At 40.7% G+C, this 72,089-nt stretch overlaps 1 protein-coding gene and 1 pseudogene across 3 annotated transcripts; both read left to right on the top strand.

The window, feature by feature from the left end:
* The first annotated feature begins 32,204 nt into the window (after positions 1–32,204).
* LOC117707456 (guanylate-binding protein 1-like) lies at positions 32,205–59,893 on the top strand. 3 transcript variants are annotated; one of them, XM_034500842.2, is made up of 15 exons: positions 32,208–32,402; positions 35,360–35,568; positions 43,678–43,805; positions 44,546–44,655; positions 44,868–45,067; positions 45,407–45,649; positions 46,912–47,192; positions 47,785–47,997; positions 48,408–48,510; positions 49,376–49,569; positions 52,258–52,351; positions 53,590–53,783; positions 54,753–54,855; positions 55,864–56,054; positions 59,659–59,893. In XM_034500842.2, the coding sequence occupies exons 1-15, from the start codon at positions 32,386–32,388 to the stop codon at positions 59,764–59,766; spliced, it is 2,388 nt and encodes a 795-aa protein (XP_034356733.1). In that variant the 5' UTR covers positions 32,208–32,385; the 3' UTR covers positions 59,767–59,893. The 3 variants fall into 3 exon arrangements, with proteins under 3 accessions (XP_076789438.1, XP_076789437.1, XP_034356733.1); XM_076933322.1 differs by lacking the exons at positions 55,864–56,054; positions 59,659–59,893 and having other exon boundaries at positions 32,206–32,402; positions 53,590–53,838; positions 54,753–54,838; XM_076933323.1 differs by lacking the exons at positions 48,408–48,510; positions 52,258–52,351; positions 53,590–53,783; ... (1 more) ...; positions 55,864–56,054; positions 59,659–59,893 and having other exon boundaries at positions 32,205–32,402; positions 49,376–49,544.
* On the top strand, positions 37,043–38,661 carry LOC117707177 (REST corepressor 1 pseudogene; annotated as a pseudogene).
* Positions 59,894–72,089: the final 12,196 nt, after the last annotated feature.

Here is a 72,089-nt window from a genome sequence, read left to right on the forward strand (position 1 = left end):
AGATTTTTGCCAGCTCCAAATTTAACAGAAAGCAAATGCCCAAAATATCTAAAGAACACAAAATACCCAGCCTCAAAACCTTTGACCTACAATTTGTCCTGCCTACAAGATGTGCTTGAGGTAATGGTGACTCAAAACTTGTGGGGATGGTCAACCAATGACTGACCCAACTTGACATCCTTAACATGAGAGGGAGCCCATGCCTGACACTGCCTGGGTGGCCAGGAATCAGAGGCTGGATATCACAGAGACCCAAGATAAAACCAAACACAACCTGCAAATAATTTAATTAACTAATTAATTAATAGTAAAAGTCAATAAAATGATTCCTAATGATATTCTACTACACTCATAGTTTGGCCTTTACATTCTATCTGGACTTAAGTTAGTGTGAAGCTAGAGAAACTTATGTGTCAGGGTACAAATACACACACACACACACACACACACACACACACTCACACATAGACTTCTTCTCTTGTAATTACATCAAAAATGCAGTTCTTTCTCCTTCCACTCTTCCCAGTCCCTCTCCCCTACCTCCCCTCTCCTCCAGATCATGCTCCTCTGTCCTCCCAGGGACATCAACCAAATGCTCCATAACAATTTATAATACAACTAGGCACAAACCTTCATATCAAGGCTGGATATGGCAACCCAGCAGGAGAAAAAGGATTCCAAGAACAGGCTAAAGTATCAGAGACTCCCCCAGTTCCCGTTGTTAGGAGTCTCTCAATAGTACAAAGGACCTAGGTCAGACCCATGCAGGCTCCATGATTGCAGCTTCAGTCTTTGTGAGCTCCTATGAGTCATGCTTAGTTGATTCTTTGGGCTTTGTTCTCATGGTATCCTCAACCCCTCTGGCTTCTACAATCTTTCCTCCTCCTCTTCCACAGGGTTCCCTGAGCTCCATCTAATGATTGGCTGCATCTGCTCCTATCAGTTACTGGATAATGCCTCTCTAATGATAATTGAGATAGAGAGAGGCTGATGGCAGAAATTGAGGGGAAGGGTATCTGGAATGCAGAAACAGTTGCCTGAGAAATGAGCAGGTGAAGGGTAAAGCAGAGACACCAACCAGTCTTAATCCTGAATCCCTTCAGTCAATCATACCTAGGATCTGAACCCCAAAGTAGCAGGCGAGGAGTAAGGATTAAGTGCTGCCTGGAAGTCAAGTGCAGATGTGTTACTGAAAACATGTTACTAACCTGCTCACCATTCTTTCTAGTTCCAGCTGTGACCTGAGGTTCTCAGAAAAGAGCCACAACTGTGTTAGTGAACCCACAAGGCTGAGTGATTAGCATTTCTGTTACTGTGGAGAGCTGGAATGTTGCAAAGTCTTGAACCAAGTTTTCCTGGGCTATCTTTAGCTGCTCTATGGCCATTTATTGTTCATATCTTGTGTGCTTGGCTTAACCTCATTGTGACTATCAAATAAAATTCTTTCTATAATGTATGAACAGATGCCTATCCCTCACCACTCTAAAGAACAAGAATACGATTTGATAGCACCTGATGCATGTAGGAGACCCCACAAACACATACACACACATACACTTATTATAACCTGATGTTCCAATGCATTTTAAGTACCATGGCTCATCTTTTCTTTGCTTTATAACTACAAAAACTTCAGGAGACTTACCAAGTTGGGGCATGATGTCTAGGATCACCTGAGACTATGCTTCTGTGTCATCACCCGTTGTATTTGGCTCCAGAATAAACTCTTACTCTCTTTAAGGAGGAGCTGTGTTCTTACATCAACACAGCATATTCTCTTTGTCCTTCACCAAAGGCAGTGGTTGTTCACTCTGCATCCCATTCTGTTTTCAGTAGGTGTGAACTGAGTCAGCTTTGCTCCATCACTGGCCACAGTCCTTTAGGTATGGCCATCAGCAGAGACAGTGTGATCACCAAGAAAGACAATCCCACCCATATCCTACTCTGTTTCAGCAACATGTCTGCTGGTCCCTAACTGAAAGCAAGCCCAACAGTGGCATTTACAGACTGGCTGTCCTGATAATACCACACAGGATTCAGCTGATGCCTTGCTCCAACTCATTCTCAGGAGCAGCCTTTCCTAGTCCCAGAAATTTTTAAGAAATGAATTAAGCACCATAGATACCTTCTCTTCTCTGCCCAGCATAGGACCCCAGAACTCGCAGACATGGAGAGAACACTGAAAAGAAGTAAGTCAGTATCTTACCAGTGTTTGAAGGTCAGTGTCTGTCCAAGATCTCCTTGATTCTCTGTTACTTCCTCCTGAAATGCTGGGAGGCTTTCTGGATTTCCCCAGCTGAGAAGATATTGGAAATCCCAGTAACCTTTGCGGTGGATCAAAGAGCTGGGAAACTGAAACCACCCAGCCCTGGCAGTGAAAAAACTGTCACACAGAGCGCTTCCAATGCAGAACCTTCAAATATTGAAGAGATCTTTGAACCTTTCTGAAAAAAAAAAAAACTCTTCTATAAGATATAGAATATATAGCATATATATCATTTGCATGAGTCCTGCCATTTGGAGCTGCATAGGTCATGACACAGCATATTACTTTTAAGTCTAGTCTCCAGACCCAGAGGCTCGCTCAGTGCACAGAGTATACTGTTAGAGATATGTTTGTGGAAAGAAACAGTGTCTTCCAGCCTCCTGAACACTCCTGGCGCCTCTGCTTGCTAAAACCCAGTGATTTGCTGCATAGGAGACTTGCAGGGAGATGACACACTTAAAGAATCACATCAGGGCAGGTGTTCATCAATGTCTTAGAGTCTGAACTTAAGGAACCCACTGAACATTTCTGGGGAAGTGAGAATAACAGAGTCCCAACAAGTCACAATATCATGCCTGTCATTTTTTATAGCACTATGAGGAGAGAGAAGGAGCCTGCAGCAGATGTATGGTGAAGTAGGGTCTCTCTCAAACATAAAGGACAGGTATATTATATAGTGCTTTGCCACTAAAGATACCTGCATCACTTTGCAGCCCAGAATACTCTAGACCAGGAGTTCTCAATCTGTGTGTCATAAACCCTTTGGGGTAAAAAGCCCCTTTCACAGGGGTCACATATCAGATATCCTGAATATCAGATGTTTACATTACAAGTCATAACAGTAGCAAATTACAGTTATGAAGTAGCAAGGAAATAATTTTATGGTTGGGGGATTACCACAACATGTATAAACTGTGTTAAAGGGTCATAGCATTAAGAAGGTTGAGAACCACTGTTCTAAGCTGTATGCCAGCAAGTTCTGAAAAATGGGCAAATTCCTAAGACATAATTGATGCTCTATCCTAAGTTCAAAGTTTTCTTCTTTATCTTCTTTTCCAAAAGTGACTGTGACTTCGTTATATTTCTTCTTTTCTCCCCACACCCTGATCATTTTAACAACTTACTGTAAATGACTTAAATACATTGACCTTTGTCCTGTGCATTCCCCGTTGCCAAGCTATGGGAGTGGTCAAAACTTAAAAGATGTTTTCAGGAAAATATAAAACAGAGATTGGCTATCAAAAGGAACAAACGCATAGACCTTCATGTGAGCCCCTGATGGGAGTTGTCTAAGATTCACAGATTCAGAAATATCAGTGACCTCCCAGAGGCAGCTTTAGGGGCAAAGCACTATGTTATATGCCCTTAAAATATCCTTTAAGCTTGAGAGAGCGCCTACTCATCATACATCTATAGCAGGCTCCTTTTCTCTCTACTTCTCACAGTGCTATAAAAGAAATTACAGGCACCAAATAATAATATCACAACCCCTACTCTAGAACTGGCTGGTCTACCTTGGCATCTATCTACCTGGGACTGAGATAGCCGACCTATGAAAGACATTTCAAAGACCTCTTGACTCCAGACAAGGCAAGGGCTGCAGGGCCAAGCCTTTCATCATCCAGAACATAGCTGCTTGCTAACTTTGTCCCCTCCTTTGCTCTGGTTCTGAAGTCATTGGCAGCTTCTCTAAGGTGACATCACAACAGGATACTCTGTAGTTATGAAACTAATGAAACTGTCTCAGAAATGGGTATCAGACCCTTCAATCCCAGGGGTCTTTCTCATTTAGGTCCCTTCCTTCCCTAGGCCACTCTGTCCCCTCAGCTCTGCCCTCTCCTAGTTCCTTCTCTGCCCTAGGCCACTATAGAGGCAACTGGTGCCTGCCTATCTCAAAACTCTAAAAGTTGGAAAGTAGACCTCTTTTTTCATGATCAGAAAAAGAAGCATATTGCTTTCCAAGGCTATAAGTTTAATGTGTTGTTGAGTTTGACCTGGTATCTTGTTTAGTACTGTTGGACTTATTTGAGTGAAAGATAATCCTATGCTTGACTTTTCTTGACTCTCTTTTGTCACTGTGTCAATGTTTACTTCTAAAGATTATCTGGAAATCTTTCTTATTAAAGAAGATGTATCTGTGTGTGAAAAATGGAAATTATTTTCTTCCAGTAAATTATATCATTGGAACAAAAAAGAAGAAAAGGTGGCAGCTTTAAGCTCCAAATTATCCATCATTTTCTACCTATGGAAGAACAGGACAGGGATTTCTCACCAGGAGGGGGAACTTTAAAATCACTGCCTTGGGCCAAATCAGCTCAGGAGATATTTTTTTCTTTTTATCTGTATTGGGTTTCCGTTGCAGAGCATTTTATCTAAATCTCTCTCTCTCTCTCTCTCTCTCTCTCTCTCTCTCTCTCTCTCTCTCTCTCTCTCTCTCTCTCTGTGTGTGTGTGTGTGTGTGTGTGTGTGTGTGTGTGTGTGTGTAAAATAATAATAAAGAATAAAATCAATTTTTGCAAGAAGTAGGGGGATTAAAGGAATTGGAAAAAAGAAGTGTTAGGAGAAATGAAATGATGTAATTATAAATTACACACACAGGTACTAACACACACACTCACATACACAGAGAGAGGGGGAGAGGGGAGGGGGAGAGAAAAAGGGAAAGAAAGGAGAAAGAGAGAGAGAGAGAGAGAGAGAGAGAGAGAGAGAGAGAGAGAGAGAGAGAGACTAGATTTCACCAAGAAACTCTGGCTAGCCTGGAATTCACTGTGTAAATCAGGCTGGTCTTGAATTCACTTCCTTCTGCCTCTTGACTTCTGAGATTAAAGGATTTGGGTCACCACTCTCAACACTAATATTATTAAATTTTCATTTTAAATTTAAATTTTAAATTTTATTTTAAATCTACTTCATTTTTATTAGTTTCTTGACTAGTAAATACACACAAGTGCATGTGCACCAACACAAGTATTTAAGCAAACACATATACACATACCATATAATCATATACATGCAGAAAATAATATTCCATGTAGATAGACATACAGAGGGCAAAGTCTAGAGAAGAAAAAATTATTGACCTGAGATAGAATAGAACTCTTTCTAGCAGATGGGAGAAGCTATCTGACTCTGTGTCCTGGGTCAACCTTGAACAGATATGAAAATAGCAGCTCACTATCTTCTTGAGATCTCTCAAACACTGGACCACCAATCAGGCAACATACACCAGCTGATATGAGACCCCAAACACATGTACAGCAGAGGACTTCTGGTTCTAGGTTCAGTCAGAGAAGATGCACCTAACTCTCCAGAGACTGGAGGTCCCAGGGAGTATAGTGTACTGGTTGGGTGGGTGATGGGTGGTGGTGAAATCCAGTCTTTTCCCCTCTCTCTCTGTATGTCTATCCTTGTGGAGACAGAGGGGTGGAAAGGAGGTATGGGATGTGGAACAGTTGGCGGGTAGATGGGGGAGACAAAATTTGAAGTGTAGATAAATAAATAAATAGTTAAATAAAAAAAAGAAAATATTATGATATTATTAGCTTTTCTTCAGACAAACCAACCAGAGTGAGAGGACCTTGAGATAATGAGGAGTAAAATTATAACTGCCTGTATAACTCATCACAAGTTATCGTAAGCTGTGATGTTTTTTCCTGGGAGACATGGAAAAACATTTCTTCATCACAGATAAGGCATTGGCAAAAGATGAAGGAAAATGATTTCTCTCAAGTCCAGCATAGTTGAACCAGTGAGTTTATTGGAATTACTTACAGGGTATGGAAGGGGTACATCTTACAGGAATGTGTGTAACACATAGGAAGTGAGATTACTGTAAAGTTCAATGAACAATCTCAATAAAGGTAACCCCACCAGTGAGTGCATACCATGTGTGTTCTTTTGTGATTGGGTTACGTCACTCATGATGATATTTTCTAGTTCCATTCATTTGCCTAAGAATTTCTCAAAGTCATTGTTTTTAATGGCTGAGTAGTACTCTATTGTGTAAATGTGCCATATTTTCTATATCCATTCCTCTGTTGAAGGACATCTGGGTTCTTTCCAGCTTCTGTCTATTATAAACAAGGCTGCTATGAACATGGTGGAGCATATCCCTGTTGTATGTTGGAGCATCTTTTGGGTATATTCCCAAAAGTGGTACAGCTGGGTCCTCATATTATAATGTCCAATTTTCTGAGGAACGTCCAGATTGATTTCCAGATACAGTTGTATCAGCTTGCAATCCCACAAACAATGGAGGAGTGTTCCTCTTTCTCCGCATCCTCACCAGCATCTGCTGTCACCTGAGTTTTTGAACTTAGCCATTCTGACTGGTATGAAATAGAATCTCAGGGTTGTTTGATTTGCATTTTCCTGATGACTAAAGATGTTGAACATTTCTTTAGGTGCTTCACGGCCATTTGATAATCCTCAGTTGAAAATTCTTTGGTGAGCTCTATACCTCATTTTTAATAGAGACATTTGATTGTCTCAAGTCTAATATCTTAAGTTCTTTGTAAATTTTGGATATTAGTCCTTTATTGTATTTAGGATTGGTAAAGATCTTTTTGCAATGTGTGGGTGGCCATTTTGTCCTATTGACAGTGTCCTTTGCGTTACAGGAGCTTTGCAATTTTATGAGGACCCATTTGTCAATTCTTGATCTTACAGCATAAGCCATTGGTGTTCAGGAACTTCTCCCTTGTGCCCATGTGTCTGAGGCTTTTCTTCATTTTCTCTTCTATTAGTTTCAGTGTATCTGGTTTTGTGTGATCGACTTGAACTTGAGCTTTGTACAAGGAGATAAGTATGGGTCAATTTGCATTCTTCTACATGTTGACCTCCAGTTGAACCAGCACCATTTGTTGAAAATGCTGTCTTTTTTCCACTGGATGGTTTTAGCTCCTTTCTCAAAGATCAAGTAACCATAGGTATGGGGGTCACTTCTGGGTCTTTTATTCTATTCCATTGATCTTCCTACCTGTTTCAGCACCAATACCATGATCTAAAACCTAGGCAAGAACAAAGAAGAAATTTTAGGCAGGAATCCAAATCTTAGGCAAGAACAAAGATATAATTATAAGCAGAAAATTAAATCTAGAACAAATAAGGAGGCTTCAGGCATAAAAATGACTTTGACCTAGGAGGCGGAAGTATGCTCAGATATTTTGATCATCCTTATAAGCCCTTAGAAACAGTGATAATGGGAGTGATCACAGGACTCTGTTTATTGTCCTGCATGTTCTTTGATTATCTGGGTTTACTGTCTTCCTTGTTCCTGGAATATTTGCATATATTGTATTACTGATTATTCAACCTAGAACTGACCTTAATACTTGAATGTAATTTAAACACTATAAGGGCAAAAAAAAAAGGGATGAAATATGTGATTAATAGATGAGGAGAATGGAGAAGGGAAATGGCTTCTGAAATTAAATTAAATAAAATATTAAATAAAAAAACAACGATTGCATGCATGCATATATACATGTGCACATATGTATATGTAAAGTATTTTTAAAGGAATAGTTTGTAATGGCAATAAAAATAAGATGCTTAAGAATAAATATTTAAAATATGTAAGAAAAAAAGATAACCTCAGTCTTATCTGGTTTGCTATGTAGGACTCACAGAAGCGTGGAGGAATTTCATCCTTGGGGGACAATCCCTCCCAAGACTCAGGAATTCTTTCTCACTTTTTTTCCTTCTACATCTAGGTTCACCCTCTTCATTTGTAGTCCATGTTTCTGTACTCTTCTTGGGCGTGAGACAGTGAACTCAATGTTGGAAGCCACTGGCTGGGGATGACTTTTATGGATGTCTTCCATCATCCATCATAGCAGCAAAAGTCCACATTTAAATGTAACCTTTGGTGATGTCCCCCTCCCCTAGCCTCATGCAAAGATTCTTCCGGTATTATGCGATATAGGTAACTGGCAGGAGGTTTTCTTATCAGTTCCAGTCCTGCAGCCAGACTTTAAGGTGTCTTCAGCAATAGTATCTTACTCTCTAATTCTGGTAGGTAACTGAGACCACTGACAATAGCCTGCACTGCTTTGGGGACATCTGGGCCCTTCCTCACCAACAAAATATCAGTTTTCTTGTAGCTTCTCTTGTGGGCAATATCTGGGGGAAAGAATAGGGTCCTGTCCAAGTCACACACGCTCAGGCTATAACTCTGGTTTCTAGTTACATTGACACAAGCAAACTATGTAGAAACACAATATTAACTCTATGTCAGAAGCCTTTACAAGTGTTGCTCATTGTGCTTTAATTCCATCTGCCCAGCTGGTAGGAAGCTTCACTTGGGCCCTGAACTGAGAGTTCCCTTCTCATCCCATGCCTACATATTCCTTTTGTCTCTCTGTGTTGACATGATTCAAGGAGGTTTCAAACTCACAGTTCTCTGGCTTTAGGAGTCATCATCTTTTCTATGATTCTATTTTACTTCTAATCCTTGGACCTCTCCTGTGATTGAAGGTCTTGATGATCAGACATGCTAGAGTTTGATTTTAACTGTCACACATTGCCAGGATTCTTTTTTACCCTCATTTTGTATGGTTTGTCTGATGTAATCTCATGCTATGGAGGAAGTCAGTACAAAGAAACAAATTTGACCAACTGAAAAGATTAGAAGTTAGGGTATTATGGCTGAGCTTAGTTAGAGTCTAACCTGCATTTTTGTTAATATTGAGTTTCAGGGTTTCATATAGGTGATGGGTAGAAAATACCTATTCATTCTCTTGCTTGGCAGCTTGCTTTGTCTGCCTCTCCATTCATACTTTTCAGCATTTGGAGAGAGGCATCCATCCTTTTCCTTGGAATTCTGTTCAAAGTCTTGCCTCCTGTGTGGCCTGTTAAATACTATTTTCTTTTAACATGGAAGAAATGATGAGAAAAGAGAGGAAGAAACCAGAGCGAGGAAGACAGAGGTAGCAAGTCTGTGTTCACAGTGCATATCAGCACTCTTTAGGGGAAGTTTCAACCACTTTCTTCCAAAAAGCCATTGCATATTTTATAAAATGTTGTAGCTTCTTTGGGTTTAATGGGGCCAAGAAATTTGTCCCTTTACTTCTACAGAGGAGTTACAGTACAACGGAAAACATTCACCCAAGTGACACGCATCCAGTGGCTTCAAACTTTGAATTTATTGACTCATGCTTAACAAAAAAAAAAGTGGGTGAGGAATGGGGTGTGTGGACGTAGATTTATGAGAGAGAAATGAGAAAGAACTTCCTTGATTTGGAGGGAGGTTTCCCAGAGGAACAAACTCTACTGTGTTGTCCTGCCAAATGGCCTTCTATGAGTACTATTTGGGAAACTGGATAAGGGCTTAGGTTATCATTGCTGACACTATTATTTAGACTTTTCAGTAATGTAGCTGTCTTTGTCTCTGCCACACATATTCCAGAAAGTAACTCATCACCAATACTCTTGTAATAATTCCAATAAACTCATTAGTTCAAGAAGATAGACTTGATCAGAATCACTTCAAAATGGAAGCTGAACTATACTTTTATTAGTTTGAGGGTTAAGCTGCAAAGATTTGCAGCCAGCGGAAGCTAGACAGAGAAGAAGACAGTCATGAGCTTTTGCTTTTGTGTCCAAAACTACCATGTTTGGCCCTGGGAGGTAGCAAGCAGCTACATGGCAGAAAGAAAGGTCATATAAGTGTTGGCTGTGATTGCTGTACATTTGGCAGGTGGAGAGCTACAGTGGCTATGGGCCTAAGAGCCTGCCCTGCAGACAAGGAGGTGTGAAGACTAGAGAGCTGGACACTTCAACCAACCCTATTTAATTACACAAAAAGAGAAGAAACTCCCTAAGAGGTGGGGGGTCCGAGAGGGGACTACTGGGGAGACTGGAGGCTAGGTTAATTAAAATAGGCATTGAGCAAGAAAACAGAAGTGATGGAATTAGAAGATGACTTATCTTTTCCTAGAGACAAACCTCACCCTAGCACTAGAGCTTTATCATGAGCTAGTATGATTATCTAAAGATCATCAGACAGACCTTGGTTCATAGCATGGCTGTAAACAGAGAAACTATAACCTGTAGAGCATTAGGTGATTTCTGTCAGGGTCCCAGTAAGTCTCTGAGCCCTACCCTGTTGATTGGGTTCCATAAGTCATTGGCTCTGAGCCAATTCATAAGGTTGGGCTCAGAGACTTACTAGGACCAATCCCCAGTTAGGTATTTTCTATCTGTCTCTAGCCTAGGGGGAGGAGTGGAGAGTCAAAGAATCAGTAAGAAAACCCAGAGTACCAGGGGAAGGTTACTTGGGCTTTTGGTTAGAATCCAAAAGAAAAAGGAATGGAGAGAAAAAAGAAAATTTCTCTTCACAGTGCTTGCTTAGCTTTCATCACAATCTTCTAAGAGGCTTCCCGGTAGCAAACAGAAACATACTGTAGTTCTCTTGTTTGGATTGAGTCAAATAAGCCTGTCAATCATATACATAACAATGTACCCTCCAGGAAAACCTCTTTTTTTGTTGTTTTTGGTTTTTTTGAGACAGGGCTTCTCTGTGTAGCCTTGGCTGTCCTGGAACTCACTCTGTAGACCAGGCTGGCCTCGAACTCAGAAATCTGCCTGCATCTGCCTCTGAAATGTAAATAAATAAAATATCAAATAAAAAAAAACAAAGATTGCATGCATGCATATATACATGTGCACATATGTATATGTAAAGTATTTTTAAAGGAATAGTTTGTAATAGCAATAAAAATAAGATGCTTAAGAATAAATATTTAAAATATGTAAGAAAAAAAAGATAACCTCAGTCTTATCTGGTTTGCTATGTAGGACTCACAGAAGCGTGGAGAAATTTCATCCTTGGGGGACAATCCCTCCCAAGACTCAGGAATTCTTTCTCACTTTTTTTCCTTCTACATCTAGGTTCACCCTCTTCATTTGTAGTCCATGTTTCTGTACTCTTCTTGGGCGTGAGACAGTGAACTCAATGTTGGAAGCCACTGGCTGGGGATGACTTTTATGAATGTCTTCCATCATCCATCATAGCAGCAAAAGTCCACATTTAAATGTAACCTTTGGTGATGTCCCCCTCCCCTAGCCTCATGCAAAGATTCTTCCGGTATTATGCGATATAGGTAACTGGCAGGAGGTTTTCTTATCAGTTCCAGTCCTGCAGCCAGACTTTAAGGTGTCTTCAGCAATAGTATCTTACTCTCTAATTCTGGTAGGTAACTGAGACCACTGACAATAGCCTGCACTGCTTTGGGGACATCTGGGCCCTTCCTCACCAACAAAATATCAGTTTTCTTGTAGCTTCTCTTGTGGGCAATATCTGGGGGAAAGAATAGGGTCCTGTCCAAGTCACACACGCTCAGGCTATAACTCTGGTTTCTAGCTACATTGACACAAGCAAACTATGTAGAAACACAATATTAACTCTATGTCAGAAGCCTTTACAAGTGTTGCTCATTGTGCTTTAATTCCATCTGCCCAGCTGGTAGGAAGCTTCACTTGGGCCCTGAACTGAGAGTTCCCTTCTCATCCCATGCCTACATATTCCTTTTGTCTCTCTGTGTTGACATGATTCAAGGTGGCTTCAAACTCACAGTCCTCTGGCTTTAGGAGTCATCATCTCTTCTATGATTCTATTTTACTTCTAATCCTTGGACCTCTCCTGTGGTTGAAGGTCTTGATGATCAGACATGCTAGAGTTTGATTTTAACTGTCACACCTTGCCAGGATTCTTCTTTTTAGATATTATATTTACACTTCAGATGCCATCTGTTTTCTCCATTCTCCCCCTTAGAAAACCCCTATCCCATGCCCCCTTTTCCTTTTTGCATTTATACATTTTTTTAAATGTTAATCATAGGATTTTTAAGTTTGATATTGCTCAATCAGAGGTGTAACCTACTACTCAACCTAGATATATCAACTATCTTTGACTGGTGGAGATACATGAACATCTGCCTCCCTGTCTCCCCCCTCTTTCTCACTTTCATCACCTAGCTTCTCCTCTCTTTCTTCTCCTCCTCTTCTTACTCCTTCTCTTCCTCTCAGTATTCCTCCCACCTTAGCTCCTCCTACATATCACTCTTCCTGTTAAAATGAAACTTTTCTCTCAAAATACAATTAGAGCATAATTATGCCAATTTGTACCCGTTAGGTACAAGATAGTCCTCATACCCAGTCCATCATTTTGTTGACTAACCAGAACCTCTGTCATCTATCCTAACTAAAACATTTAGTTCTGAACCTGGCGTTAGGATGAATGTCACCTGACAACCATCCATTCAAATCTTTTCTCTCAAGGTAAATAGCCAGAATTTGCTATGAGTCTATAAGTTTTCAACCCCGTCAGAAATCCAGAATGACTGAGTTAACTATAATTGTGGGAAGCACAAAGCATAGCTTCTAAAACTTAGCCAATTTATAGGGACCTGTGAATACCTGGACAATCCCTCTACTACAAAACGTTGGAGCATCTGTTCTTCTGTCTTCTGGCCCAGGATCTTCTGACAGACGTTAGTGCTGCAGAATTATTAAGGGCTGATTACTCTGTCTAGGCAGATATAATCAGTCGTCTATTCTGCGAGTGTGTCCTTTTCTGGACAGTAATTTGTCTGTAGAAGGACAGAGGCACTTCTTGTCTAGTGGCTGTCTCACCACAACTGGAGTAACTCCAAAGATGCTCAATTTCTTCTTAGAATTCAATATATGAAGCTGTCAGGAGCATACAGGTCTCTAATCAAAATGGACATTAATACAGAAATGTTTGTCATGTCAATTCTGTGGATTTCTGGTGTTTTGAAAACCAACTATCCACATAAGGTAATCTGGACTGTTGCCTGTTAACTCCACTCAGCTATTTCTAAATAAAATATAGAAAACACCCCAACAATAAACTCCAACCCATGAATTTGCTGTAGTCCCTTAACTCACAGGCTGACCATCTCAAATCAGTTAAAAATAGTTAAAGAAGGACTGGGTCTAAGCTTTGTATTCCTAAGTGTGTTATACTGGTACAATGCCTATGAGGGTAACAACATTCATCTCACTCTTATATCAATAAGAAGCTCATACCAATGAAAACCTTAAAATTTGTAATCAAAGTAAATTGGTGCCATTTAAGAATTTATATCTTCATCTTGATACTAATTATACAGATTTCTACTAATAGGTTATGGCTATTCAATAAACCCTAGCTAATCCTCTCTATTCCCAAAAAAACACTACTTTTCCCTAGAAATACAGCCCAACATTTACCAAATTAGTCCACAAGCCCAGGGAATAGGGGCACTGACTCTTCATTAGCTTCTTCAAGGTGAATATGGGCGTTGTGATATTAGAAAATGAGTGTGGCGAAGAGCAAATTGATAAGCCTCTGATGCTGTGTCTTCACTGCCTCCAGATGGAATTCCCTGCTCAGAGGTTTGAGCAGGTCTGCCCAGCTTGCTTGTTGAGTAGATACACCAAGGCTGATCATTCTGCAATATACAATTCTCAAAACAAATTTTAGTATCAAGATAGTTTTTTTAAGAGGGCTGACATTTTATTGGTTCTAACCACTTTTCTTTCTTCCCCCCTCTTTTATTGGATATTATATTTACATTTCAAATTTTATCCCCTTGCCACATTCCCCCCACCTCCCAGGAACCCCTTATCCTATGCCCCCTCCTCCTGCTTCTATGAGGGTGTTTACCCACCTACGCTCCAATCCTCCTCCCCATCCTCAGATTACCCCCCCCCCCACTCAGTGCTCAGCCTTCAAGGTACCATTGACCTCATCTCCCACCTATGCCCAACAAAGCCATCCTCCCCTACATGTACAGCTGGTGTCATGTGGCTCTCCATATGTACTCCTAGGCTGGTGGTTTAGACCCTGGGGAGCTCTGGCTGGTTGGTATTGTTGCTCTCCTCATGAGGCCACCAACCCTTTATGCTCCTTCAGTTTACTCTCTAACTTCTCCATTGGGAACCTTTGATCAGATTAATGGTTAGCTGTGAGCATCTACCTCTGAATGTGTCAGACTCTGAGGGACCTCTAAGGAGACAGCGTTATCAGGCTGCTGTCAGCTTTCCCTTCCTAACATCCATATCAGCGTCTATTTTTGGTGACTGCACATGGAATGAATACCCAGGTGGAATGGTCTCCATATAACATCTCCTTCAGATTCTGTCTGACACTTTGTCTCCATATTTGCTCCCTTGAGTATTTGGTTACTCCTTCTAAGGAAGACCTAGGCATCCTCACTTGTTCTTTCTTCTTCATGAGCTTCATGTCATCTAGTAGTTGAATCTTGGTTGTTTCAAGCTTTTGGGCTAATCTCCGCTTATCAGTGAGTAAATATCATGTGTGTTCTTTTGTGATTGGGATACCTCACTCAGGATGATATTTTCTAGTTCCATCCATTTACATAAGAATTTCTCAAATTCATTATTTTTAATAGCTGAGTAATATTCCATTGTGTAAATGTGCCACATTTTTTTGTATCCATTCCTCTGTTGAAGGGCATCTGGGATCTTTCCAGCTTTTGGCTATTATAAATAAGGATGCTATGAACATAGTAGAGCATATGTCTTTGTTATATGTTGGGGAATTTTCTGGGTATATGCCCAGGAGTGGTATAGCTGGGTCCTCAGGTAGTGCTATGTCCAATTTTCTGAGGAACTGCCAGACTGACTTCCAGAGTGGTTGTACCAGTTTGCAACCCCACCAACAATGAAGGAGTGTTCCTGTTTCTTCACATCCTCGCCAGCATCTACTATCACCTGAATTTTTGATCTTAGCTATTCTGACTGGTGTGAGGTGGTATCTCAGTGTTGTTTTGATTTGCATTTCCCTGATGACTAAGGATGTTGACCATTTCATAAGGTGCTTCTCGGCCATTCATGTTTCGTCAGTTGAGAATTCTTTGTTTAGCTCTGTACCCCATTTTTAATCAGGTTATTTTGTTGTTTGGCGTCGAATTTCTTGAGTTCTTTGTATATATTTGATATTAGCCCTCTATCGGATGTAGGATTGGTAATGATCTTTTCCAAATCTGTTGGTTGCCGTTTTGTCTTGTTGACAGTGTCCTTTGCCTTACAGAAGCTTTGCAATTTGATGAGATCCCATTTGTCGATTCTTGATCTTGATCTTGATCTTGATCTTGATCTTGATCTTGATCTTGATCTTGATCTTGATCTTGAGCATAAGCCATTGGTGTTCTGTTCAGGAACTTTTCCCCTGTGCCTAGGTATTCAAGGGTCTTCCCCAACTTCTCTTCTATTAGTTTCAGTGTATCTGGCTTTATGTGAAGGTCCTTTATCCACTTGGAGTTGAGCTTTGTACAAGGGGATAAGAATGGATTAATTTGCATCCTTCTACATGTTGTCCTCCAGTTGAGCCAGCACCACTTGTTGAAAATGCTGAACTTTTTCCACTGGATGGTTTTAGCTCCCTTGTCAAAGATCAAGTGAACATAGGTGTGCGGGTTCATTTCTGGGCCTTCAATTCTATTCCATGGATCTTCCTGTCTGTCTCTGTACCAATACCATGCAGTTTTTATCACTACTGCTCTGTAGTACAGTTTGAGGTCAGGGATGGTGATTCCCCCAGAAGTTCTTTTATTGTTGAGAATAGTTCTCACTATCCTAGGTTTTTTGTTATTCCAAATGAATTTGTAGATTGCTCTTTCTATCTCTATGAAGAATTCATTTGGAATTTTGATGGGGATTGCATTGAATCTGTAGATTGCTTTTGGCAGGATGGCCATTTTTACTAAGTTGGTCCTGCCAATCCAAGAGCATGGGAGATCTTTCCATCTTCTGAGATCTTCTTCGATTTCTTTCTTCAGAGACTTGAAGTTCTTGTCATATAGTTCTGTCACTTACTTGGTTATATTCACTCCAAGATATTTTATTTTATTTGTGGCTATTGTGAAGGATGTCATTTCCCTAATTTCTTTCTCAGCCTGTTTATCCTTTGAATAGAGGAAGGCTACTGATTTGTTTGAGTCGATTTTATATCCAACCACTTTACTGAAATTGTTTATCAGGTTTAGGAGTTATCTGGTGGAAGTTTTAGGGTCACTTAAGTATACTACCATATCATCTGCAAATAGTGAAATTTTGACTTCTTCCTTTCCTATCTGTATCCCTTTGACTTCCTTTTGTTGTCTAATTGCTCTAGCTAGGACTTCCAGTACTATATTGAATAGGTAAGGTGAGAGTGGGCAGCCTTGTCTAGTCCCTGGTCTTAGTGGGATTGCTTCAAGTTTCTCTTCATTTAGCTTGATGTTGGCTACTGGCTTGCTGTATATTGCTTTTACTATGTTTAGGTATGGGCCTTGAATTCCTGATCTTTCCAAGACTTTTAACATGAAGGGATGTTGAATTTTGTCAAATGTTTTCTCAGCATCTAGTGAGATGACCATGTGGTTTTTTTCTTTGAGTTTAATTATGTAGTGGATTACATTGATGGATTTCCGAATATTGAACCATCCCTGCATTCCTGGGATAAAGCCTACTTGATCTTGATGGATAATTGTTTTGATGTGTTGTTGGATTCGGTTTGCGAGAATTTTATTGAGTATTTTTGCATCAATATTCATAAGAGAGATTGGTCTGTAGTTCTCTTTCTTTGTTGGGTCTTTCTGTGTTTTAGGTATAAATGTAATGGTAGCTTCATAGAATGAATTGGGTAGTGTTCCTTCTGTTTCTATTCGATGGAACAGCTTGAAGAGTATTGGTATTAGGTCTTCCTTGAAGGTCTGAAAGAATTCTGCCCTGAAACCATCTGGCCCCGGACATTTTTTGGTGGGAAGATTGTTAATGACTGTTTCTATTTCTTTAGGAGTTATGTGACTGTTCAGATGGTTTATCTACTCCTCCTTTAACTTTGGTACCTGGTATCTATTTAGAAAATTGTCCATTTCATCCAGATTTTCAAATTTTATTGAGTATAGGCCTTTGTAGTAGGATCTGAAGATTTTTTTAATTTCCTTTGTTTCTGTTGTTATGTCTCCCTTTTCAGTCCTGATTTTATTAATTTGAATACTGTCTCTGCGCCCTTTGGTTAGTCTGGCTAAGGGTTTGTCTATCTTGTTGATTTTCTCAAAGAACCACCTCCTAGTTTTGTTGATATTTTGTATAGTTCTTTTTGTTTCAGCTTGGTTGATTTCAGCCCTGAGTTTGATTATTTCCTGCCGTCTTCTCCTCTTGGGTATATTAGCTTCTTTTTGTTCTAATGCTTTCAGGTTTCCTGTCAAGTTGTTAATGTATGCTCTTTCCAATTTCCTTTTGTGAGCACTTAGAGCTATGATTTTTTCCTCTTAGTACTGTTTTCAGTGAGTCCCACAAGTTTTGATATGATGTGTCCTCATTTTCATTTAAATCTAAAAAGTCTTTAATTTCTTTCTTTATTTCTTCCTTGACCAAGTTATCATTGAGTAGAACATTGTTCAGTTTCCAAGTGTATGTGGGCTTTCTGTTGTTTTTGTCCATGTCAAAGACAAGTCTTAGTCCATGGTGTTCTGATAGGGTACAAGGGATTATTTCAATCTTTCTGTATCTGTTGAGGCCTGTTTTGTGACCAATTATATGGTCTATTTTTGAGAAGGTACCATGAGGTGCTGAGAAGAAGGTATATTCTTTTGTTTTAGGATGAAATGCTCTATAGATGTTAAGTCCAATTAACATCTATAATTAAGTTAAGTCCAATTGGTTCATAAGTTCTGTTAGTTTCATTGTGTCTTGGTTTAGTTTCTGTTTCCATGATCTGTCCATAGCTGAGAGTGGGGTGTTGAAATCTCCCACTATTATTGTGTAGGGTGCAATGTATGCTTTAAGCTTTAGTAAAGTTTCTTTTATGTATGTGGGTGCCCTTGCATTTGGGGCATAGATGTTCAGAATTGCCAGTTCCTCTTGGTACATTTTTCCTTTGATGAATATGAAGTGCCCTTCCTTATCTTTTTGATTACTTCTGGTTGAAAAATGATTTTATTTGATATTAGAATTGCTACTCCAGCATGTTTCTTGGGGCCATTTGCTTGGAAGATTGTTTTCCAACCCTTTACTCTGAGGTACTGTCTATCTTTTTCACAAAGGTGCGTTTCCTGAATGCAGCAAAATGTTGGGTCCTGCTTATGTATCCAGTCTGATAGCCTATGTGTTTTTATTGGAGAATTGAGTCCATTGAAATTAAGAGATATTAAGGAAAAATGAATGTTGTTTCCTGTTATTTTTGTTATTGGCAGTGGAGATATGTTTGTGTAGCTACCTTCTTTTATGGTTTTTGGAAGATTACTTTCTTGCTTTTTCTAGGTTGTAGTTTCCCTCCTTGTGTTGGAGTTTTCCATCAATTATCCTTTGGAGTGCTGGATTTGTGTTGAGATACTGTGTAAATTTGGATTTTTCATGGAATATTTTGGTTTCTCCATCAATAATGATTGACAGTTTTGCTGGGTATAGTAGTCTGGGCTGGCATTTGTGTTCTCTTAGGGTCTATATGATGCTGGTCCAGGATCTTCTGGCTTTTATGGTCTCTGGTGAGAAGTCTGGTGTAATTCTTATACATCTGCCTTTATAAGTTGCTTTACCTTTTTCCCTTACTGCTTTTAGTATTTTTTCTTTGCTTTGCACATTTGATGTTTTGACTATTATGTGGCGGGAAGTATTTCTTTTCTAGTCTAAACTATTTGGAGTTCTGTAGGCTTCTTGTATATTTATGGACATCTCTTTCTTTAGGTTAGGGAAGTTTTCCTCTATAATTTTGTTGAGGATATTTACTGGTCCTTTAAGTTGAGAGTCTTCCCCCTCATCAATACCTATTATCCTTAGGTTTGGCCTTCTCATTGTGTCTTGGATTTCTTGTATATTTTGGGTTAGTAGCTTTTTGTATTTTGCATTTTCTTTGACAGTTGTGTCAATGTTTTCCATGGTATCTTCTGCACATGAGATTCTCTCTTCCCTCTCTTGTATTCTGTTGGTGATACTTGTGTCTATGACTCCTGATCTTTTTTTTAGGTTTTCTATCTCCAGGGTAGTCTCCCTTTGTGATTTCTTTATTGTTTCTACTTCCATTTTTAGATCCTTCATGGTTTTGTTGAATTCCTTTTCCCATTTGGTTGCATTTTCTTGCAATTCCTTAAGGGATTTTTGTGTTTCCTCTTTAAGGGTTTCTATCTGTCTACCATTGTTCTCCTTAAGTTCTTTGAGAGTGTTATTTATGTCTTTCCTAAAGTCCTCTATCATCTTCATGAGAAGTGATTTTAATTCTGAATCCTGCTTTTCTGGTGTGAATGGGTGTTCAGAGCTTGCTATGATGGGGGAACTGGGTTCTGATGATGTCATGTAATTTTGGTTTCTGTTGCTTACATTCCTGCGCTTGCCTTTTGCCATCTGGTTAACTCTAGTGCTGCCTGTACTTGCTGTCTCTGACTGAAGCCTGCCTTTCCAGTTATCTTGCTTGTGTTTGATCTCCTAGGGGTCCAGATATCTCTGTGATCTTTTCCAGCTGTACTGATTACAGTAGTACCTCTAGGATTCCTCAGGATTTGGTGCCTCCAAGGTAGCAGTCCAGCTAGGTATCTGCTGTTCTGGGTGCAGTGTCTCCTCTAGGATATCTCAGGATATGTTGTCTGACGCTATGAGTTCAGTTGTTCCTCTGTGGCTCTGGGTTGCTTGGACTTTCCAGTATGTCTCAGGTAGAATCCGGGGTCCACACAACAGCAGACTCGGCAGAGGTCTACTCCGGGATGCCAGGATTCTTTTTTTACCCTCATTTTGTATGGTTTGTCTGATGTAATCTCATGCTATGGAGGAAGTCAGTACAAAGAAACAAATTTGACCAACTGAAAAGATTAGAAGTTAGGGTATTATGGCTGAGCTTAGTTAGAGTCTAACCTGCATTTTTGTTAATATTGAGTTTCAGGGTTTCATATAGGTGATGGGTAGAAAATACCTATTCATTCTCTTGCTTGGCAGCTTGCTTTGTCTGCCTCTCCATTCATACTTTTCAGCATTTGGAGAGAGGCATCCATCCTTTTCCTTGGAATTCTGTTCAAAGTCTTGCCTCCTGTGTGGCCTGTTAAATACTATTTTCTTTTAACATGGAAGAAATGATGAGAAAAGAGAGGAAGAAACCAGAGCGAGGAAGACAGAGGTAGCAAGTCTGTGTTCACAGTGCATATCAGCACTCTTTAGGGGAAGTTTCAACCACTTTCTTCCAAAAAGCCATTGCATATTTTATAAAATGTTGTAGCTTCTTTGGGTTTAATGGGGCCAAGAAATTTGTCCCTTTACTTCTACAGAGGAGTTACAGTACAACGGAAAACATTCACCCAAGTGACACGCATCCAGTGGCTTCAAACTTTGAATTTATTGACTCATGCTTAACAAAAAAAAAAGTGGGTGAGGAATGGGGTGTGTGGACGTAGATTTATGAGAGAGAAATGAGAAAGAACTTCCTTGATTTGGAGGGAGGTTTCCCAGAGGAACAAACTCTACTGTGTTGTCCTGCCAAATGGCCTTCTATGAGTACTATTTGGGAAACTGGATAAGGGCTTAGGTTATCATTGCTGACACTATTATTTAGACTTTTCAGTAATGTAGCTGTCTTTGTCTCTGCCACACATATTCCAGAAAGTAACTCATCACCAATACTCTTGTAATAATTCCAATAAACTCATTAGTTCAAGAAGATAGACTTGATCAGAATCACTTCAAAATGGAAGCTGAACTATACTTTTATTAGTTTGAGGGTTAAGCTGCAAAGATTTGCAGCCAGCGGAAGCTAGACAGAGAAGAAGACAGTTATGAGCTTTTGCTTTTGTGTCTAAAACTACCATGTTTGGCCCCGGGAGGTAGCAAGCAGCTACATGGCAGAAAGAAAGGTCATATAAGTGTTGGCTGTGATTGCTGTACATCTGGCAGGTGGAGAGCTACAGTGGCTATGGGCCTAAGAGCCTGCCCTGCAGACAAGGAGGTGTGAAGACTAGAGAGCTGGACACTTCAACCAACCCTATTTAATTACACAAAAAGAGAAGAAACTCCCTAAGAGGTGGGGGGTCCGAGAGGGGACTACTGGGGAGACTGGAGGCTAGGTTAATTAAAATAGGCATTGAGCAAGAAAACAGAAGTGATGGAATTAGAAGATGACTTATCTTTTCCTAGAGACAAACCTCACCCTAGCACTAGAGCTTTATCATGAGCTAGTATGATTATCTAAAGATCATCGGACAGACTTTGGTTCATAGCATGGCTGTAAACAGAGAAACTATAACCTGTAGAGCATTAGGTGATTTCTGTCAGGGTCCCAGTAAGTCTCTGAGCCCTACCCTGTTGATTGGGTTCCATAAGTCATTGGAACTTTCATAAGGTTGAAAGCCAATTCATAAAGTTGGGCTCAGAGACTTACTAGGACCAATCCCCAGTTAGGTATTTTCTATCTGTCTCTAGCCTAGGGGGAGGAGTGGAGAGTCAAAGAATCAGTAAGAAAACCCAGAGTACCAGGGGAAGGTTACTTGGGCTTTTGGTTAGAATCCAAAAGAAAAAGGAATGGAGAAAAAAGAAAATTTCTCTTCACAGTGCTTGCTTAGCTTCATCACAATCTTAAAGGAATAGTTTGTAATAGCAGTAAAAATAAGATGCTTAAGAATAAATATTTAAAATGTGTAAGAAAAATAAGTAACCTCAGTCTTGCTGCTGTTGCTGACCGGTTACTCCCAGGTGTTGTGCCTGTCTCTCGGTGCTGAGCCGGTCTGGGCTCTGGTTGAGCCATAAGAAGCCAGCTAGCTCGCAAAGATGCAGCTTGGTGTCCCAGGCAGGTTCTGGGGGAGCAGACCTCTCTACAAGTGTCACAGCTCTTGTGATAGAAACTCTCAGACACCAGGATGATTCTTGAGCACTTTACTTCCCCTAAATAGAGCCCTTATATACAGTTTCAGAGTGGATTAGGGTCTCACAGTAAATGCTGCCTATTGGCTTGGTCTGAGATCTTGGAGAGACCTCATCTATATGTGGGAGAGCCTGAGGCAGTGTTCCTTGTGACTGATGGTCATAGATCTCTCTGTGGGAGGAACCATGGAGGGCTGAAACTAAATTAAAAGAACCAGAGCCCAGGGCCCAGTTGAATTCCTGCCATCCAATAATGATCCGAGGTTCCAGACTCATTCTTGACCAAGCACCCAGCTGCTTCTCACAGCCCACCACCCCACAACTCCCCCTTTTTCTTTTATAAAAGAGAGGTGTCATCAGAATAAGTGTCTCCTATGTTGGGAACAGTTTGATACTGAACCAAGACCTGATTGGTAGTTATCTTTGCAATGTTACTTATGTGTTGTTTTAGAAACTGAATGAGGCAAGATGCCAAGAGAAGCAAGGCTCCAATGGCTATTATGGGGCCAAGGAGGGGAAGAAACCAAGACATCAAGGGGTTAGAGTACCAAGGGGTAGGGGTGTTGGGAGTATAGTGTGCCCGGAGGTTCCCTCAGAGCTCATTAAGCATGTGTATATCTTGTTATACCAGCCCCGATTCATTGACATAGAAGCAACATTCCTCCCCCAGCAAAACACAAGTCTCTCCCTGCTGTTCAGCAGTCAACAAGTCCAGGGCCCTCCAGTTTTGGAGAGCAACTCCTGCTATAGAGGTTATCTGGCATTGAAAAAACTCAAGGCTGTCCATAGTAGAGGCCATTTCCTGGTCAAGTTTGTTCTGGAAGTCGCCAGCCAGATGTTGTGTTTGGACAAGGGCTGCCCCAGCAGTTCCAGTAGCACCAAGTGAAACAGCAAGGCCTAGTCCAATGAGCAAAGGGATGAAGATCTCTCTCTTCCTTCAGCTTCCTCCCATTTGCAAAGCAAATTCTTCAGGTTCGTAGAGATAAACCTGGGGGACAACAATCACGGGGGCACAGGAGCCCTGAAAATGAGGGTTAATACAAGCACCTGTAGTGCCTTTGCACCAGAGGATGACAGGAGGGTTAACACATACTGATTTGGTAATGGTGATGTCATGAGCACATGTGAAATGGGGTTTTGAGGAGGGCCCTACAAGGCAAAGAGGTAGGGGTAGGTCAAAGAGAGGAATGTCCCGTGTTTTCCTCATGGGCAGGGGTCCATGGAGGTCATAAAGGGAAAAGTTAATGGGAATGGCTGTTAATAAGGGTCGAGAGAGAGAGAGAGGCACAGAAAAAGCATTGGGAAGAATTGGGGTGAGTCGTTAAGGGAAGGAGGTCCACTGCATATTGGATGTACTGTAGCCAGGAGAGGGTAGCTTGTAGTTCTTCCTGAGACTGGTTTTCCTGTTGGATAATATTAGCATGGGTAAAGGCAGATTTGGGGGTAGGGATAAGTTTATAAAAGATGTGTAGGTCAGCTATGGGGTAGCGGGCATAGTCATTGGGGTAAAGTTTGCCCATGACTCCAGTTAGCCAGTGTTCATTCCATGGATTGCGATGGAAAGCTGAAAATGAGTTTTAAGGTTGGTGAGCATGGTGCCACCATGACTGGTGGATTCCATCCTGCAGCTCCAATATCTACAACCTTCATATGTGGAGACTTCCTGGAGACATTCACCTGTGTTTTGGTAAGGAAAGCAGAGAAAAGGGCTGGACATAGTGGAGATGGATTCTGGGTGTAGGGAAATCTCAATCCTGGTTTGACATCCTTCAAGTGGGCAGCCCTGGGTTCCTATAACTTTGTTGTGTCTGTTGTAGGTTTCCCTAGCATAAAATCTCCAATGGTAGGTTTTGGGAAGGCTAGGGAAAGGCTGGGAGGTAGCAGAGTTAGCATGATGGATGATAAAAACAGCCAAGAGAATAGAGGAGAGGAGTGCTTGTGGAGGGCACATGGCCTGGGCAGCCATCACCATGTCATGGATGTCCTTCTAGGAGATCCTGCTGTTCCTCTGGGTGTGGTGACTCCTCCTCTGCCTTCTCTTCCCCCTCCTTGGTTCTTGATGTGTCAGTGAGAGGTGGGCCATCTTCTTGGTTGGTGGGGTGGTATTGGACATTTCTGGCAGAGACCCAGATAGGCTTAGGCTGGTCCTGCAGAAAAACACAAGTGAAACCCTTCCCAGTTGTAAGGAGGGGGTCTGGTCTCTTCCAAACTTCATCTAAAGGATCTTGCCATTGTACTAGGATAGGGGGAACCAATTTTGGAGTGTGCCAATGGAGGGAAATATGAGGGTGTTTGGAGGTTTTGTAGATGTTAAATATGTTTAGGGTAGTCAGGGCCATAATTAATTGTACACTGGGGGAGAAGTGGTAGTTTGTTGTTTCAGTAGTTGGGCCTTCAGGGTCTGATGCCTTCTTTCTATTATTCCTTGGCTCTGAGGGTTGTGGGAGATTCCCATATGATGGGCAATTTCCCAGAGTGTGCAGAGGGTTTTAAATTGAGAGCTAGTGAATGCGGGGCCGTTATCAGTTTTTATCTGCTGAGGAATGCCCATGATGGCAAAGGTAGAGAGCATATGGTAGATCAGCCTTTTTGAGTTTTCACCTGTCTGGGATGTAGCCCATATAAAATGTGAGTAAGTATCTATGGTGACTAAAACATATTTTTGTCTACCGAATTGGGGAATATGGGTGACATCAATTTGCCATAAGGCATTGGATTTGAGGCCTCAGGGATTGGTGCCCATGGTTTGTAAAGCTGGGGTAGTAATGAGGGATGCACAAGAGGCACATGTTTTTATTATCCTTTGGAGCTGAGCAAGGGAATGTGGGAGAAGCGAGCATGAAACCCCTTTAGATTTGTGTGTGTGCGTGAATGAAATTGGTCTGCTTGCTCAGTGGAGGCTATAAATGTCCCTGTTGAGGCAGTTTGGTCAGCAAGTGCATTTCCCTCAGATATAGGACCTGTCAAGGGACTGTGGGATTGGATGTGCTGGATATAGATGGGGGAGGCTCTCTCCTGTAGGATTACAGAGACCTGTATGAGTAGAGGGGAGAGTGGGTTGTCATCTAGTTTGATAAATGATCTTAACAACGAGGGAAGCAAATTGACAGCATATACACTATCTGAAAAGAGGTTAAGGGGGCCTTTGACTTCTTTTAGAGCTAGGTAAATAGCATATAGTTCTTTATATTGGGGGGAGTGGTGGGGGAGCTCTTTGAATCAGAGGATAGGGGTTCATCTTCAGGGAAGTAGTATATTACTGCTGCAGCTCCCCTCTTCCCCTATCGGTAAATATTGAGGGGGCTCCTGCTATGGGCTCTCTTGAGAATAGTTTGGGGGTAACCATCGCAACAGAGGGAGGGCAGAGGCCCATTTTTCGTCAGGATAATGGTTGTCAATTTGTCCTGGAAATTCTATTAAGCTGATATCGAAATGGGAATGATTTTTGATTAGCCACTGAACATTGGAGAGGGAGAAGGGGGTGACAAGAACATCATGGTTTTTCCTAGGTTTTGTAGGGTTCTATCCCTGCCATTTTTAATCATGTTGGCAAGTGTATCTACTTCATTTAAAATTTGGGGCACACCACCCATTGGGGTATGGAGCCATTCTAGCACCCCCTGAGGTTGGTAAATAGCTCCTTCAAGCATAGGGGAAGAGTTAAAGATAAGGATATGTACAGGTATTGTTGGGTCATACCTAGCAAGAGCCATATCTTTTAGGACTGAATTGACAAAATTTAGGGCTTGGACTGCTTCTGGGAACAGTGTCCTTGGGGAGGAGGGACTTTTATCTCCTTTCAGGAGGTTGAAGAGGGGTTGAAGGGTGCTTGTGGGAAGATGGAGCCAAGGCCAAAGCCAATTGAGGTTGCCCAAAAAGCTCTGGAGGGAGGCAAGAGTTAATTTTTGAGGAAAGGAAAGGGTGGGTTTGAGGGGGCGTATTGAAGTAAGGAAGATCTCTGTTCCTGAAAATGCAATGGGAAGGACAAGTTAGATTTTGTGAGGGGCTATTTTGAATCCTAGGGCAGATAAGGAAGGTATTAGCTGGTCCTTAATTTGGGTGGGGGAGGTAGAAGCATCCCCATACCAAAATGTCATCCATGTAAAGATAGATGTTGAGTCCTTTGTCTAAATAGGGTTTTAATGCAGTGGCTACAGCCTCCTGACAAATGGAAGGACTGTTAGCCATTCCCTGGGGAAGGACAGTCCATTCATATCATGAGGCTGGGCCAGAGTTGTTAATGGGGGGAACTGAGAATGCAAAGCTTTCATGGTCCCAGGGGTGGAGAGGGGTGGAAAAAAGCAGTCTTTTGCGTCTATTGCTAATAGGGAAACATTGGCAGGAATGGCTGAGATGTGGGGTAACCCTCTTTGTGGGAAGCCTCAGATTCACATGGTTTTGTTAATTGCCCTCAAATCTTTTAATAGTCTCCACCCCCTGAGCTCTTTTTTATAGCAAACACAGGGGTGTTCCATGGACTGCAGGAGGGGCAGATGTGTTGTAGAGACAGCTGTTTCTCTATGAGTTCTCTGGGGGCTCCAAGTTTCTCCCTTGATAGAGGCCACTCTGGGATCCAGATGGCTTCATCGAAGAGCCAATCAAGGCAGGGAGTACTAAATCTAACAGTGGCCTCTAGGATTGGGGGTGATTTGGAGGAAGGTTATGTGGGTCTCCTTGGTACTATTTTCTTCATAAGTAATATTCTCTCTTTTAATGTCATCTCTTTCTGGCTGGGTGGTAAGAACCACATCTAAGGCTTATAAGATATCTCTCCCTGAAAGATTGGTGGCTACTTGAGCCACCAGGGGGAGTATGAGGCCTGTAGCTCCATCTGGGTCTTCCCACCTATAGGTCTGTTTGGTGATGAATATGTGAGAGGTACCCTATGCCTAGGAGCTGGGGTCCGGGGGTCAGCTGCCAGTCTTGTGGAACCTCTTGCTGTCTTAAAATTGTCCTGTCCACCCCAGTATCAATAAGACACTTAAATGGTTTATTATCTATTTTAATGGTTAACTTTGGGTGGAAGCCTTCTGAGATACTGGAAACCCATAAGGCTTCTACAGGAGTAGTTGTCCCTCTTACTGTCAGGGCTGAGGGTTTCCGTTTTTGAAGTTTAAAGGCTCTAGTGGTTTACCATCTTTATCATATCAAGCGGTACAGTGCCTCCAATGAAAACCTTTTCTGCAGCGGAGACAGAGGGCCTTAGGGGGATTAGAATCTGTTATAGAAGGTGAGTTTAATGGGTATTCATCTCTCCAATGTCCTGCCTCTCCACATTTGAAGCAGATTTCTTCTGTTTTTACTGCTGCCACAAATGCCTGAGCTATGGATGCGACCTGGTGTGATGTGGTTCCTATTTCTCAGGTTGCCACAATCCACCTGTAGTGATGCTCTTCCTGGAGACCCTAGCAAGCTAGCCTAGACTCAGAAGCCATGCCTTCCCAAACAATGGTTTTAAGAAGAAGGTCTCTAGCTATGGGGTTGGAGATTTTCCTTTCTAAGCTCATTTTAGTTCTGAGGATAAAATCAGATAGGGATTCTCCAGGCTTCTGATGGGGGGAGAGCAGGGAGTAGGCGGGGTCTTGTGACCCTGAGGGTAGAGTGAGCCTATTCCAGGCTTGAATGGCACAGAGGCGAACCTGCTCATAGTACTCTGCTAGCTGAGTTGCCTGCTGTGCCCCAGTAGAGAAATCTTCCTGGCCAAAGAGTTCTTTAAAACCCCATGGAGTGTTATTGCCCCTCTCCTATTTTTGCCTGACTTGTTGTAGACATTCATCATGATAGTAGGCTTCCCACTCTAGAAACATTGGGCCAGGAAGAGCAGAACGACAAATATATCTCTAATCTTGGGGAGTGTTTAAATTGGCAATATGGCTCTGAAGGAGAGATTTTGTCCACGGTACATGAATGCCGTCTTCCTTCACTGCTTGCCTGAGTTATTTTAGGTCTGAGGCTTGGAGTGGGTACCAGTTAAGTGGTTTAGCTCAAGTGGGGTGGATATTAACTGGGAATGCTTGAGCAGTTTGGGTTTCAAGTTCTGTAGCAGACTCCTGAGTATCATGGGAGGCAGGGTTGTTTTTTGCGTAAGAGTCCCTGAAATTGCAGAGTTGTTGAGTGGTTGATGGTTGAGTACAAGGGACTATGGAATTTGGCAGGGTTTTATCTAAGGGTTTTGAAGGTCAGCTTGGAGAAGGAGGAGGGGATTTATCTCTCTTTTGTTGTATAGGAGTTGGCAGAGTAAGGGGAGAGGCAGGCAAAAGCTCCTTTGGCATTTTAATGGAGCCTTGCCTTTGGGTGGGGGAGGGAGGGGCAGGAGGAGCAGATGGTTTAATTGTCATTTCCTCTAAGGCATAAGGGGGAGGGGTGGGTAGATATATTTTATCTCTCTTATTACTTGGGTAAAGGCTTCGAGATCTGAAACAGGGTGATTTTTGAGACCTTGATCTTTGAGTTCATTTGACTGAGGGGTCTCAGGAGCTGTGTTGTTCTCAGTCTGTCCAATTTTAGATGGCCCTATACATTGCTGAATTGCAGCTAAGATTGGCAAAAACTCACAAGGGGTTTTTTTTTAATCTCTGCTTTTGATAAGGAAAGCTACTCTGCTCCTTGAGTCTGGACTGTAAATATTGTTCTCAGCCATGCATGGCGCTATCTAAAGGAGTTCCTCCCAAAACAAGGAGGCTTGATTTTTGGCTATTTTTACTCCATAGGACTTTAGTAAGGCATATATTTGCCTGGCCTGGGGTGATTTTTTTATGTGATGTTGAGTGCCCATGACAGAAAGGAGGAGAAATGCTTTGTCCCATGGAAACCTTCCCTTGGCCTATTGGCTTTAGGGGATTCTACAAAGATCCAAAGATGCTAAGCCTTCCTACAGATTTAAGGACTGGAAGCTGCTCTGTGGCTTTTAAATGGCTGCTGTGTTACCAGGTTTTTCTTTTTGTTTTAAAGAGAGTCTAGATAGAGAGTCTTTGCCAACACTCGTTGAGAGCTGTTGGGATTTAAAGAGAGGCCAGAGGAACCTTCAACCACCACAGAGAGTAGCTCTGGCCAGAAGGCATTGGTTGTTCCTTTGGCTTATTTAAATCCGCTCAATGGCTCTGTGAAAACACAGGAGGAAATAACAGGTTGCTGGTTTCCAGAGTTGGGGGGCTCACCTTCCTGCAGTGTCAGTTCCTGTGGTTGTGTGGCTGTCTGAGTCCCACGTTGGGTGCCAGCTGTGGGTCCCTTGCTCTAGAGGGCATCCCATGACAATCTCCCAGCTGGGGACAGGGTGAGAACAGGGAGGGTTCGCTGCTGTCTCTGCACTGCCTCCACCTGCATCTCCACTGTCCATAGGTCTCTGGTCCAGCCTGATACAGGAGGTCTGGGCCAAGGGACACAGGGTGCAAGTAGGGAGGGGAGATTGCCTGCCCCTGCTGCTGCTGCCTCTGCTCAATTGCTGCTGTTGGTGACAGGTTACTCCCAGGGGTTGTGCCTGTCTCTCCGCACAGAGCCAGTCCGGGCCCGGGCTAGGCCAATACGAAGCTGGCTAGCTGGCAAGGAGGCAGCTTGGTGTCCCAGGCAGGTTCTGGGGGAGCAGACCTCTCCCCAAGTGTTACAGCTCTTGTGACAGAAACTCTCAGACACCAGGATGATTCTCAAGCACTTTACTTTCCCTAAATAGAGCCCTTATATACAGTTTCAGAGTGGGTTAGGGTCTCGCAGCAGATGACGCCTATTGGCTTGGTCTGAGAGCTTGGAGAGACCTCATCTGTATGTGGGAGAGCCTGAGGCAGTGTTCCTTGTGACTGATGGTCATAGAACTCTCTATGGGAGCTTAGAGTGAAAAATTATAAAGGCCATTTTATGAAATATATGTAGATTTTTCGCCTTACAGAACTCGGAACTGAAAATAAGATTTCAGGCCTTCACATTCCAGGTGAAGGACACTTGCTGGATTACATTCCCCAAGCCTCGCCCAAGGCAGGAAGGCATTCCTGACTACAGATAAAGATGCTACCACCTAGGTGGGGCCATAGCCCTATAGCCGGAAAAAGTAAAGATAGTAATCTGAAATGGCAGAATAGGACACAATAGCATGGTGAAAAACCACATTTTTGAGAAGAATGAGTGTGTAGAGTGATCTCACATGACTCTAGATCATTTGGGCTAGATTCTCTGAAATGTTCCACTGTTCTTGGTTACCCCTCCCTTGGTCTTTCCAGTGCTATGTTCAAAATTTGTAAAACAACCAATCATGTGTAAGCACGCCAAAATGCCTTCCTCCCCCCACCCCATGCTATAAAAGACCCTTTATCCCACCACACAGGGCCAAAAACCCTGTTCTTGGAGCTAAAGAGCTTGTCGTTTTTGACCGCCAGCTCCTCCCCTAATAAACCTCTGCTGATTGCATCCAGGTATGGTTTCTTGTGATTTTTGGGTGGTCACGATTTCTAGAGGCTTGAGGAAGGGTCTCCTGAGTATGGGGGTCTTCAGGAGGAGCCATGGGGGGGGCTGAAACTAAATGAAAAGAACCAGAGCCCAGGAGCAGAGTTGAACTCCTGCCGTCCAATAACAATCTGGGGTTCCAGACTCATGCTCAACCAAGCACCCAGCTTCTTCTCACAGCCCACTGCCTCACAGTTTCTAACTCCTTATTTTCCACTGTTTTTTAAACCTATGAGTCTTTTTTAAAAAAAATATGAGTCTCCCTAGTGTGTTGTGTTTGGTTAACTTTATCTCCAGGCAGATGCAGGGGAAGTCAACTATAATAACATCCATCATAGTTTGACAAGGGCTAGCTAAGAAGGAAAATACTGTTTTGACTTTTCTATAGAGTCCATTCTGCTGTGCAGAATCATTTGCTCTAGGATTATTAAGAGTATAGTTCAAAAAGAACCCAAAACTCTGGTTCTTTAGAGATGGAAACTAGCCTCTATGGTTCCTATGGTCTCCACACAACCAAACTTCCAGTTGCCTAATCTCAGCACCACATCCAATCTTACTCTGGGGCTGCTTTTTGGACTCTGTCTACCTTCTGTTGTATGCTCCACAAAACACTTTTAAAAATAAAGAAAATCTTTAATTAAAACTTAAAGAACACAAAAAGAAGAACAAACTAAACTTTGGGGACAAGAATGATGCATGTTGGAGAAGAGATATATGATCAAACATTAGAGAGCCACAAAAATTAACATAACTGGGAGTTGGGTTTTGAAAAACATCAACAAAATAATAACCCTATATCTAGATTAAAACAATAAACAAGCTCAGAATGAAAGTGCTGTTGTATCTAAGAATGACAAACAAAGTAAGTATGTATAAGAATGCTGTATCAAAAATTACAAGTCATTGCTTGGCAGGTGAAGAAAGAGGAACCTAAGTTAGTTGACTGTCTATTTTTCTATTACTAAAACAAAGCACTGTGCAGTGGGTGCTTTGTAATGTAGAAACATTTATATATACCTCAGCTGTGTGGCCAAGGTCCAAAATCAGACATCCTCGTGGTTGCATTAAATGATATTATGGTGAGATTGCCTAAGGAATGGGAAGGTAACAAGGTGAAAGAGGAGGTTATGAAGATCCTAAAGAGGCCACTAATGGGCTCCTACTAGGCTCTATGCTTTAAAGAATCATGCTGTCTCTTTCCAACACCACACTGTGAATCAACATTCCAAAGTATGGACCTATGGAGACACACTAATGATCTCCAAATCCTGGGGCTACATTCAGCAGCAGCAGACTTTATGTGACAGAGAAGAAGAGATGGAGAAGATGCAGGCTGGGCTCAAGTGATGGATTTGTGCCACTCTTACCACAGTCATAGCAAACCTTAACTGGGAACAGGTGTATCTATTTTTTTACTGAGAAAATACAGATTTAACATGACTCAAGTCAATTTGCTAAGAATTTTGGCAATATTCTCTGTAAAATAGATGATAGATAGATAGATAGATAGATAGATAGATAGATAGATAGATAAAAAGTGTCTATATAAAAAGTGTCCATATCTATGGAACATTTTCAAAACGGCAAATGGTTACAAAGGTCTCTTACAAGCAAATGTTTGACAGTTCTGGCTGGGAAGTCCCAGTATGCCCTCCCACTAGCTTGGCTCCAGAGCTGAGTTTCACGGTTGTTGATTCACTGCTGTTAACCAAGAAGTTTCATTTTCATATCCTTCTTATGCATTAAGAACGCTGCTGTAATTTAGTCTACCACTTTCACAGAAGGTCTCACAACCTTGGAGAAGGATATAAGAGACCAGTAAGGAAGCCAGTCCACCCACAATGAACAGCAAGTACAGGTAAGGAAGCTCACTTTTGTCCCAGAGCTCTTCCAGTTCTGGGGAGTTTTGCTCAGTGTCATGGGGTCTATAATGGCAGGAAGGGGATGAGAAGATTTTATGTGGGCCACTTGGACACTATAGGGAACAGGATGGCTAGCAGCTGAACATGCACTGGAGCACTGGATTAGATATCAGCCAGTCCCTAAGTGGCAGTACTGGGCTTGCATTCAGTTGAAATACTGAAACAACTAGGCTTAGTCTCCTCTATGTTCACATTGTCTCTGCTGAATGGTGACACAATTAAATGACCATGGATATTGACTGTATTTGCTCTGTCCAGGTCCCACTATAGCTAACAGAAAAGGCTGCTTATGCATTCTTTCCATGAAGAGGGGAGATGAAAAAACTAAAAAATACAAAAAAAATAAATGATGCAAGGCCAACAGACACTGACACTGTGGAGGCAGAAAGAAAACTCAGAACCCAGAGGGAAAGCTGAAGACCAGGATAACATGCTTCAACCCCACACCTGCACTTGGTTTCTGAGTGGATTCTCTCTTCATTGGGCATACTCTCTCATTCCTGGCACCCAGTCCTTATCTCTTACCTGTAGGACTCAGACCTATGTTTCACTAAAAGCTTCCTCTACAGAATCTACTACAGTGTGGGATGAAGAGCAATGTCTAGGCTTACCTTGCCCCCACCCACTCAGGCCTTCAGAATGTTGTTCCTGGAAAGTCCTCCCTTGAGTTCCTGGCCAGGTACTAGCCTCATTCATCAACTTCTCTCTCTTTCTCTACACTGCTAACTCTTATCTCTAAATCCTCCTCTCCTTCTCCCCAATTCTCGTCTCTTTCTTCTACTAAACAGAAAAAATAAATAAATAAAAGAGGAAACCTAAAACTGGGCCACAGGAAACAGCCATTTTCTTCAAATAACTTCTTAAAGCTCTTGATCTGGTCTCTGTCCTTTAGTCCTCTGGTCACAGTTGTTTTGAACTTCCTGTAGTATTTGGGATGTTGCACTCGGACCCCTCCCCATTGATCTTACTGTTCTGGGTAGCTAATTAAGTTTCAGAACACTGCTCTGGCACACAACAGCTGTTACTTCTAACAGATAAGGGTTAATTTATTTTGGAACTAAATATTAGTAGTATTGACTAGTCCCATTCAATATCTGGTTTAAATTTTAAAATTAGAATCCCAAAGGAAATTTTTCCATGATAAATTAAAGGGAAGACAAGTTGTTAGCAGTGAACTTTCATAATTGACAAGGATGTAGATATGGGTCACCCCAAATTCAAGGTTTCAACATAGTAACAGTTTCATAAAGTTTTATAACAGAGCAACAAAAAAAATCATAGATGAAGACACTTAAAAATATTGCCGGAAATATCATATGGGTGATGTCAAGTGGGCTGGAGACATCAGGCATGTGATTTCAGGTAGACTGGAGACAGCAGGCAACAGAGTAAGGAAACCTTAGCCATGGGCTCCAATCTCTCTGACGACTGTCTTACTCATTTAGTGGCTGGAAGTCAAGGTTCTGCTTGTATGTTCTATACATGATCTCCACTAATGAAAGGATGTTAGGTCAAATGCAGAAGTGGGTGATAAATGTGTTGTCAAGTCTGAGTTAGCAAAGAGACTTTGGCTCTGGGCCTGTAATATTCCAGCTCTCCAGAACTGAAGTTTCATCAGTGTATCAGGCTTGTAGAGCATTAACTTGGGGTTTTTCATATGTTCTTTCTGGGACCCTGCTTTACACCTTCCATGTCTTGGAAGAATTTCAAGTCTAGAATGCCCTGTTTCCATCAAATACACACAACCAAATTGTGCTGATTTCATTACTGAAGCAGCAGCATAAGGGTCTCTGTGCATGCTCATCCCACCAAAATGTTCTTGAGAGTCACAGGGAGAAGCAATACTCAACACCTGGGCAGATTATTATCTAAATGAAAACATGAATAAAACGGAGCATTTGTCTTTACTCATTGAAAAAATTGATGAGTAAATAAATCTATATTCAACTTCTTGCATGTAGTCTAAATAAAAATAAACATACCCAATGCTAAAATTAAAGAAATTCTATTTTAAACATATTTTAATGTTTACACTTATTTATTTCTTTAGGAGTGTTTGCATATGAGGTAGACATGTGTCATGGAGAGTGTGTAGACACCAGAGAACCAAAGAGTTGGTATTCTCCTGCTAACATATAGATCATAGGGACACCGCTCAGGTTGTCGCACTTGATGCTAAGCACTTTTACTGGCTGGTCCATCAAACCAACACCAGGAAAGTCTAATTTTAAAAAAACCCAATTTTATAAATAGAACTTAAAAAATATTCATTAGCTCTGAAAATGCACATGAAGGTATCATTATATAGACTGAACAGGTTATATCTAGGAATATATGTATATTCCTACACATAGATAATATGTGTATATTCCTACACATATAGGAATATACATATATATGTATATTAACAGGAATATACATATATTCCTATACACATACATATATTCGTATAATGACAACTAGTGAAATAAGAGGCCATGAGTCTGAAGGACAGTACATGGGATAGATGAAAGGATTTCAAAGGAGGAACAGGAATAGTGAGATGCTGTAATACAAGTATAATCTCAAAAATAAAAAATTAATTTAAAGAAATATTTTTCATAAATTTTCTTTCCTATTCAACATCTAACACACATTTTTAAGTTGTAATCCAAAAGGAATCTCCTCCATGATAACATAAATGGATGAGTTGTTAATAAGACAATTTTGAAAATGTATTAGTACAATCATTTTATTCCACTTCTTGGATAATATTTTCACAATTTCCTAAAATTATGCAAATTTTCTCCTTAATAGTTGAACAATACACTAAAAATTATATTCATACTGAAAGTTTGCATGAGTCCACCATCAGAGAAGGGACTTCTAATATTTTCTATCTTTTTTCTCAAAGGCAAGGAACCCCAATACACACATACGGAAAGATCCACATGCCCCAGCCCATGTGCCTCATTGGGAATGTGAAAGGGCAACTGAGAGCCAATCAGAAGGCCCTGGAGATCCTGTCCACCATCACACAGCCTGTGGTGGTGGTGGCAATTGTGGGCCTCTATCGCACAGGTAAATCCTACCTGATGAACAGGCTGGCTGGGAAGAGAACAGGTGAGTGCCACCAACAAAGCTCTGCTGGGTCCCCTCTGTTCAGACACTTTGTGAGCCCTGGTTGTGAAGAGGAAAGTTAGAGAAGGAGATAGATTCTGAAATCCAATATCATACGTGGTTTAGCTTTTATATTGATTCTATTTCAAGGAGTAAGTCAGCTCCATGATGCTCTTTACATCTTCAGTCCCATTTTAAAACAAAACTCATTCCTATCCCAGGAGAAAATATCAATAAAAATAATTAATTAATTTACATAATTTACATACTAATTTGTAAGATGCTCTAAGTCATTCATTAAAACACTAAGGAGATGTCTAGAAGATGGCTCAGCAGGTAAAGGGCCTTCCTGCATAAGCCAGGCAACCTGGATCCAATAACTAGACAGTAGAAAGAGAGAGTTGTCCTCTACAGAGTTGTCCTCTAACAACCACACACACACACACTATGACACACAAACCCAAACGCACATTATGTATACACAAATGCTCACACAATCATGATGATGATTTTTTAAATTAGTTAGCTCATAGGTAACAGAAAGTTTTACCTGAATTGTAAAGTTTCAATGGTATTTCAAATCAAAGATTTTTATTATCATGATTAAATACAATATGGAGTCAACTCTTCTGACCATATTAACTTCAGTTCTATAAAATTCAAATTATTGTATAATCATCACTTTTATATGTATTATATTTTCCCCAAGACAAACAAAGTATCCACCCCACAACAGTTACATATTTCCCCATTTTTCATCATTGTTCTATAATCTATTCCTATGGATTTGAATCTTAAACTATGAGGGGAGGAAGAGCTGTGATTCAGGGCAGATTCCCAGCACTCAGGATACTAAGGTGGGAAGATCATTTGAACCCCTTAGTTCAAGCATTGCTTGGATAACCAGGCAAGGTCTTCGTCACAAAAAGAATGGATATTCATCATTCCACATGGCATTGATATTTTAAGGATATTGTTTCTTCTAAACCCTAATCACAGAGCATGTGATTGTTTCTGTCTTCTGTAATGCTTTCTAAAAACAATTTGTAAAATTCCCTGCATAGATTTCTCACCTTCTAAATCAAGTGAATTCCCAAGTAGTTTATTATTTAGATTGAATTATAAAGTAATTTCTTAATTTTTGGTTCATTATTATTTCTGTAATTCATTATTGATATGTAGAAAAAGAACAAATTATAAAAACCACAAAAATAATTCTATGTGCTGGAGCTATGCTGGATTAATTGATTATTTTAGAAATTATTCAGGGAGAGCCAAAGTTGCACTCCGTTTGGCGTCAGGGGCTTGAGGCCGCTCCTTGCTCCGCTTGCCTGGGTCTCCTCTAGCCCCAACCCAGCGGATTCCGCGCGCTCGCCCGCCCGGCCCAGAGCCCACCTGAGCCCATTGCCCGCGGCTCGCCGCCCGCGCCTCGCGAGCCAGGGTCCCTGTCACTTTAGCCCGGCCCCGGGCCCCGCCGATGCCAGCCATGGTAGAGAAGGGCCCCGAGGTCTCAGGGAAGCGGCGAGGGAGGAACACGGCGGCTGCCGCAGCCTAGGCCACCTTGGCCGGCACCGCCGCCGCCCCCAGTAATGGCCAGAATAAAAGTTTGGCAGCGGCGTCTCCCAACGGGAACAGCAACTCCTGGAAGGAAGGCAGCTCGGGCAGCTCGGGCTCGTCCAGCGAGGAGGAACACGGTGGCGGTGGCATGCGGGTGGGACCCCAGTACCAGGTGGCAGTGCCCGACTTCGATCCCGCCAAACTGCCAAGGCGCAGTCAAGAACCAGACAATCTTGGCATGTTGGTCTGGTCACCTAATCTGGGTCTTTCTGAAGCAAAACTGGATGAGTAACATTGCTATCGCCAAAGAGAAGCACGGGTACAACATGGAGCAGGCTCTTGGGATGCTCTTTTGGCATAAGCATAATATTGAAAAATCGCTGGCCGACTTGCCCAACTTCACCCCCTTTCCAGATGAGTGGACTGTAGAAGACAAAGTCTTATTTGAGCAAGCCTTTAGTTTTCATGGGAAAACTTTTCATAGAATCCAGCAAATGCTTCCTGATAAATCCATAGCAAGTTTGGTGAAGTTTTACTACTCTTGTAAGAAAACTAGAACTAAAACCAGTGTGATGGATCACCATGCTCGGAAACAGAAACGTGAGCGAGAACAAAGTGAGGATGAACTAGAAGAAACAAATGGCAGTAATCCCGTGGACATTGAGATTGATCCAAATAAGGAAACAAAAAAGGAGGTACCCCCTACTGAGACAGTTCCTCGGGTCAAAAAAGAAAAGCACAGCACACAGGCTAAAAATAGAGCAAAAAGGAAACCTCCAAAAGGCATGTTTTTTTCTCAAGAGGATGGGGAGGCTGTGTCTGCTAATGCTACTGCTGCAACCACGGTGCTGAGGCAGCTGGACATGGAGCTGATCTCCATCAAACGCCAGATTCAGAACATTAAGCAGACGAACAGTGCTCTTAAAGAAAAGCTTGATGGTGGGATAGAGCCTTACCGACTTCTGAGGTTATTCAGAAATGCAATGCGCGCTGGACAACAGAAGAGCAGCTTCTCGCAGTACAAGCCATTAGGAAATATGGGCGAGATTTTCAGGCAATCTCAGATGTGATTGGGAACAAGTCAGTTGTTCAGGTGAAAAACTTTTTTGTAAATTATCGGCGCCGCTTCAACATAGATGAAGTCTTACAAGAGTGGGAAGCCGAACATGGTAAAGACAAGACCAATGGGCCTGCTAACCAGAAACCTGTCAAGTCCCCAGAGAGCTCCATCAAGATCCCTGAGGAGGAAGATGAGGCTGCTCCTGTCCTCGACGTAAGATACGCATCTGCCTCATGAAAACTGTTGGTAGCTTTGAACACTTGGTATGGATGACATGTTATCCAGATATCAGGTATTACAAGACATCACCTAACCATCTGCATCACATCTCTGTGGACAAGCAGCTATTACCAAAAATGTCATACACTTCCAGTCCTGTGCCACATCTGCCTTAATTCTTTGCTCGTTCCTCCATGTTGGCACGACTTCCCAGAGAGCTCCGTTGCATCTCATTCCGCCTAAGGGCTGGAAGACCCACGGCCTGCACACCTCCCTCGAGTCTGGGACCTACCCTCCAATTAGCTCCCCCCGCCCCCCAGCCCCAACATTGGCAGCTCTCCCAGTCAACAGCTTCAGAACAGGTAGTCTTGAAAGGCCCAGATCTGTTCCTGCATGGCCTGCAGTTTCTACTATGTGCATAGCATAATTCTCAGAAGGCCCAGTAGGCCTTCTAGAAAAATTCTTCCCTTCTTTTCTAGGGCAGCCACCTAAGTAACATCATGCTTCTTTAGAAATCACAAGCCCATCAGCAGACCACATCGTCACCTTTATCATACCGAGCCTCCTGATACAACTCCTGTTCCCTAAAGAGAGGGCAGAGGCATGGCTGTAGATCAGGTGGCTTCTCTCCCCTCTCTCTCCCCTAACTCTTCCCCTTTTCTCCTTTCCAAGTGGTAAAAGCCCATTTGCAGCAACTGTCCTTGGACATTGTAGCCTAGTGGGAAGTGGACCTCAGTGCTTCTGCCTTCATCCTTCAGCATTGTAAATCCCAGGAAGTGGGTGCACCCATCTCTTCTTGATCCCCAGCTACCACCATCATCCCCCAGCTCCGAGAGGTTTGGTTCATATCACTGTACCTGGTGCTTGTACATTTGGAATTGGTGCCTTCTCCTTCTGGCAACCATGTTATCAATCCCTTTTCTGTTCAAGTGTCTTATTTAAAGTTTATTGCTTGCCAAAGATGACATCATTGAGGTGTAGCAGATGGGGAGAGTGTCTGCAGATTTAGTGCAGACTTTAAATGTCAGGTCAGCTCAGTAAAGGATGATAGAGAAGGTAGGGATGGTTTGCTGGACGCTGCACACCATTAGCTTTCATCCTCTTGGCGTGCCTGGCCATTGTATGTCACTCCTTGTGTCCTTTTGTGTCATTTGTGTACTGGTGTGATCACACAAACACTATCCCTGTCTCAGCAGCAGATAGGACAGAGAAGTGACAGATGTGTTGCTTAGTGAGACCAAGATGAAAAGAAACAATCTACAGAGTGGTATGGAATGCCATTTGTTTGGACTGGGAACAAGCTAATACATGTTCTGAGACTTCAGAATCACTTTTGCTCTCTTATCAGACTGTGGGCCTGCAGGGTTGAGCAGCAGCTGGCTGAACTGCGTTCTAGCATCCATGGCCGCTTGAGACTACACTAACCATGTGGAAATATCTTTTGTTGTTGTTTGCAGCGTTTCAATATTTTTCTTTCTGCTTTCAATACCAAAAAAAGAAAGAAAAAAAAAAAGTAAATGCTTTAAAGTATTTAAGTTATGAATGGAGTTCATAAGAATTTAAAATATGCAATTAAAATTCAATGATTTGACTCCTAAGCACCTTCCCCTCTCCCCCTTGTTTAAAGTTAGGTGATTTTCTCTTTAGAAAGAGGTTCAGCTGTAGAAATCTAGGCTGGGGATAGGCTGTGCATTCTTCTTGAGAAGTCTGGAGAAAGGTCATTTCAAGGTCGAGTGCAGAGGGACTTTGCCCAGCCCATTGATCAAGAAGAGCCAGAGAGCCGTGTCAGAGGCACAGCCCACAGTTCCCACCCGGGGATGGTAACAGAGTAACACTAGTAACTTGTTTTGTGCTTTTATCATAAACCTGCTGTGTAGCTGAAGGGGAAGGAGAACATGGGATGAGGTTAGCCTGGGCTTTGTGTGTGACTCCTAGGGACAAGGGACACTAAGGCGCAAGATAAAACCCTGCTCACCTAGCATTTTTGCATGCCCTCCCCTCCAGGGAGCAGAGCTGTGCTACCGGGCAGCTGCTACAGCAGCTTCCTCGTTCTGCCAGTAGCTCTATGTCTATCTCTGTGCCCGGCTACTTTCCTTATACGTATTCCCTCTCAGCAGTGGTTAGACTTGGTGATCGTCTCAGATGGTGTAGCCCGCAGAACGGCTGTGCCAGGCACCAGGCCCGTTCTGTCTTTCTCTTGGTTATGAGCACTGAGTGGCCTCTAGCCATGGAGTCAGGTATCGGTATGATTATGACCAGAGTGGCTGATCTTGGCTTTTTCTCCAAGAAAAAGAGGCATGCCATTTTCACTTGACAAAGGGGAGAGAGTGGTCTTTGCCTGGCTGCTGCTGGAATAGTCTCCATGTTTTAAACTTTTCATGACACAGTCCACAGTGATGTAAGTCCAAGAAACTGCTTAGCTTTCAAAGTCAAGGGCTCTGGTCTGGACTGTGACTGTTACATGTCACGTTAGGTGCATCGGCAGGTCGGGTTTGGAACATGACGCTTGCTCTGATGGAATGTCACTTAAGCTTTGGGTTCTTAAAATGATCAATGTGAATGCCATAATTATATATTTTGTGGGAAAATCTTCTAAATATAAGTTATTGTGGAAAATATAGTATCATGGACACAAATGATAGTCTAATGTTTAGTTTAGAGATCCCTAAAGATATAAACTGTATTACATATGCATTAAAAGTTTGTTTTATTTAATTTTATGTAAACATGTAAAGTGTTTAGGTAATTCTTTTCCCTTGTCCACTTAAACACCCTGTTACTTGAATATTGTGTTGACTGGTCAGCAGAGTGATCAGTTCTGTAATCTAGCTCTCTACCCAGAGGTCCCCTGCCTCAGTTGTGCTGGTCAGATGAGTGTTGACACAGAATGGGTGCTGTGTCCACAGAACAGAGGTTCACAGCACACCCACTACCTCTCTGTTTGTTTGTCATAACAGTTTCCTAAAGAAAATTCCAGATAATTTTTTATAAGACCCTCCCAATGGTGGTCACAAACCTTAACAAAAAACAGATGTTGACAAAGCTTACTGTGGTGGGCTCATGAAGGAGGGCTCTGGTATACAGCTTTCTGAGTGCTGAGTCTGCGTGAGCTCAGTGTCACTTTAAATTCAGCTCTACTCTGCTTCATCTTTCTAACTATGAGATGTACTATTGGTATAATTGCACACCAAAAATAAGCCAAACAGTGCATTACACTAACTGGATCCCTGCTTTCATGTAAGCAAAGGAAGACACGTCTCATGTCTCTGTCCTATTTGTACACCTAGTAACCCAGGATTCAAGTTTTTAGTATCAAGTAAACTTTGCCTCAGACTGACTTTAAACAGCTTTAGGTCATCTGAGTTTAATGGTCTTGTGCAATGCCCTCTCCACCTCTCCCTGGGTCTTTGCAGCTTCTCCTCACGCTAGTAAAGCACAATTGCAGGGGCGTCACAGTTGAGAAGGAAGGTCAGTAGAGTCTATGCATGTTGTAAAATAATGAGGGTTTACAGTCACCTTCTCTAAAATGAACATTTATACTGGAGTGGATTGTGGGGAGCCGACAGAAAGAGGCTATCATCCTTGCAGCCATCTTGAGCCATATACCCTGACAAGAGATTTGATTACATTAGCCTACAATAGCTGAGCACACTCTGATAACATCTTGCTTTAGATACCCAGGATCTTCCCTTGGGTGTGTGAGACTTAAAGCTGTGATTTAGAGCCGAGACTTAAGGGCATGACTTAGAGATCAGATTTAGAGACAAGGCCTAAGGGCATGACTTAAAGGCGTGACTTAGAGGTGTGGCTTAGAAGTGAGACATATAAAAGGCAAGAGGCAGACAGAAGAGTTCAGTACAACTTGGAACTAAGAATTAGGTTAGAGAGTAAAACTTAGAGTACAACTTAGAGTAGGAATTAGGCATTGAGGAAGAAGACACTTGGACTAGAGAACTCAGAAGAAATTATTATTAAGTATTAGGCACTTGGAGGAAGAACTTCAAATTAGACATTAGGCACTTAGCACTTGGAAGAAGTAACTTGGAACTTGGAGGCACTAGGGACTAGGAACTAGGGACTAGGGACTAGGAACTCAAGACTTGGGACTTGGACTAAAAAGAGAGACTGGAGAATAAATGGGATTGAATCACACTCTGACTGGTCTCCATTCTTTGCATCCGTCCTCACTCTCTTGCTGAATCCTGACCCGCAGACTGGAGCAGCTTGGGGCAGTGTGGGCTCTAACAGTTTAGCCCCCAAAGCTTTTGGCAGTGCAAGTTCCAACACTGACAGAACAGCCCGAGACATTTTGGCCCCCAAATGTGGGGCAGCTCAGGCCGCAACAGCGGATAGCATTCAATTATGTAGACTTAAAACTTTGCTAAGTGCTTTTTAGATTGCTTAAAATTTTTTTCAAGATTTTAAAAGATGTATAAGGTTAAGTTTGCAAATATAACGAAAATGCTGTATATCTTTTGAAGTGATAAAATACATGTTAAAATTTTAAAGAAACTATGTTGTAATGATGCTGTTGTGAGTACTGTGTCCATGCCTCCCTCCCTTTGCTTGTTTTCTAGTTCAGCACAGTCCTTGTGGTGAATGTCAGTAGCATTATGATCGCTTAGCCATTGAATTATAACATTTGTTAGTGCAGATTGGGAAATTTATTTGTGAAATACTGCAGAATTCATTTTTCTATTTCCAATATTTGGTGAAGTTAAATAAAAATTTTCAAGCCATTGATGTAATAAAATATGAAACCAAAAAAAGAAAGAAATTACTCTGTGAAACATTTGAAGCTTTAAACATGTAAGATCATACCATGTGTGACAAAGATAATCTTATTCTTCCATTCAAATTTGGGTGCACGCTATTTCTGATTTTTGTTTGTTTGTTTGTTTCCTAATTACTTTGGATAACATTTCAATTACTGTATAGAACACCAGTGCCCAGAATGGCTACACTTTCTCTTTTATAGTCTTAAAGGAAAATGTTTTTAGCTTTTACCATGAAATACAATATTGACATGAATTTTCATATATGGCATTTCCTGTAAGATGTTCTTCTAGTTTGGAGAATGCTATTTTTTAAATGATAACATGTTGAATATTTTCAAGTATTTGCTGTTATGACTTTTACTATTTCTTTGATTGTGAAGTCAATACTAGCTTGGCTTCAGTTAACTCTACTGGTTTGGATTGATCTCATTTTTACATGAACTTCCTGAAATGCTTCTAACTTTTCATCCATTGTGTGCTCTCTTCTCCATGTCACAGGATTCTCTCTGGGCTCCACTCTGCAGGCTCATACAAAAGGAATCTGGATGTGGTGTGTGCCTCACCCCCACAAGGCAGACCACACGCTTGTTCTGCTTGACACTGAGGGCCTGGGTGATGTGGAGAAAGTAAGGATTGAGAATTTAATTTGCAATTCAGCCCCTCATATCCCAACATTCTGAACTTTTAAATGAAAGATTGAACTTCACTGTAATATGCCTTGGTAGTTTCAAGTACACATAATTTAACTAATTTTAGCCACCATTTCTAAATAGGCATACTAAAAGGAGAGTAAGATGTTCAGTCTCCTCCCAGCTATGAATGATAGACTATAACCTAAATCTGGTACCCAAACTTAGGAAGGTTCAAAGGATAAACTCAGTGTCTCAGATCCTATGCTATACAGAATTTCAGCTACAAATCTGAGTTTGAAGGCCCAGCCCTGTTTTCCATTTGTGGAACAACAGGAAAAATTAGAGATTTAAAAAAAAAAGTCACAGGTATTAATGAACCATATGAAAGTAAATAATCTCATTAACAAAGAGAATTACTTAAATCTACAGTGTACTTGAAGTTTTAGAATATCTGCAAGCATACACTCACTGTCTGTTTTGCAATTACTACCAATGGTCCAAAAAATGCATTCAAACAATAAGTATAAACTAAGAAAATTCTTAGTAAAAATATTCAAAGTTCAACTGGAATCCAATTACTTTTGTTTGAAATATTGTATAGGTTTTTAAGATAACATTCATTTTACTAGGTACCATGGGAAAATTCTGTTTAAATGAGCATCCTCTTATTAGTGCTCATGTGAAAACTGACATAACAAATCACACTCCCGACCCACTTATGTTCTGACCTCCAGGGTGACAACCAGAATGACTGCTGGATCTTTGCTCTGGCTATTCTTCTAAGCAGCACATTTGTCTACAACAGCATGGGAGCCATCAACCAGCAGGCCATGGACCAGCTGCAGTATCCTTTCTGATGGAGATCATTATCTCATTCTAGGAATGCTGCAGAGTCAAGGTTGGCAGATAGGAGACAGAACAGTCCCAGTACAAGGTGAGATTCCATGTACACATTCATGGACTCACACTTGAGTCAGTATATGACAAAACCATGAGTGGGGATGGAAGAGGTGACTGGGGATCCTGTTCATTCAGTACTTCTCCTTAGCTACTCAGCTATGTGACAGAGCTCACAGATCGGATCCGAGCAAGATCCTCACCTGACCAGTACGATGTGGTAGAAAACTCAGCTGAGTTTGTGAGCTTCTTCCCTGACTTTGTGTGGACTCTGAGGGATATGACCTTGAAGATGGAAGTAGATGGGCTCTCAGTTACAGCAGATGAGTACCTGGAGATTTCTCTGAAGCTCAAAGAAGGTACAGTAATGGATAGTTTGTAAAAGAAGAATGTCATAAAAATAATATCCTTTGGGGTACTTATATTTAATTTTTATTTCTACACTTTTGTCTACTCCTCAGAAACAGTTCTTATTTAGCATCTGCCTGAAAAATAGTCAATATTAACTACATTAACTTGCAAGTTTCTTTTCTGAGTACTGTTAATTGGATCATGTTCATCTTTTTACTGGGATTGGTGAAGCTGCATGTATCCAAAGACTGTGATAGAGAGGGAACATTTATTTGAAGACATTCTTAAATGACACATCAACCCTTCTACCAGCTATTCACCCTCCTTTGGAAAAATTATTTCCCCAGATTCCTGCAAAGAAGTTGAAAAATACAACCTACCCCGACTCTGTATTCGTAAGTTTTTTCCAAAGAAGAAATGTTTTATCTTCTATCCACCCACTGAGTGGAAAAAGCTTTCCCAGCTGGAGACACTACAAGAAAGTGAGATCGATTCTGAGTTTTTGCAGCAAGTAGCAGAATTCTGTTTATACATCTTTAAGGAGTGCAAAGCCAAAACTCTTCCAGGAGGCATCATTGTCAATGGCCCACGTGAGTCCTTGTCTTCTTCTTTTGTGAGTTACAAGACAAGGGGAGAGTTTCAGCTTTCAGAAATGTAGGGGCTGTGTCTGTTTATGTTAAATTCTAAACCATTTAAACTGTTTTACTAGATTTTAATTAGTCAAATCCTTATGTGGAATACTTATTGAAAACTTAATTTAGGTATGTTAAACCAAGCTAAATTCCTATAATATTACACAGCCTTAGTTCATCATCCAACCAACACATGTATAGTCATTTAATTTACACAAAAATTAAGTGAAATTATTTCAGATATCTAAGTAAAAATTTTAGACTATACATCCTTATTTCTCATGGATACTGTAATGAAAATAAAGCCATTAAAAGATTAGTGCACTATAGTGGGAAAATTAAAACATGCAATCCACGCTATTGCTGGCAAGGCACTAGCAAGTTCTCATCTCATGGAGACTCTGACACATAACTCTGAAATCTCTCAACCTGGCTCACTAAGTTCCAATCAGCAGGTCAGTGTCATGTCAGCCCCACACTTCTAAATTCTCATGACTGGCTGGGGTGCCCTGACACTGCACCTTTTCTCTCTGGAACCCAGTTGAGACTGCATAAAAGAAAACACCACACAAGCTTAGTTCAGAAGCAAGAGGTAACTCAATCCCTGGGTGAAACAACTAACATTCTAATTTATAAGCCATATTAAGTTAAATCCTTCAATAGCAGATGCAAATAGATCTGCCACCTGAAATGGGGGCCTTGACTACCTACATTTTTGGCTCCATGCTCCTGTCCTCCAGCCCACTCTCCTCTCCTCTCCTCTTCCTCGGTTCCTCTGTCTGACTGGGAAGTCCTGCCTATTCACCCAGTGATTGGTTTCCTTGAAATCCTTATTCATTAGAAGGGTCACATGAAGTCACCTGAGTACGTAGTTCAGTTCAGGCAGTCCATCCTGGGGAAGTGGAATTAGCATCAAAATACAAACAGCACCAGGGCTATCCACAACAGTGCACCTCAGAAAGTTCTATAAAGCAATACTAAGCTGGAATGAGGCAAGAGGAATACTTTTGATGAGGAAAATATTACTTTCCCACAGATATTTAATTAAGGTGTTTCCGAGGGAATTATATACAGGACTCCAAACTCAGAAGGGAAGTCTGGTTCTAAACATGCTGTAGCACTGGGAGATCCAAGTTCAATAGACACAGCCCTGCCTTATCCTTTCCTTAGAGAAGAGGGTTCTACTCCAGCAGATGTCACCATTTGCTATCTGTTTGTAGGACTAGAAACCCTGGTGCAGACCTATATCGGTGCCATCAGCAGTGGGGATCTCCCCTGCATGGAGAACGCAGTCCTGGTTTTGGCGCAGATAGAGAACTCAGCAGCAGTGCAAAAGGCCATCACCCACTATGACCAACAGATGAGTCAGAGGGTGCAGCTCCCCACAGAGACCCTCCAGGAGCTCCTGGACCTGCACAGGACCTGTGAGAAAGAGGCTGTAAACATCTTCCTCAGGACTTCCTTTAAAGATGAAGACCAGTCATTTCTAATGAAATTAGGGGTAATTTCCTCTCAAGTTTCTGTGGATCACTGTTGTATAAGACAAAGTACATATCAGACAAACAAATGATTGTTAATTTTGAAGGAACCTATCCTTTGTAACTTTAAAATGGTGAAACTGCCTCTTTAGTTTCATAACAATCAAAAGAAACCATTTTAAAAACCATGGATCAAAGTTTGAAACAGCTTATGATACTCACCTTTAGTTTAAGTCCATAAAACCGATGATTAATGCTTTAATCAAACTATGTACTTACTGTTATTAGACCAAGTTTCTTTTTGTGGCCAAGAGAAATGACCTTGTGGTCTCAGTTATCATTTTAAGTTATGCTTTATTTCTTTCATTGCATTCTTAGCAGCTGTCAGTCCAGTTTAAAAGCTTAGTTTCCACCTTGGGTTTGGCATAAATCTCTGAGCATCATTTCTAATAAGAAGGGGATTCACATGAAGGTCCAAATTCAAAGAGCCACAATTTTCCTTAGCTTTCAACAAGTTTTTGTGGACCACAGGTTTTTGGAAGGCCCTGAGAGAAATTCTGAAGGTTGCTAACATCTTTCTCTGGTTATTCTTTTTATACTCATTTTATGCTGCAGTCTCAGCTAGAAGAAAGATGGGACAACTATTGTAAACACAATACGAAAGTGTCAGCAAACCGTTGCTGGGCATTGCTTCAGGATATCTTCAGACCTCTTGAAGAAGGTGTGAAGCAAGGCATTTATTCTAAGCCAGGAGGTTACTACCTCTTTGTTCAGGAGACACAGAGGCTGAAGGAAAAGTACCATGGACAACCAAAAAAGGGTTTACAGGTACCCAAGATGTTTATTCATATGTTCTACACCACTGCTGACAAGCCTCCTTGATCCAACCATTCAGAAAAAATGTCCCCTAGTTATGTAACTCATGACTATCTTTTAACTCTCCATTCCATCCTTCCAACTTTGTATCTTTATCTCTCTGAACTGTTATCTCCTTGAGGATTCTATATCTAATATGATTTGTCCATGTAAACCCACAAGGCTATTCAACTCAGTACCTTAGACTAAATGCACAGAATAACTTTTTCCCAGTGTTAACCAGTAGGGACCTATATTTGGTTGGCTTAGATGACTTACCCATTTCTATGGTAAGGAATTTTGGATGAGAGTATAAAGTCTTGAGGATGATGATAAGACAGATAGAAGCCCTACAACTAACTCTATGTTCTCTGAACTCTAAGGCTGAAGAGGTTCTGCAGACATACTTAAAATCCAAGGAGGCTATTTCCCATGCAATTTTACAGACAGATCAGAATCTGACAAAAAAGGAAAAAGAGGTTATAGGTAAGAAACAAACCAAAAGAACGAATACTTACAAAATATTGTAATAATATAACTATTTTCCTGTGTTAAAAAAGTAATTCTTAAACTGAAACATGAATAATAAAGATGAGATTTTTCTGACCAAGATATACAGTAACTGGTGTTATAGTAGCAGCCACCTCAAAAGTAAAATGGCCTCAGGATTGGTTTCTATTAAATAGTAATAACAATGAGGGATTGCAGGAGTGTCTCAGTGGTTAAGAGCTATATGACTTCTAAAGGACCCAGATTTTATTTGCAAACCTGCCTAGTGGTTCACAACTGGCTGTAGATCCAATACCATGAGTGCTCACTTCTGGCCTACACAGGCAACAGACATGCACATGGTGCACAGATATACATGCACTCAAAGCATCCATACAAATAAAACAAAATAAAACAACAACAACAAAATTTAAATTGTAATACCAAGAAACTGTGGGGGGAAGAAGGAGATAATACTGTCTTCTCCAGGGAGCACTGTCTTCTCCAGGCCAAACACAGGTGGCACAGCTAAAACACATGTGTTTATCACAGTTCTAAAGAGCAAGAATCCAGAGTCTAGGATGGTCAGGAGTGTTCTCTTTTGGTTTCTTGACTATCTTCTTACTGCATCCTCACATGGTAGAAAGACTGAACTCTGATTTTCTCATCATCTTATAAAACAGCAATAAGCTCACATGGGGCTCCATCATTCCCTTCTCATGTAAATTACCTCACCAGAGTTACACACCTATTTATATCATCATACTTTAACTGCAGTTTAAGCTTATGAGTCCATAGACAGCACCAGCATTCAGTACCTTCATACTCTGGACCTTTGTAAAGATTCTTTCCCCTTTCTCAGTGGAACGAAAGAAAACTGAATCTACAATGGCTGCTGTAAAACTATTAAAGGAAACACTGAAGAAAAATGAGAATTTGATGAAACAGAAAGAACAAAGTTATGAGGAACACATCAGACAGCTGACTCAGAAAATGGAAAATGACAGAATCCAACTAAAGGCAGAGCAAGAGCGGACATTATCTCTGAAACTTCAGGTATTCTGTTATTTTTATCCTGTAGAATCTTTAACTAAAACCACTTTGTAAAGGTTAGACAGTCACATGGTATACAGGATTCTTCAGCTCATATTCTGTCGCAGAACCTTCAAACTTATTTGCCACTGTGCACTAATCCAAAGCCACTTGATTGCATAAAAAAGTCCTGAGAATCTTAATTTCCTGAATCACTACAAACAACAGCTATCCACAGGCAGGCATTGTACATGTATGTATTTTACAAGCTTTATATTATTCTTTAAAAGCCATTTAAAATTTACATTTAAAAATATTTAAACTAGCTGGGCAGTAGTGCTGTATGACTTTCATACCAGTACTTGGGAGACAGAGGCAGGTAGATCTCTGAATTCAAGGCCAGCCAGAGCTACACAGAAAAATCCTGTCTCTAAACACGAAAAATCTAAATAATCCAAAATGACAACAGCCTTTTGGGCAATTTAAACATTTAAGTTTCCACATTTAAAAAGAAATCAAATGTACCTTGGCACAAGGGCCCCAGGGAAAGCCCTAAACATCACAGGGTATTGTCAAGGCCTTACTAGAAGCTTTACTCCTATGGATTAACATTTATGATACTGGAAAGTATTCTGCACACTACAGAGGGGAAAGGCTATAATCCCTGTGACCTACAACAATGGCCTGCATGTAGAAGGCACAGGTGCAATAGTGATACACACTATGGTAATAACCAATCACTGTTTGATTGGGTTCAAGGGCCACACTTGACACTGCTAAAGTGGCCAAGACCCTGAGACTAGACAGGTCATGGGACTAGGGCAAAGCCTACTACTAGCATTTTGCTAAAGGAACCTATTAATCAGGTGACTCCTAATGACATACTGCTATACACATAGATCAGTGCCTTTTCCAGACCAAATCAGAGAAGCTTCTGCACAGTAGGTGGTAATTAACACAGATACCCACAAGTGGGCAATATGCAAAGAAAGACTTTGCAATGCTCAGCCCTAACTGGGCTTCTTTATAAAACCCCTCAAATCCCTCAAAACTCAGGGATCTACAGAAGAGGAGGAAGAAAGGTATTAAGAGCCAAAGGTGATGGATGAACCAGGGAAACAGCATTTTCCAGGCACAACAGGACTGATGCACATATAAACTCCCAGAGACTTTGGCAGAGTGCACAAGACCTACAAGGCTCAAGTTAGACAGGGTCCCAGGACTGAGAGAGAGAGAGTTGTACACAGGGTCCTAATGCAATTAATACATACTGGCAAAGAAAAACTAAGTTTTCATCAATGAAGTCTCAATGAGAGTATCAACTACATTTTAGGGTAGTCCCCATGCTCAGAAGTAATTGAACAAAGTAAAGTATATACAATAGTATTTTTATAGGCTTTTTGCATTATTTTGCTTTATTTTGGCTTTTGTCTTATTGATACAAGCATTCGTGTGTGTGTGTGTGTGTGTGTGTGTGTGTATACTTCTGTCCCAGGAATATATGACTGTGTATGTGAAAATAAAACCACCTACATGAATACAAATGACAAGGGGGTAAGTGTGAGAAAATGAAAGTTGCGAGGTTATGAAAAACAATGTGACCAGCATATAATATAGATTTGTATAAAAGTGACTTTATGTAACATAGTAGCACATACAATGACTGTGTACAGTGAAGGATTTTAAAATCATTATATTTTATTAAGCAATTAAAAGAGCCCAAACAAGTGACCCAGTGCAGCACTGATAGTGCACGTAACCCAGCAGTGAGGTGCCATGCAACAGATCTTTTTATGTAAATGTTCTAGGAGAGAGCTCACACAATTGTGTGTAGGTTGGGCAAATAGCAATCTGGTTTTGTCACACCTTGTATAACTCAGGGAGCACATAGAGTAGAAAGACACATGACCAACTGACACACATTCAGGCTTGCAGAACCTTCCTGTTCACAGTTTCTCCTCCAAGTATGAGTTGAGTCTAAATGTTAATTCAGAAATGTACTGTAGGCCATCAGTCCTTCAGGTCCTTACCTGCTGTCTCTAACTCTAATATGACATTTGGAAGCTAATATACAATTCCATAATGACACATTCTCATTCATTCTTAGAGTCATAGACTTAAATTTCTATTACTCTTGCATGTATAAAGTTGCCTGTCAGTGGTTGTAGAGCAATAATTCTTAGACTTTTATGGATGCCTATGGTACTCATGACCATTACTTTTTAATAGATAATGATAAAGCATGTGTCTGTATACATCCTGTAATGAGCAATTTAAAAATATGTTTACCCACAGTTTATAGAGTTGTAGTCAAAATACTTGGGACCTGTCACACAGATGGGAAAGTGTGTGTATGAAGAAAACAAAACAACTATACTGTATAATGGCAAGTTGATAGAAAAGTTGCCTAGATTTAGGTATAATGAACAAACTCTCTCTGTAGATCCACAAATCCCAGAATAGAATACTCTATCAAACCTTTTCAGGGACTGTAACTATACACATTACATTTGACCAAATAAAAAGTACCAGGGAATGTAATAAAACTAAAAACTCAGGAGAGTGATAAGTACAGAGACTAATGGACAAAATTAAAGAGTGAGTGCCAAGGTCTTGAGAAACTGTTGAATTATTTCAAAAGCACTAATTTGAAAAGTGTTTGGTAAGTTTTACAATATTAATTTGGCATTCAATACTCTCTTTCCCTATTAGGAGCAGAAACAGCTACTCCAAGAGGGGTTCCAGAAAGAAAGCAGAAAGCTTCAAGAAGAGATAAAGAATGTGGAGAACAGATACAAGGAAAAAAGTATCATATTCTGCATGATTAATAGAATGTAAAAATACGTAGAACAGGGCTGGTAAGAGGATTTAGGAGGTAAAAGTCACATCTTGTGAAACCTGGAGACTTGAGTTCAGACACCAGCACCTATGTAAGGTGGAAAGAGAAAATGGATGCCACAGAGTTGTCTTCTAATCTCCACACATGCACAATGGCACATGTGTGCCCCGGGTCCACACATACCATATGTACATGCAATAATAATAAATAAAAATTAAACACACAGGGCAGGAGTTTCCAGTGTGATACTGTCCAATCAGGGAACAAGTTTAATGATGAATTTGGAGCATCCCATTGCTTGATATTTGAAATCATGGCATTTATAACATTGCTAAGCCAAGAGTTAGACATTTATATCATCACTGAGCCGCAGTAGTGAGACTTACACCATCACTGACCTACAAGCTGGCAAAATGGAATTACCTAGAAAAACCATTTTTCCATCTTAAGTTCTACATTTTATTTTTTACTGTATTCATGCATAGCACAACCTTTACTGTTTTCTATATTTATACTGTTCATAGTATTGGCTAGAGATGTCATAAATTATCTAATTAAGGTGAGTGAGAGGAACGAGAGAGATATCAGGAAGGTTCTGAGAGTTTACATTTTCATCTCCATGTGCGTAATATTCTATTCTCTTCAACTCAGCATTTTTAATCCCTTTACATGTGCACTAAAGAGTAAACCAATTCTTTAGATATTTTTGAGTTCATTTTAGCCAACAGGGTCAAGTCACAATAGTTTCAGTGAGTGGCTGATGTACGATTAACAAGTGTTAGAAAAGTGTTGACACTTTGCACTGAATTTAGAGAAAGCCATAGAAGCACACACACACTCATGCGCACTACATACACACACACACATGCATACACACACACATACTCATGCACACTACACACACACACACTCATGCATACTACACACATACACACACACACACACACACAACCATCTCTCTATAAGCCTGTTAGTAATTAGAGAATATCCTCAGATATAAGTATATTTGGAATAAGAAAAGCAAAAAAATGAGCCTTCACTCCTCAAACCCTATATTGGTGAGATATGTCAGAGACATCATGGTCTTTCCAATGGAAATGCTGGTACCACAGAGATCCATGTATCCAATGGCAAACTACCAAACAGGTGTTGGCAGAAGATAACAAGGCAATCTTACATTTTTTGCTTTTCTTTTTCTTCAACAGTGGATCATATGAAAGCTGAATCTTCAAAGAGTACAGAAAAATTAATGGAAGCAACACAAAGGAGGTTAGAGCAGATGTTGGAAAAGAAAGACATGAATCATCAGGAACAGGTCCTACAGATGATGAAAAAGATGGAGAGAGAAAGGGCACAGTTACTAGCAGAGCAAGAGAAGAAGATGACTCTTTTCCTTGAGGTATTCCATTGTGCCATCCTAACCCACTGGCAAGGATAAAAGACACTGATTAGAGGTTAGTCCAGTTGGGCTAGATGAAGTATTATAGCCAGACACTCTACTATTACTTTATAATCTTTGTGTCTGTATCATGCAAATCTGTAATTACTAAAGGCCTCTTACTGACAGACTATCTATGGAGTCTACATTATTCTCTTACTCACTATATAGTAACTAGTGGTCACCAAGCACTGTGCAAAAGGCCTTCAATGCATTGTGTATTATACCTATATCAAATGATACAGGATTGGTTACCTTTTCTAAAAGGAAAATTCTGGATGAAGTTGAGACAAGAAATACCTAGCATGTGTAGCCTGTTTATTAGACTCAATGACAGTTTTGTCTTTGTTGAGACACAGGGAAAATGCTCTCCTCACTTTTTTATGCTAACTGCTTTCTGGGCTTCCTCTAAACCTAAAGATTCTGTATGTTGGCCCAGAAATGCACTTTGTGCAACCATAGTCCTAATCTCCTCAATTTTATTTTCTTTGTATAAATAATCCCATCAGAATTTCATGATCTAATTATACCTGCATCTGAGCATCATGGAGAAATCCTCCCAAGTGACCATCATTCTGAAATGGATATCCACATTAGAGAAGGGGGAGGAAAGAAGTGTGCTAATTACACACAATTTTTCCCCTGTTAGATCAATCATCCCAAAGTAGAACTCTACATTAGCTATAGTTGAGGGTCACCAAGCTCTTCTAAAGACTATCCAGAAGTGCTTGAGAAAGAATACCAAACACAGGAGCCTGAAAAGAAAGTAACATGCTATAAGAAAAGACAGGAAGCTAACATAAAAGAGCATTTAAGTCTGACTAGGATATTAATTTGAGAAATGAAAAAGAAAATTTTTAGATAATTATGAAACAATTTCTGTGAGACCATTTTATGATATGCTTCTTTAACCATTCTCTTCCTTCTTAGGAGCGAGAACAACATCTCAAGAAGGAATTCTCTGAAGAGAGAAGAAAGCATGAGAAAGAGATTCAAGATATAGAGGAGAAAAACAGAGAATTAACCTTGCAATGTATTAGACCTTAAACTTGTACAATAAAAATACCCACACACACAGTCACCAGGGCTCAAGTAAAACCACCAACTCCTACATGGCAATCATTAGCAATGAACATGGACTTATCGTTCTTGTACATACACTGGTCCATAGACATCACAAGAATGAAGACAGTGTATAAAGATCAAGAGTTGCAACTAAGGCAATTTCCTTGTTGCTCATTATGAAAGCTGTAGCTTCTCCTCTTGTTTTACTGCCAACAGTTTTAAGGATGGCTGAATTCACACTATATGTCAATCATTTACATTTGCTATAGATGAATATAAATTGTATAATAATACATATTTTAAATAGGAACTTAATAAGGCTACTTATTTTGTAGTCTTATTAAGGTAGACTTTTCTCTTACACACAACACTTCTAGGCCCATACTCTGATTTAAGAGTTTACTCACACTGTCAAATCCGGTATGAATGACGTGAACATAAAGAAAATTAGATGCAAGGTGAACAAAGGTTCAACAAAGTATCACTACTAGGGGCTCAGCGAGTAGTGTTTCAGCTACCATTAAAAGATGTTGCTTTTTTATTTTAAACTTTATTTTACATTAGTTGTGTAAAACATTGTGTTTTGTCCAATTGCTCCTTGAATGCTGTCATCTGACTTAGCTTAGATTCAGTGTGTAGAAGCTGCATGGTAGCTAGGCAAGAAAATGCTTGACCCTGTGAAAAGTGGATGTGTAGAGCTTACAGGTCCCCTGTAAAAGAATTGTTTCCTTGGCCCTGGCTGAGTTACATCATGTTTTCAGACTATAACAAGAAGTGCAAAGATATGTCTTTACTCTTAAAATCCATATCTGGAATAAGAAAATGTGCCAGGAAACTATGGGCACTTGAGAAGAAATACTGACACTGGGAATTTCCTCCATAAAGAAACAACATAAATAAGCTTTGGAGAGAGGGAAGGAGGTAGGGGAAAGCTACACACTAATCCTTTATGTCTTTTCTGCTTTTTTATTCTCAGTGAAATCTCAACGAGCTGAGTCCTCAGAGACAAAGAAAATGTTGAAGGAAATGAATGAGTTGAATCTGAAGACTCTAAATGAGAAACAAAAATATTTTGAGCATCAGCTGAGACAATTGACTGAAGAGAGAGCTCAGGATACAGCAAGGCTAATGGCAGAGCAGGAGGAGACATTTCAGAGTAAGCTTCAGGTAATTCATTGTGACATCTTAATTTTCTCTTTAATGGCCAGGGAGAAAAGACATTGATTGATAGTATGCCTGATGTAGTTAAAAAAAAAATCTGTGTAGACAATTTCATCTTTGTATCTTGTATCTCTAGCAAAGGCTCATCACAAAAAAAAATTATGCTTCCTGATTCCTGATTCACCGTATCACTCAAAATATAGAAGCAAATAACTAAAGTTCATACATAAAAGTACTGTAACCACTGTCTTTGTTAGGGTTTCCATTGTTGTGAAGAGACACCATAACTAAGGTAACTCTTAAAAAGAGCAATGTTTAATTGTGGCTAGCTCACAAGGTCAGAGGTTCAATCCATTATCATCAATGTGGGAAGCATGGCATCATCCAGGCAGGTATGACACTAGAGAAGGAGCTGAGAGTTCTACATCCTGTTCTGAAGGTAGTTAGGAGAAGACTGTCTCACAAGCAGCTAGAGGAGGGTCTCTTCCACACAGAGCAGAGTCTGAGCATAGGACCTCAAAGCCTGCCTACAAAGTGACACACTTCCTCCAAAAATGCCACACATATTCCAACAAATCCAACCCTCCTAATAGTGTCATTTTCATGAGTTACGCTTATTGAAACCACTGCAACCACATTAAATATTTTCCCTTTAAGAGCACCAGGCTCAGACTGGAGAAATGGCCCTGCCATTAAAGGCTAGGCTCACAACAAAAAAGGAGCACTAGACTTCTCTACCATGTTTTTAATCTCACTGTTTGAGATAGGGTCTCTCTTTGTGTTGCTCAGGGTAGATTTGCACCTAAGATCATCCCATTACAGTACCCCAAATACAAAATTATAGCTTTATATAATATACATTATATTACTTCACTACACCTGCTCTGATGTCGTCTCCCCTACTGAAGAAATTGCCATGCCCAAAAGATAGAAAGTGTGCTGAGATACAATTCCTGAATGAACATCTGGCATATTTCTCCTACCTAGTACAGTCCACAGTGTTTTTGGTTTTGTGATCTCTGTAGGTCTCTATGCATGTTAGCATCCTAAAAAAGTAGTTTCACCTACCCATGACCACTTAACTTAGCACTGGTTTTAGATGCTATTCTGTTCTCCTGACCTTTACTCTGAGTCACAATATGCACAACTGCTCTCCCAGAACACCTCAGTACTTTATTCTTAGTGCCACCATCCAAATCTTACAGGCTCATGTAAAATTCCCTAATCACATGTCTTTCCTAAATCTGCAAGTCATACATCATTCTTTTAAATGTATATTAATTATCCTAGTTACATATATGTTGTAGTCATATCACTTGGTTAAAAAAATTTTGAAAGATATTTTTAAAGGCAAAATTTTGAATATGGAGTAAGAGGCTAACTACAGGTTGACAGAACAATGCTATGATAACAAATGTAGACAAACCATTTCAGATGGTAGAGTAGAAAGATCATTAAAGCTATGAGAATTCACACTGAAGAAATAAAAATGTGGACTGGAGACACAGCTCAAATGATAAAAATGGTTCCTGTTCAAATGTAAAGACATTTTGATGGGGATTGCATTGAATCTATAGATTGCATTTGGCAAAATGGCCATTTTTATTAAATTAATCCTGCCAATCCAGGAGCATGGGAGATCTTTCCATCTTCTGAGATCTTCTTCGATTTCTTTCTTCAGAGACTTGAAGTTCTTGTCATACAGATCTTTTACTTGCTTGGTTAGATTCACTCCAAGGTATTTTATATTGTTTGTAACTATTATGAAGGGTGTCATTTCCCTAATTTCTTTCTTAGCCTGTTTATCCTTTGAATAGAGGAAGACTACTGATTTGTTTGAGTTTATTTTATATCCAGCCATGTTGCTAAAGTTGTTTATCAGGTTTAGGACTTCTCTGGTGGAAATTTCAGGGTCACTTAAGTATACTATCATGTCATCTTCAAATAGTGAAATTTTGACTTCTTCCTTTTCTATTTGTATCCCTTTGATTTCCTTTTGTTGTCGAATTGCTCTGGTTAGGACTTTGAGTACTATATTGAATAGGTAGGGAGAGAGTGGGCAGCCTTGTCTAGTCCCTGATCTTAGTGGGATTGCTTCCAGTTTCTGTCCATTTAGTTTGATGTTGGCTACTGGCTTGCTGTATATTGCTTTTACTATGTTTAGGTGTGGGCCTTGAATTCCTGCTCTTTCTAAGACCTTTAACATGAAGGGATGTTGAATTTTGTCAAATGCTTTCTCAGCATCTAGTGAGATGATCATGTGGTTTTTTTCTTTGAGTTTATTTATATAATGGATTACTTTGATGGGTTTCCGAATACTGAACCCTCCCTGCATTCCTGGGATAAAGCCTACTTGATCATGATGAATGATTACTTTGATGTGTTCTTGTATTCAGTTTGCGAGCATTTTATTGAGTATTTTTGCATCAATATTTGAATCCCTTGTATAAACATGATGAAATAGCATGAATTCCTGTTTCCAACACTCCTACCAGGTGGCAGAAGCAAAGACAAAGGAGTCTTTGGAAACTCACATGTCAGCCAGCCTGTAACACAGCATAAAGCACCATGAGGATCATGTCTCAAACAATGTGGAAAGGGAGAAACAACACATGAAGCTATCCTCTGATCTCCTCATATAGATTCGTTCTCTCTCTCCTTCTCTCTCCCTCCCTCCCTCTCTTCCTCCTTTCTCTATGACTCTCCTTCCTATTCCTCTTCACCCTTTCTCTCTCCTTGCCCTCTCCTTTCCCTCTCTCTATCTCATACACACACAGAGACATTCACATTCATGAGTATGCACACACATCCTACAGCACCACAGACACAACACTGAAAGATACATTTTAAATTTTTAAAAGGGTATTTGTTTGACTATTGTTGAAAAATAGCTATTTTATTTTTAGTCATTTACTGCATATTAACATTACAGATTAAGGGCTTCACTATGTCATTGTCATGTTTGCATATAATCGAAATTGAAGGCATTTTGTTAGTCTTAAATGACCCCTCTTCCATTTCTATATTCTTAGTATTTCCCCATTAGTTTTGTGTCTTTCTCTCCCTCCTCTGGATTCCACATGAGACAAATTATACTTATTTTTAACCTGGCTTATGTCATTTCCATTCACTTACTTACAAATGCCATAATCTATTCTCATTTACAGTGGAACAAGATTCATTTGTAGGTGTGTGTGTGTGTGTGTGTGTGTGTGTGTGTGTGTGTGTGTGTATCACAAATGTTCCATATCTATTCATCTGTTAAAGAACACCTAGGATGATCATATAATTGGGCTTTTAGTAACAGCATCATATTAATAGGAGGATATGGGTTTCTCTGTAGGATGTTGACTTTGATTTTTTGGATGTATATCCAGAAATGACATGGCTAGATCCTATGGAAGTTAACTGCTTTCATTTTTTAAGAGGAGCCTGTATATTGACTTCTATAGTAACTATTAACAACTTAATTTACTTTCTGACCAGCAGCATATATGGGTTCCTGTTCTCTACACATCCATTACTGTTGCTTTCTTTCAGGTTGACAGACGTTCTTACTGGGGTACTGTGACTGAGTGCTGGTTTTAGTTTCCAATTTATTTCTTTACAGGAACAAGAAGAAATTTTCAATGAAAAAATCAGTGAACAGAATAAACAACACCAGCAAGAAATTAGGGCACTCAAGAAGAAAAATGAGTCCGGTTGTGCCATGATGTAAAAGGTCTAACCACAGCAGTTTCCTCCACTGCTCTCTCCTTTCAGAGAAGAATTGAACTGCTGAGCTTCAGACCATATCACATTCAGAACAAAAGAAAATTCTAAAAAATAAAGGTGGCAAAGCCTAAGAGCATGTGGTCTTGTACAATTAAGTATAATTGCAGGATGCCACTGTGCCATTTCTATAGATCTATATGAAGTGATTTCAAACTTTGATATTACAACACCAAGGGTACATGTCATGAGTATTAATGTTATTAATTTTTAATATAATGTTTGAGAGACTCTTCTTAGAAATTATATAAATCTACTCTGAGTGGATTTTCAGTTATGTGGCAGAGATGCATTTAAAGTCATCTTTTGCACTTAGGTATAAAAAGTCCCTCATATGCTCATGTGTGTGAGCACTGGGTCCTTAGCTGCTGATGCTATCTTGAGAAGTTGTGGAACATTGGGAGATAGAGCCTAGCTGAGAGATCTTGGAGGCAAGGATGCTTCAGACTTGTAACCCAGCCAGCATTTCTCATACCTGCTCTGCTTCCTTGTCAACTGATATGTGAGCCAGCATCTGCTACAAGTTTTCACAGCATCTCTTGCTGCCAGCCTTTCCTCATATGATGGGCTGTATGTTCCCAGAACATCACCCCAAATCAATGTTTCTGTGAGTTACTTCACAATAAGAAAGTGCTAACAGAGAAATTAATATGGAGATTTGTGCTCTTGCTGTGGTTTCCTGGAGTCTCATCTGGTTTGTGGCCCCAAAGTATAAGAGTTTATAGCTGTAGACCAACGAGACCTTGAGATACCAAAGGGAGAGAGCTAACAAGCTATTGTGAAAGGAGTGAGAAATGTAATACCAATATAGATATAAAGACTGCTAGGTTGTAGGGGGTCATGTTAAATCAGGTGGAGATAGAGTCTATTGCTGCTACTGTGAGAAGAGTCCAACTGTACTGGCTAGGTCACCTTTTGGTCAAGGAAAGTCAGCAACCTTGAACAGCTTTCCCATAGGTTCAAGCAAGAGTATGCCTCACAGCACATGATGTGCCCCCACCACCTCCAGCCTCCATTGTCTCCATCACAAGAGCAAAGGGAAGCTATTCTGGGACAGAACCACCATGTCCCACAGCCATCAGGCTATAGCCAGCGTCAGACTATAGCCATCACACCAGGTATTCTGGTTTCACTTCTGTAGCCAACAAAGACATACAGAATGAAAAGCATTTTATTCTGCCAGTCACCAAGACTACAATGTACTACCACTGCACACTCACAAAATGATAAAAGGCAGACAATAAGGGTTGGTGTAATTCTCTGGGGGAAATACAAATAATATGTGCAAATATAGAACTGAATGGAGTGTCTACTGATGCTGCACATACGTCATTGCAGTATCCAGTGCTCATGGATACACTAAGGAGAACCTCATGCATAGTGAAATAAAGGTTCATACAAAAATTTATAAAACCCACTTTAAAATTTTAGACAGGTTTCAATGTGTAGCACTGGATGGTTAGGTAATTCCTAGATCCAGTAATCTGGCATCAGTTCACAAAGATCCTCCCGCCTCTGTGTGCCATCACACTTAGTCAACAAACCTTTTAATAAAAGCCAAAGCCAAAGCCGAATCTACATGAAATGGCCTACGCTAGTAGTCCTAGTTGGTCATGATGATGAAGTAGGAAGAAAATGAGTCAAGGCCAATTTTAGCAACATATTCAGGGCCATGAAAGAAAAAAGAAAAACTAGAAAGAGGAAAAGAATAAAGAAAACAAAGGGAAACAAAGGCATCATTGTATCTGTTAAACACTGAGTAGGCAAATCATCACAGTGAAATCCTATAATGGGATTATTCATAGGAAGGGTGAATGGTCAGCAGCTGCCCACAAACACAAGCAGTTGTCACAAGTATAATGCTGAAGATCTGGTCTGTTCTATAAAACACCAGACCAGGATGGCAGTTACCTTTGATAGTATGAACAGAGATTGGAGATCTTGAAAAGAAGCAAGAAGGCTCTAGGGGGCCTGATGTGTCCTGGTGTGGCAAAAGGTGAGCTTTCCATGTGCCTGTCACAGACATTGCACTGCCATTAAAATGTAAGCCAAGTCCCTAAGAAAATCCTTTATCATTAGCTATAGCTATGCACACTTATATCCTATGGATTCTGTTCTTCTGGTGGACATTTAATAATAAAGCCAGGCTCAATGCAAGCCTAAGAGTGCCATTCAAAATCTGCTTCTCTGCTATAGATCACAACTTGTGGGTCCTGGGATGGGAAACAAGGCAGAAACAGCCAGCAGTAAAAAGACTTCAGGCAGTGGGTCAGCACAAAAAATATCAGGATACAGGCTTAAGTGAGACAACTCGTTTTAAATGGGAAAACAAATGCTATTTAAACCTTTGGCGATGAGTAGGTGTTATCTGGATGAGTGTACATCACTGGCCTGGGCCAGGATGCTGTGGATGCTTCATTTGCATAAGGAGGAATTCCAGGTGCTTCTATATAAAGAGAGAGGAATTTATATTATATTTATTATATTATAAAGAGAGAGGAAGTTTAACCTCTGGTGGGGCAAAGGTACAGCCACAGAACTATGTGTGTGCTAGGGGATATAGAGATGTGTGGGCTCAGGGAAGCAGGGAGAGATCCTTCTGCTGCATAGCTCAGCAGGAGATTGCCAGGATTTGGACATGCCTCTACCTCACTCTTGCTTCAGGCTGGCTCCTCCATACCCACTCCAGTCCCACTGTTCCCTGCCTCCACATAAGAGAATGTGAGTACCTCTGTTTTCCTTATCTGCATTTGGTATCATAAACATTATGAATGCAATATTGATGTGACTGCTCATCATAAAAAAAATGAGACCCAGCTGCTTGCTGTGCCACTACCTCCCTTTAGAGGTCTCAGGCCATCTGCGGGCTGGATGTCTGTCTTGATCCACATTGTGTTGTCTCTATATTTTATCGTATTTCTTCAGGCCCCCAATCACAGCCTTAGAAAACTACACAAGAACAGACAAGACAGAAATGTGCTTTTGGAGCACAGAGCATCAGGCTGCACTAGGCAAGACTCTGACCTACTACAGGCTTCCCTGACCTCCCAATCTCAACTCACTTGTAGTAGTAATTATTAAAAATCTGTCACCGGTAGAGCCGGCTATCTATGCTGTGGTAGCTCTGCCCAGCTCATCTGCCATGTTCTGTGGCTGGAGGCCACATGCATGCTGCAGCTAGAAACGGTCAGACAGAAACACCAGACCTGCCACCCACGAGACGCCAACATGGCAGATGGCTCTGCCAATCTTCCACCCTGTCTCTGCAAGGCTGGGCATTGCCCAGACCATCCCACCAAGCACTCAGGCTTGGTACAAATGAGACTGGCTTTTTTCTTGGCTTTAGAATAAATGTCAGCTGAAAACCATCCACTCAGATCTTTTCTCTCAAAGTAAATAGCCAGGATTGATTATGACACTATAGGTTTTCATCCCCGTCAGAAATCCAGAATGACTTAGTTAACTGAAATTATGGGAAGCACAAAGCATAGCTACTAAAACTTAGCCAATTTATAGAGACCTCTGAACACCTGGACAGTCCCTATACTACAGAACGTTGGAGCATCAAACTTCATCCTTCTGGCCCAGAATCATGTGACAGACCTTATTTGAGATGGTTAGCCTGTGAGTGAAGGGACTATAGCAAATTCATGGCTTTGACTTTATTGTTAGGGTGTTTTCTATATTTTATTTAGAAATAGCTGAGAGGAGTTAACAGACAACAGTTCAGATTATTTTACATGGATAGTTGGTTTTCAAAACATCAGAAGTCCACAGAATTGGCGTTACAAACATTTCTATATTAATGTTCATTTTAATTAGAGACTTGTCTGCTCCTGACAGATTCCTGTCTTGGATTCTAAGAAGAAATTGAGCATCTTGGAGTTATTCCAGTTGTGGGGAGACAGCCACTAGGCAAGAATTGCCTCTTTCCATCTACAGACAAACTACTGTCCAGAAAAGGACATACTTGCAGAATAGTCGACTGATTATATCTGCCTAGACAGAGCAATCAGCCCTTAATAATTCTGCATCACTAAGGTCAAAACAAATTTTAGTATCAAGATAATTTTTTGTTTAAATTCTGGAATCTAGTCTTCTGGTGGCCCCCCTCTGTCATGTCTAATCCATATAATTCTGGGAGTTTCTATGAGGGTGTGCTTCCACCATCCTCCCATTTTCACCTCCCGGCTCTCAGATTCCCCAACACTAGGGAATCCAAACTTTCAGGCACCAAGGCCTTCCACTTTCACTGATACCTAACCTCTTACCCTTTCCCCCCTCCTCCAATTACTATGAGGGTGTGCTCCCACCATCCTCCCATTCCCGCCTCCTGCTCTTGAAATTCCCCAACACTAGGGAATCCAAACTTTCAGGCACCAAGGCGATCCACTTCCACTGATGCCTGGCAAGGGCACCCTCAACTACCTATACAGGTGGATCCATTAGTCCCTCCCTTTGTGTTCTCAGGCTAGAGATTGTAGAATGACTACTCCAGCTTTTTTCTTAGAACCATTTGCTTGAAAAATTGTTTTCCAGCCTTTTACTCTAAGGTAGAGTCTGTCTTTGTCACTGAGGTGGGTTTCCTGTATGCAGCAAAATGTTGGGCCCTGTTTATGCATCCAGTCCATTAGCCTATGTCTTTTAATTGGGGAATTGAGTCCATTGATGTTAAGAGATGTTAGGGAACAGTGATTGTTGCTTCTTGTTATTTTTGTTATTAGAGGTGAAATTATCTTTGTGTGGCTATCTTCTTTTAGATTTGTTGGAAGAGGATTACTTTTTTGCTCTTTCTAGGGTATAATTTCCCTCCTTGTATTGATGCTTCCATGCTATTATTCTTTGTAATGCTGGGCTTGTGGAAAGATATTGTGTAAATTTGGTTTTGTCATGGAATATCTTGGTTTCTCCATCTATGGTAATTGAGAGTTCTACTGGGTATAGTAGCCTGGGCTGGCATTTGAGTTCTCTTAGGGTCTGTATGATATCTGTCCAGCATCTTCTAGCTTTTATAGTATCTGGTGAGAAGTAATTCTGATAGGTGTAATTCTGATAGGTCTGCCTTTATATGTTACTTGGCCTTTTTCCCTTACTGCATTTAATATTCTTTGTTTTGTGCATTTGGTGTTTTGATTATTATGTGATGGGGGATATTTCTTTTTTGGTCTAGTCTATTTGTCATTCTATAGGCTTCTTTTATGTTTATGGGCATCTTGTTCTTTAGATTAGGGAAGTTCTCTTCTATAATTTTGTTGAAGATATTTATTGGCCCTTTAAGTTGGGAATCTTCACTCTCATCTATACCTATTATCCTTAGGTTTGGTCTCTTCATTGTGTCCTGGATTTCCTGGATATTTTGTGTTAAGAACTTTTTGCATTTTGTGTTTTCTTTGACAGTTGTGTCAATATTTTCTATGGTATCTTCTGCACCTGAGATTCTCTCTTCTATCTCTTGTATTCTGTTGGTGATACTTGTGTCTATGACTCCTGATTTCTTTCCTAGGTTTTCTATCTCCAGAGTAGTCTCCCTTTGTGATTTCTTTATTGTTTCTACTTCCATTTTTAGATCCTGGATGGTTTTGTTCAATTCCTTCACCTGTTTGGTTGTGTTCTCTTGTAATTCTTTAAGGGATTTTTGTGTTTCCACTTTAAGGGCTTGTACCCGTCTACCTGTGTTCTCCTCAAATTCTTTGAGATTATTATTTATGTCCTTCTTAAAGTCCTCTATCATCATCATTAGAAGTGATTTTAAATCTGAATCTTGCTTTCCTAGTGATATGGGGAATTTAGAACTTTCTTGTGTGGGAGAACTAGGTTCTAATGATGCCAAGTACCCTGGGTTGCTGATGCTTATGTTCTTGCACTTGCCTTTTGCCATCTGGATCTCCTTAGTACTACCTGCCCTGTCTCTGACTGGAGCCTGTCTTTCCTATTATCTTTGTTTTATCAGAACTGTGTGGGTGTGTATTGCTACTGGGGTAAGAGCTGAGGCCCAAAATCTGCTCAGGCCAGGAGTGACTTCCTGGGTCCTACTGGGTTCCAGTTACTTCCTGTTGGGGCAGGCGTTGCTGTCTGCTTACCTAAGATAATGCCAGGATAAGAGCACCTGGGAGCCCAGATTCCTCTGGATTCTTAGAGATTGGGGGCAGAGCTGCAGCCCAGGATCTGCTCAGTGCTCAGACCCAGACCAGAAGGAGCCAGTGCTCTAGGCCAGGAATGACTTCCTTGGTCCTTGTGGGTCCTAGTTACTCCCTGTTTGGGGCAGGTGTTGCTGTCTGCTTACCTAAGATAATGCCAGGGTTAGAGCACCTACCCCCCCCCCCAGCTTCCTCTGGATTCTTAGAAGTTGGGGGCAGAGCTGCTGCCTGGGATCTGCTCAGTGCTCAGGCCCAGACCGGAAGGAACCTGTGCTCTCAATTTTTCCTATCTTAACTAAAGTATTGTATGTACCTATTCTTAGGCTTTCCCTAATTTGCCAAGCAGGAAATGAACCCAGAATTCCCATGGGGCCCACGTTAGACAGAACCCGAGTCTCCTGTGAGGCAATATAACTTTATATCATCTGAATACATCTAAGTTACACTATCTTTCTGTTCGGCATCTGGCCCAGTGTGGGGGTGGTGCACACCTACCATTCCACCAAATGGGAGTCTAAAGCTGGAGCATTGGTGCAGATTTGAGAATAGCCTGGGCTATGTGACAAGACCCTATCTCAGAACAATGATAGCAACAACAACAAACAGCAACCATTCCCCAGACCCCAATGCAAATGAAACAAATGAGCAGGAAACTTGCACAGCACTGGGATTGTTTTATTGTTTGTGGGTGCCCTGTCGGAGTCTTTATGTTTGTGTGCCCAGTCCCACGGAGCATTGAACTGGGATCAGAAGACCTGGAAGAGAGAACTGGAGGACAGGGGTAGGCAAAGAATGACGGCTTGTCTGTAATCTGATCAAACCTCAATTTTAATTTTTTCATACAGGGGTTATATGCACATAGAGGCAGGATGTGGGGAAGAGGATGATGCAGGAGCATAGGTGTTCTCAGGGGGAGTATGGATACCTTCCAGAACAGAGTGTTGGCTGAGTGAAGAAGCAGGGAACAGTAGAGTCACTATGACTCTATGATTCATTTGTTCTTATCCAAGCTGGCACTTTCCACCAGGCTATCTATCCACAAGGTCTATGACTACTTGTTTTTATCCAGGCTGGTAGTTTTCCACCAAAGCTACTTGTCTAGAAGGTCTATAGCTATCTGTTCTAGCGTCAGTGTTTTCCCAGAGATCTTGACTCTGTGTTAGTAGGCATGTATGGCTGACTTAGGCCTATGGTTGACTTTAGGCCTTCAATGTATAAGCAAGATTGCTCCTGACATTTGTGTATTTGGATTTGGATTCTTACACTTTCACTGTAGTGAGATTGTTGTTGTTGTTTTGCTGGCATCGTTGTTGTTGTTCCAACTTTTATCCTTAGGATAAATCCTGCTTGAAGTGAGTAGATTAATTTGACACATTTCTGGAATTTGTTGGCTAATTTTTTTGCTCTTCACTCATATACTATATCCTGATTGCAGTTTCCCTTCCCTCCTCTACTCTCAGTTCCTTGCCCCACCCCCCAGCCCAATACATCCACCTCTTTCATTTCCCTTTGAAAAAGGTCATCTCTCTAAAAGATATCAATGAAACATAATATATCAAGTTGCAATAAGACTAGGTACCTCCCCTTGTATTAAGGCTGGACAAGGCAATACAGTGAGAGGAAAGGGGTCCCAAAAGAAGACAAAATAGTCAGTTCCTGCTCCCACAGTTGGAAGTCTTACAAGAAGAACAAGCTATACAATCATAATATATGCTGAGAACCTAAGACAGACTCATGCTGGCTCCCTGGTTGTTGGTTCAGTCTCTCTGAGCCCCTATGAGTTGGTTAGTGGATTCTGTGGGTTTTCTATAGGTTTCCTTGCACCCTGCAGCTCCTACAATTCTTTTACCCCTCTTTCCTCTGTTATAAGTTTTCCCAAGCTCTACCTAATGTTCGGCTATGGGTCTCTTCGTCTGTTTCCATTAGTTACTAGATGAAGCCTCTCTGATGATGATTATGCTAGCATAGCATAATATCATTAGCAATCATCTCATTGATTTTTTTTGGTTGGTTAGTTCTATCCCAGGTCTCTGAGCTATCCAGCCTCTGGTACCTGACCCAGCCTAGATTTCCCTCAATGAAAGAATGGTTAAAGAAAATGTGGTACATTTACACAGTAGAGTATTACGCAGCTGTTACAAAAATAACATCATGAATTTTCAGGCAAACGTATGATACTGGAAAAAAATCATTCCAAGTGAGTTAATTTAGATCTTCAAAGACAAACATGGCCTTTTGGCTAGGGCAGACACCTAGCTGATCTGCTCCCATGAAGACACCATATCTTGATCCATCCAAGGGGAACCACTGCACTCAAAGCAACGGATAAGAACCCTCTCCCACTACCCTATGCCCCAGAGCTACAACTGGGAACCTGGAAAACTCAGGACCCATCAGCCACCCAAAACCTGCCCCTTCTACCCCTTCTTGGTCCTTTTAGCTGGGGCAGAAACCTAACTGGTCTGCTCCCCTAAAAACACCATATCCTTACCCATCCTAGAAGAAACAGTACACTCAGAGCAGAGAAGGAACCACTGCACTCAGAGCAGCAAGATTTCAGAATTCCAGACATGGCCTAAGTCCCAGCAGTTTTTCCACCTGGGAGCTCAGGATCACAGAGACATCTGGACTCTGATGAGTTCTGACACAACCAAGATAACTGGAAAGACAGGCTCCAGTCAGAGACAGTGAGTGCAGGTAGCACTAGAGTTAACAAGATAACAAAAGGCAAGAGCAAGAACTTAAGCAACAGAAACCAAAGTTACCTGGCATCATCAGAACACAGTTCTCCCACCATAGCAAGTCCTGACCACTCCATCACACCAGAAAAGCAGGATTCAGAATTAAAATCACTTCTCATGATGATGATAGAGGTCTTAAAGAAGGACATAAATAACTCCCTTAAAGAAATACAGAAGAACACAGGTAAACAGGGAGAAACCCTTAAAGAGGAAACACAAAAATCTCTTAAAGAACTGCAAAAAAAAACACAACCAAACAGGTGAAGGAATTGAACAAAACCATCCAGGATCTAAAAATGGAAGTAGAAGCAATAAAGAAATCTCAAAGGGAGACTACCCCAGAGATAGAAAACCTAGGAGAGATCAGGAGTCATAGACACAAGCATCACCAACAGAATACAAGACATAGAAGAGAGAATCTCATATGCAGATGATACCATGGAAAACATTGATACAACTGTCAAAGAAAATGCAAAAGGCAAAAGGCTCCTAACCCAAAACATCCAGGAAATCCAGGACACAATGAGAAGATCAAACCTAAGGATAATAGGTATAGATGAGAGTGAAGATTCCCAACTTAAAGGGCCAATAAACATCTTCAACAAAATTAGAGAACAAAACTTACCTAACATAAAAAAAAGAGACGCTCATGAACATACAAGAAGCCCACAGAACCCAAAATAGACTACACCAGAAAAGAAATTTCTCCCATCACATAATAATAAAAACATCAAAAGCACAAAATAAAGAAAAAAATATTAAAAGCAGTAAGGGAAAAGGTAAAGTAACACATAAAGGCAGACCTATAAGAATTACACCAGACTTCTCACCAGAGACTATAAAAGCAGAAGATACTGGAGAGATATCATACAGACACTAAGAAAACACAAATGCCAGCCCAGACTACTATACACAGCAAAACTCTCAATCACTATAGTTGATTCCATGACAAACCAAAGATATTCCATGACAAAGCCAAATTTAAACAATATCTTTCCACAGATCCAGCACTTCAAAGGATAATTGATGGAAAACTCCAACAAAAGGAGGGAAACTGCAACCTAGAAAAAGCAAGAAAGTAATCTTCCAACAAACCCAAAAGAAGATAGCTACACAAACATAATTCCACCTCTAATAACAAAAATAACAGGAAGCAACCTTTTCCTAAATATCTCTTAACATCAATGGACTCTTTTCTCCAATAAAAAGACATAAACTATCAGACTGAATACATAAACAGGACCCAGAATTTTGCTGCATACAGGAAACGTACCTCAGTGACAAAGACAGACACTACCTCAGAGTAAAAAGATGGAAAACAATTTTCCAAGCAAATGGTCCCAAGAAACAAGCTGGAGTAGCCATTCTAATATCAAATGAAATCAACTTTCAAGCAAAGGTAATCAAAAAAGAGAAGGAAGGACACTTCATACTTATCAAAGGAAAACACTACCAAGATGAACTCTCAATTCTGAACATCTGTGCTCCAAATTCAAGGGCACCCATATACATAAAAGAAAGTTTACTAAAGCTCAAAGGACACATTGTACCTCACACAATAATAGTGGAGGATTTCAACATCCCACTCTCAGCAATGGACAAATTATGGAAACAGAAACTAAACAGAGACACAACAAAATTAACAGAAGTTATGAACCAAATGGATTTAACAGATATCTATAGAACATTTCATCCTAAAACAAAAGAATATACCTTTTTCTCAGCACCTCATGGTACCTTCTCCAAAATATGCCATATAATTGGTCCCAAAACAGGCCTCAACAGATACAAAAAGATTGAAATAATCCCTTGCATCCTATCAGATCACCACAGACTAAGACTGGTTTTCAATAACATCAAAAACAATGGAAAGCCCTCATACACATGGAAACTGAACAATGCTCTACTCAATGATGACTTGGTCACAGAAGAAATAAACAAATTAAAAACTTTTTAGAATTTAATGAAAATGAAGACAAATCATACCGAAACTTGTGGGACTCCATGAAAGCAGTGCTAAGAGGAAAACTCATAGCTCTAAGTGCCTACAAAAAGAAACTAAAGAAAGCATACACTAACAATGTGACAGCACACATGAAAGCTCTAGGACAAAAAGAAGCAAATAGACCCAAGAGGAATAGATGGCAGGAAATAATCAAACTCAGCTAGAATGTCTGGCTGAATAAAAAAAAAAATTGATTGGACTACCAGCACCCCTCACTCTCACTGTGGATGCAACATAACAAGCTTCCTTACACTTCTGTCACCATGATTTACCCACCATGATGGACACTCCCCTCAGACTGTGAGCCAGAATAAACCCTTCCTTCAGTTGCTTTTCTTGGGTATTTTGTTGTAGCAACCAGAGACGTAACAAAGATAGTTTTAGCTTTATGCTTTCATTGAGAAATTAGTTGCTTTATCTGAACTGTTAATGTTACTCACATAGGGTTGTCGGAATGCTTATTTTTAAAATGTTCTTTGTTGACCAAAAACTGTTTATACTTTTTCATTGCATGTATTCATTATGCATGGTACTATGTCATAGGAGAATATTTTCATATAGCATACTTTGTATGTTTATCATGCCCCCAGTCACACTCACTTCCATAGTCCTCTTTGTGCCCCAGACAGATTCATTTTGACTTTCATATCATGTACACATGTATAATTTTATGTATCTTTATATAGTCTTGTAGTTATATATTAATGAAAACATATATTTGTGTTTCTGACAGTGATGTATTTTGATTAATATGATTATCTCTGGTTGTATCTCCCTCCAGCAAACAGGGTACTTCTGTTCTCAATTGCTCTTAACTTCATTTTTGAGGCAGGATCTCTCCATCAACACAGAAATCATTTCTTGGTTGGTTGCCTGACTATTATGTTCCAGGGATCCTTCTGTCTACCCCTGACCCAATCACAGTGCTAGGATGACATGTATGTACCACCATGTCTGGTTTGTTATATGAGTACTGAGATCTGAATTTAGGTCCTCATGTTTGTGCTGTAAGCATTTGCAACCCCCCCCCCATGTCAAGCTCCACAAAATGTTCTCAATCTCTTCAAAAGAGGTTGACCACTTACTTTGAACTATTGGCAGTTGGGATGTGGTTTATATATACTCCATAGTACCAAGAACTAGTCAATAAATGGAAAGCAATCTTTATTTTGCTTGAGGAAAATTAATAAGATTTTAAGCTGCTAATAATACAAAAAGAAAAGTGTAAGTTTATGGCTGTAGATAAAGTATTAAAGTACCTTTGATATAGAACAGAATGTCCATCATTAGAATACATCATTGAAGTTACAGCTATACATTATACTTAGTTTTCATCATGTTGCTATGTAACCCAGTGTCAACCATTAAAGTTTGGAAATGTGCCATT

This window comes from Arvicanthis niloticus, chromosome 4 (assembly GCF_011762505.2).
Source record: "Arvicanthis niloticus isolate mArvNil1 chromosome 4, mArvNil1.pat.X, whole genome shotgun sequence".
Classification (NCBI taxonomy): domain Eukaryota; kingdom Metazoa; phylum Chordata; class Mammalia; order Rodentia; family Muridae; genus Arvicanthis; species Arvicanthis niloticus.

Bases quoted from the DNA above. Each gene is read 5' to 3' on its own strand.
- LOC117707456 (XM_034500842.2), top strand. The intron at 47,193-47,784 runs GTAATTTCCTCT...TTTATGCTGCAG, and splicing joins CATTTCTAATGAAATTAGGG to TCTCAGCTAGAAGAAAGATG. The intron at 52,352-53,589 runs GTATCATATTCT...TTTCTTCAACAG, and splicing joins GAACAGATACAAGGAAAAAA to TGGATCATATGAAAGCTGAA.